Source organism: Arachis hypogaea, chromosome 20 (assembly GCF_003086295.3).
Source record: "Arachis hypogaea cultivar Tifrunner chromosome 20, arahy.Tifrunner.gnm2.J5K5, whole genome shotgun sequence".
Taxonomy (NCBI): Eukaryota; Viridiplantae; Streptophyta; class Magnoliopsida; order Fabales; family Fabaceae; genus Arachis; species Arachis hypogaea.
This window is the reverse complement of record NC_092055.1, coordinates 20,875,275-20,947,363: the sequence shown is the minus strand read 5'-3', so window position 1 is coordinate 20,947,363 and position 72,089 is coordinate 20,875,275. Positions and strand designations below refer to the sequence as shown.

The window sequence follows — 72,089 nt, the reverse complement described above, 5'->3', positions numbered from 1 at the left end:
GGACCAAAGAATCTGGCACTACACTCCCTAATCGTACCATCTATAGATAACTCATTGGCAAACTCCTCTATCTTACAAACACTATTAGACTTAATCTTTTATATGCAGTAGGAAGACTTTGTCAGTTCTTAGATTATGTGACTACTTTTCATCTGTAAGCTGCATTAAGAGTCCTAAAATACTTGAAGGGCAATCCCACAGCTGGCTTATTCTTTCCATCATCCTCATATATGCATATTTTTTAGGTTTTGTGAATGTTAATTAGGATGGGCAACATGTGTAGATACTAGCAGATCCATCTCTGGTTACTGCTTTATGCATGAAAATTCATTAATTAGTTAGAAAAATAAAAAACAAACCACTGTTACAAAATATTCAAACTCGAGAAAAACAACTAGTTAGCGAGAGGTTAATGAGAAAATTAGTTTCTCACAAATTGAGTTTTGTAGCTAAAAGAAGACACTACAACAAATTTGGGTTGATGCAACTCTTTGAAAACGTTGCCTATAATACAGAAAAGTGTTACCTTTGATCAAAGGCAACACTTTCTGACAAAACGCAACGCTTTTTGGGGGGTTGGCTATACGGCCGTTACCTTTGGTCTAAGGCAACGCTTTTGTGTATCAAAGGGAACCCTTTTTATGGCAACATTCAAAAAACGTTGCCTTTTCTACAAAAAAAGTAACTCCACAAAAGCGTTGCCTTAGGGGACCCAAACACAACGCTTTAGATAAGACTTTATGGCAACACTTTTTACAAGTTGTATTTTCTAATACATAAAGCAACATTTGTCCAGATTTTTTTAAGTTACCTTTTCATATACCTAAAGCAACATTTATATAAGTTTTTTCTAGTTATTTTTTCATATACCTAAAACAACACTTGTCCAGGTTTTTTTTAAGTTACTTTCTTCATAGACCTAAAGCAACACTTATCTAAGTTTATTTGCAGTTGTCTTTCTCTAATACCTAAAGCAACACCTCATTGAGTTTTTCTTAGATTCTCTTTTTTTATATCTAAAGCAATATATTTTTTACCTTTGTTATATGTATATGACATTTGAAGAATATATAGCACACACTAACAATATTTAAATATTTAAATTCAATTTAATCAATATAGGGAGAATAAGCTAATAATATATATTGCATATATATAGAAAGGTCTTCCAAGTACCAATTAATATACTTGCTAAGTTACCAAGTCAAATAAATAAACATAAGTAACAAAATACATATTTTTCCTGCTGTGCGATATTGCAAATTTGGCAATGCACCTTGCATGTGTATTTCATCACCAATAAGGCAGTAATCAACACACTTACACCCCATGAAAAATGAACCTAATTCTAAATCTCAGCATACCAACTAATAGAAAACTATAACCGAACTACTTGCTTGAGATCATATGGTGCTATTCACAAAATTCTATGGTCACAAGTAGGATATCAACTTGTTTCCATTTGTTCCCCACCTTCCTCACCATTTGATTTTGTTGCTTCAGCACCATTGGCATCTTCAGGGGGTGGTGGCAATGTTCTCTTCACAACACTCTATGAGCTATGTAACAAAAGCAAAGCACACCAAAACTCTAATTAGAACTACTCAAATAAATGCTAAACACATGTGAAGATAGACAACAAATTCAAAAGCATATCACTGAGTTCATCGATTGTCAATGTCAAACATAAAAATGACATAACATAGCAGAGTGATTCTATGGCTTAATAATTCATGCACCATCATAATTACTTTTCTCATTTCAAAACAAATGCAACCAATCAAGAATTGACATACCCCAAATTCACATTGAACAAGGAACTTAGAAGACAAGGTTTTGTCATTTATGTTATAGGCTACAAGGACTCAGATATGGGTTCAAGGATGATTAATCACTTTTCCTTATGAGTTTCTGAATCATACTAAGATGAATTCAGAGCTAAGCATTTTCCATAGTATTTAGAAGTTATGTAATAATGTCAAGGTACCTATTAATTCTCAGAAATATTCTATTACTTATATGTTAGTGTGTTACTGCTAACTAGTTTACTAAAGTGAAAGACAAGGTTAAGTGGGTAAAAGCTAAAAAGTTGAGAGCAAATATAACTTGTAAACATTATTGGCAACATAGGGGAAATTTCGACTATGTTGGTGGGCCTGATGTTGATTATGTTGAGAATCTCAGCTTTTGCTAGATCATGGCTTTTAACACTTTCCAAGAACTCATTGATGCTCTCTCTTGTTTGATCACGAGCAGCAGTATCAAAAGTAAAAGGACTACTTTGTAGTTGAAAAACAAGACAGACAAAAAGAAAATCATACCATGTTCATCTAGTCTGATAGATGTTCCCCTACAGAAGCTAGTGCCTTATTGCGGTGCCTCAACCCCGCATCCAAAGTTGCCTCCAAGTTAGTAAGGCACGACGAAACCTATATCCAAAAAAGCAAAGTCTTGACCCCTAGAACATCATTGCAAGAATATGCAAAACTCAACAGTTAAAACTTAAAAAACAACATCCCACTGATAAATTTTAAACCAGATAGAATTAAATAAGGGGGTTAAAAATAAGGAAAGAGTACTAATATGTCAATAACGATAAATATGGTGCATATCTACACTCCTAAACTTCGAAATTAAACTGAGAATATGCTTGCTACAAAACATCAAGAAGAAAAATAAATAAATAAATACCTTCTGCAATACAATCTTGAATTCGAGGAGTTCATTATATGATTGCCGAAGTTTGTCACTGTTGTAATTCATTTCAATTAGCTCATGTTCATGTTCAGCAAGTTGTATCTGGTTAAAGTGAAATCAAATAGAATTTAAATCAGAGCACACCCACCAACTTAAATAACAGCAGCATGTCATTGCTGGTAGCTTGAGAACATCAAATACAAAATCTTTGGAAATAATTGAATATTATACACACACAAGAATGGATAGCAACATAAAGAATGTCTTATGAGCAACAAGAACAAAATCCACAGAATTCCAATAATGTTAAGAGCAAGGATAGTTCAATATATTACGTATGCACATGAAGATGGGAATTGCGAAAGTTATTTATGTTATGAGAAGCACTAACATTGTCTTTCTTAGTTTTCAAAATACAGCACTAACATAGATACATAGTAGTAACAAGTGCATAAAATTAGCATTAGCATAAAAAACAAGGCAAAGAAAAGTTCTAACATTCATTCATGGTTATGCTGAGTGAGGTTCCACCAATTGACCTTCCTTTATAACTTTGCGATGATCCAACCCAACAGAATCGAGATTTAGATGTGGAAAAAGGTACCGAACTTGATCAACAGCATTTTGAAATGACACCTTCATCGATTTGTTCCATTTTGAAGAAGAAATGTTCCATCACATCTTAATTCTGAGCCAATGTTAAGCTAATATACAAAGGTATTTGTGAGAAGAAATAGCATGAAACTTTGTAGTGCTTTTTTAAATTAAAAAATAGAAAAATGAGACTTAATCATCCATTTAGTATTCAAATTATAAAATGGATTTTTTAAATACAAACAATTTAATAGTAAATAACTAGCAACAAACCTATGGCTAGTTGAAACCAATGAACATACCAATTAATCACTATGCCATGACTAATAAACACCTCTAAAAAGTTATTTTACAATTCAAAAAACAGTTACACAAGTCTTATGTAAAATTTGCACATACCTCAAAAATATTAGAATACCTCAGAAGGTTTAGTATCCCATAAAAACACTCGCAGTCGAAATTGAGGCAAGCCATATGCTCCAATGGCCAGAATTCCCAAGCTACACCACATATTACATCAGCATCTCCCTACAAGACAACAATGATGATATATATGACATCAAATAGCATTCAGCAGAAAACTAAAGAAAAAAAAAGACACCTTGAAAATTAAAATTTTAATGGTGTCACAAACTGCTCTTTTTGTTCCTTCTTTCTTGTTCTTTTTCCTTTAACTTAAATCCTACTGAAAAGCAGTGAAAAACTTGAAATTCAACAAAACATCAATCAAGCCATTCCAAACAAATTGAAATTCTAGACTCAAGAATCATAATAGCATGCGTAATTACCTATGAACTAAGACAAATGCTGATAAAAAAATACTAAGTTTAATCTAAATTAACCTAATTAGCAAAAATAAGTTTGAATAAATAAAATTACTAAGTAAAAATTAAAATCCAACTAAAATGTAATAAATTAAATCAGATAACAGCAAAATGGGTTTTTGCAAAATCCTGAAAATTGAAGAACAGAGTAACAAGGCAGGGGTGAGGAGGTTACACTTGAGGAGTGGTCGCCGTGTTGCCAGAGCAATAGACCAGCGGAGGGGTGGTCGCTGTGTTGCGTCAAAGCTCGCCAACGGAACAGAGGTTGCTATGGTTCTGCATGCATCTCCGGTTCGCGAAGAGAAGGATGCGAGAAAAGAGAAGAAGAGGAAGAAGGAGAAGAGAAAGGAGAGGGGTTTCTCGCCGGAGGTGGTTCCGCAGAACGTGGAGCGCACCGCGCCATCGCCATGGAGAAGCCTGCGTGGAGAAGAGCACCGCACCGTCGCCGTGGAGGAGTGCACTGCGCCGTCGCCGTGGAGGAGTGCACTGCGCCGTCGCCATGGAGGAACTGCTGTCGCCGTTAGCGTCGTCGATTATTGGAGCTGACAATGGAGAAAGGAGAGAAAGGGATCGTGCGTGGGTGTTACTAGCTTCAGTGGCTTGGTTATTTAGGGCTTAGGTATTCTCTTTTCACTGATAAACAATTTTGTTTTTTTTTAAGTTATTATTTGATAGGAAAAATAATTAGTGGGAAAATAATTAAAAGTTTTTCTCTAAAATTTTTAACTATGGATAATTTTAGGCAATTTTTTATAAATGTTATTTGTTAAATTTTTTTGACAACCTTTATAAAATGTTGTATTTTTATTTAAAAGTGTTGTCTTAAAGTTTTTATATTGCAACATTTTGTAAAAGTTGTTTTAGATATCAAAGGAAACTTTTTTTATGGGTGACCAAAAATTTTGTTATCTTTGCCTTACTCAAAAGTAACTCGTAAAAAATGTTGTCTTTGCCTATCTAAAGCAACTTTTGTTAAATGTTGCTTCGAATAAGGGTTACCTTAGGACAAAAATGTTGTAGTGAGAGGAAAAAAATTTTTTCTCACTAAGTTGTCACAAATTAATTAGCATGCAACAATTTTCTAGCAAATCAGTCACTTAGGAGTTCAATCGAATAAAAGTAAAGTAGTGATAGATATTATTATCACGGGTTTGCGACTTGAAATTAGGGAGAAAAGTATTGGTTGCTAGGGCAGCTAATCCGTCACAAAATTTATTTTGCGTTAAATTAGCGATAGTTTTTCGACTATTTTTGTGGTAGCTATTAGTTAATCGAACTTATTCTAGTAGTGATACTACCACATGTGAGGCTCCATGGTTGTCATTCTTAGTGTCCTTTATTGGTTTTCCACTCCAAAAAGGCCAATTACAGTTATTTTACGATAATTAATCGGTTATTCATATTGCCAACATTCCTATCTTCTATGAAATAACAAAACATATTAAAGTTGATTGTCATATTGTAAAAGAAAAACTTCATGCAAGTGTGATTCGTCTAATATCAGTGAATTCCAAAGAACCACTTGAAGACTTTCTCACGAAAGTTCCAGCACCTAGACCCTTCTGAACTAATATTGGCAAGGTCGAATTGATGAACTTGTACAATCCAAGCTTGAAGGAGGGTGTGACCTAGCTTGTATCTTTTATAGCAATGAGGTGATTTAAATATTTATGATTAGTTAGTTAGTGTAGCTCAATTCTATTGTAGTTGGTTAGAAGAAGTTAGTTAGAGTTTTTACAATTAGAAAGAGTTAGTTAGAATCTGTTATTTAACTTGTGGCTAAAATTGTTTGTGTAGCAAGTATATAAGCAAGAAGGTTTAGCTTCATTATTAGGATTTTCACCGTTCTTCAGCTTGTGTAACGAAAATTCTTGTCACACTCTTTCTCTAATTCATCTTTACCCCCTCACACTCTTGATTTAAAGTTTGATGCACCATTTGCCAATAATGGATTGTGCGGTGCCTCATGGGATTGAATCATTTGGGCTTGAGACATATTTTGTTATTTTGACAATACTAACACACACATCAAGCATTACTAGCAAAGTAGTAGCAATTAAGATTATTAATCTATAACCCAATTTATGTTTGTTAGAAATACGTTGTTAATTTATTTCTAAACTCAACCATTTTTTTTGTCTTATCTCCTTTTAGAAATACCCTTGTTCTTTCCATCGTTTTCTTTTCGTTTCATTTTCAAAACCAAACAATGCATATATAATAAAAGGGTCATGAATTTATGAAATGATGTGTTGAACTTAGCTGGCAGTGGCACCAATTCAAAGATTCACACACATGGGTTCCAAACTTCAAATGCACTATATTGATTAATTTATGTTGTACTGTATTATTCGGGTGCAAAACGATTGAACAAGAGTAGAAAGGATCAAGAAAAAGAGGAACAGATCAAAAAGTGATGGCGTCATGTCCACCTGAAATTGGCAATGATCATGCTCCTCTTACAAAGTTATTTGCACAGTATTTTACCCTCGTTTATTATTTTTTTCATTTTAAACTTTTTCCCTTATTTTTAATTATTTTTTCTTTCTCTTTTCACAACATATATCTTTCTTATTTTTTTTTTATTTTTCAATTTTAAATAATTAATTTATAAAATTGTCAATTTATTTTAAAGGTTTACACATTTTTAAATAAATTATCACATCTTTTTCAGAAGATATAAATAAAAAAAGGTTTACAAATAAAACGTTCAATTATATAAAATTCTTTTGGAATCTTGAGAGTATGTAAAATAGGAAATGAATATTACCGCTATTCTTATTTCTACAACATCATTTAATTTTTTTTTATATATTTGAGAAAATTTAGAGAATTAACTTTTAATTATTTAATATTGTCAATTTTAGAGTTTATAAATTTACTATTTAAGATCCAAAATTTAAAATAAATAAATTTAAGAAAGTTGACTAATGTTAACTAAAAAATTAGTTACTTAGCATTATTCTTTATGCCAACATAGAAAAAATAAATAAAGTATTAAATTAGTCTTCTACATTTGGGCGTAATCTTGTTTTGGTTCTTAAAGTTTAAAGTGTCTTATTTAAATATAAAAAAATTTCATTTAACTTCAATATAGTCGCACTGTGAGGTCAAAGTTAAATAATTAACGGAATATCCTACATGACAGTAGTACAAGAATAAGATCGATAATTTGGAGAACAAGTTCAAGCTCCATAGGCACAAAATTAACCGTAAATGCATCAATACATTTATTTATCATTTTTCTTACAATTTAAATGAAATATTTTATATAAAACTAAGGAGAATGATAAATAAATGCATTAATGCATCTACGGTTGATTTTGTACCTCTAAAACTTGTACTTGTTCTCCAAATTATTGACTTTGTTCTTGTACTGTTGTCATGTAGAACATTCTGTTAATTATTTAATTTTAACCTTACGGTGGGACGGAAATAGATCCTCTCCAGTGAAAAAAATACTTGCTAAAAGAATAAAGTGTGATATTTTACCTTTAATTTTTTAAGTGGGACCAAAATTAAATAAGAAAGAGAAAGCAATGAAAGGTTAGATTGAACACTTGAAAGCATTCAATTTTTTTTTCACATTAAAATTAAATAAAACTTTTTTAAATTTAAATAGGAACAAAATAGGATTACGGCTATAAGAGAACAATTTAATACTTTATCCTAAAAACAATTATATGTAAAGATATAGAATGACATTATAAAAAATAGAAATAAAATTATTATTTTCCTATAAAATACATAGCATAGGCTTTCTATGACTCTATCTCTCTAGGAGTCTAGGATACCAAAGGAACATTTCACAAGTAATACTGTTTGTGTCGGGGTGAACTGAATCTTTCTTTCTTCTTCTTCCTAAATACCTTTTTGGGCTTTGAGAGAATGGGGAAAAGGGGGGCCGGGGTAGGGGTCCGGAGTGAAATTGTTGATAGTAGAATTAAATTTATTCCTAATATGTGGCCATGGATAATTGTGGTTGAAAGTTGATACCAGCTTTGGGAAATTTAAGAGGATCACGCGTTTGTGTTTCTTAAAGTAGCCTCTGAAGGACTACAATCAAACATCAAGAAAAAAAGAACCAAGGAGATAAGAGAATGGAACATAATGATGAAATTTCAACATGCCTCTATGTGTTCTTTTAGATATTTGTGGGCTTCCCTACAAGGGATTACTGTTTTCTAATTTTATTGTTATTATTGTCATTTTTTTATGACGTGACTTAAATTCTAGGGAAATTATATATAGCACAAGTAGTTTGGACAAACAATTTGGACATGTCAATGTACAAGAGAAAAGTGTGTTCATGAGTAAATTAACATTTTTAGTCGTTAAAAATTTGAGTATTGAGAATTTTTATCATTAAGAATTTGATTAGTTCGAAAAGATTACTCAAACTAAATATTTTATATTATTTTTATCAAACTATTTAGATAATTTTATTGAAGTATTAAGTTAGCTAAAAATTTGCATAGAATTTTCGGTGTTCAATTGTATTATGTATATATTCGACAAAAAATAAAAAATAAAAAACTAGTTTATTATCAATTAATATTCGTTAATTCATTTTAAAATGTATAATTTAAAATTTTAAATTTTAAATAAACAAAATAATTTTCAAAAAATAGACCGGCTAGTATTAGTCATATGATAATTATTACATGCCTATTGTGACAAATGACGGAACCCTTCGGAAGCTATCATTATTTTGTGTCAAGGTGCGTATACCAAATTTTTCCTTCTCACTTCAATAGTTTATTGTGGATTTAAAGGAAAGTAGAACATGGCTAAAATGTTAGAGAAATAAATAACAAGATAGAGAACCGAAATGATTTTCAGTTCACTGCCATTTATTTTACTTTTAGCTATAATAAAAATAATTATTAATATATTTACCGATAATTAGATATTAATTATTTTATATTTTATCATTAAATTTTTTTTGTAACAATTATATAATTATCAGTAAAAATTTATTATTTAATAACTGCAAAAAATATATAATTATTATTATAATATATAATAATAATAAATATATAATTATCATAAAAATATAAATATATCTAGTGATTATTATATTATTGTCACTAAAAATATTTTGTGATGTATTAGCTGTGGTTATCTATGCATGCATAGATTAACCTTTTGTAGAATGATCTGCACTTGATGGTAAAGACGACCTGTCTTGCTATTTTGATGATCAATAATTGAATATGATGCAAGGCTTGCTAGTGTAATTGATTTTACAACAGATGTTTTGTTATTTTATTTTCTTTCTTATTATTATGTTTGTTGTAGTATATATATATAACCGACTTCACTTAGTGGGACAAGGCGTTGTTGTTGTTGTAGTAGTAGTAGTACATATATCTATAGGTAACCCTTTCTGCTCTTGGTCGGTTAATTATGTTAATAATTATATATATACAAAACTATGTATATAGTTTTCAATTGATCACCTAATTATTAACTTCCTTGCAGAAAATGATAGTTGATGAATGAACTAAAATAACTGAGTGATAGTTTATCAAAATTCATCTTAATTATATAATTGATACCAAACGATAAAGAAAAGCTAAGATATAAGATATCATAGAACTATTGCGTCCAAATGCTTTTATTGCAACTACTCTTTTTGATTTGATTATTGCTTGTAAATTGTAATACCTTTTTGGATATATACTTTATGAATGCAGTAGCTATCATTCAAAAGACTCCCAATAATTTGCTTTTAGTATGCCTTACCGCTCTCTTGTCGGATCAAAGTCATTAGAAATAGCTTACGATAGATTAGTTGAGACTGTGTTTCACCATTTAGGGTTTGTGCATGAATTAGAAAATTAATTATGAATTAGTTCTAGGATAAACCTCATAATTCTCAAATAGGAATAGATTTTGGAATTGTGTGAAGATTTTGGAATTAAGCTGCGCTATAAGCAAATAATTGGCTACCAATGTTACATATACACATTAAAAATTAGTTACTAAATCAGACAACCATATAAAATAGGTGTTACAACACAAAATATATATTAAAAATAAATTAAATAATATATATATATATATATATATATATATATATATATATATATATATATATATATATATATATATATATATCATTTTTGGATAACTAGTATACGCAAGACAATAAAAATACGTAACCAAAATTATTTCTTTGAAATATAGATCATAAGTCAAGTCTTGAAGGGTTATTTAAGCATTCGTTTGATAAAATCCCAAATTTATAGCATTCGTTTGATAAAATTAGAATAGTTAAAATTTACGATGTATAGATACTGATATAAATATGGGACACGATATAAAATATATAGACACATAAATTTTAAATTTTTGTAAGACACGAGGATTCGACATATATATAAAATATAAAATATTTGTTAGATAAATTGAATGATATTTTAATATTTTATTAATATTAAAGAATAAATTAAATTTTTAAGTACTTTTAATATCTTTTTTAATTATATAATGTATTTAAGATAATTTTTTATTTTAATAAATAATAATATATACTATTTTTAAACTCATTTTAACAATACATATTAAAAATAAGGATGGACATACTAACACATGATTATATTTAAGTGTATCTAAACATATCTGGAAGAAGATATTTTTTTTTATTAAAATACAGTTGGACTTCAATAAAGACACGTGTGTGTCAGATGAATGTCAATGAATATGATGTCTAAAATATATCTGATATGCAAATATAACAAACTCAACAAAATGTCCGTATTTTGTAGATTAAAATATTTAGGAAAACATTGAATCCAGCCCAAATATTTGAAATGTAACATATATTTCTCCTTGAATAAAAATAAATCTTTACAAATAATATTCATAAAATAATGCACATATATATATTCCATGCATGTACTTTAAGAAGGTATAAGTATTTCTCCTGCCTAAGAGCATAAGCTGATTACGTGTGCAATAATGATCCGTCGATTTAAATAGATATCTTGCCACCCTCCCTATATACTAGTTAGCATGCTTTCAAGATTCCAGCTCCAAATAAAAGGTTGAAAATCTTTATCTAATGCGTTGAATGGGAATAAAAGACCTTATGTAACATGCATTCAATTTGGGAATTGTTCTAATCAAGAACCCGCATCAATGCTAATTTTAATTTCCGGCTGATATGACGACAACCTACACTTTCTCATCAGTTCCTTTAACCCTTTATTGATCCCTTCTCTTCTTCAATTGTTTTTCATAGGAATAAAATTCATCAAAACCCTAAATTAGTTTCTAATAGTTAATTTTGTTTTATTTTTTATTTATTATTAATATCTGGACTTTTAAATTATATAACAAAAAAAAAATCAGCAATTCTTTATGAATTTTGGTGATTTGGAGTGAAGACTAAAATATTTTATTTTGCACGTTTAGGAATTGATATACTCATAATTTGAATGCTTAGATATTAGTAACTAATAAAATAAAAAATGGAAAATTAAAGTGATTGCTCAAAAAAATGTTTGGGAAAGAATTTGGGCTTTTACTTGGTAATTTTTTTTTCTTTTTTTGTGTCAACCATCTCTTAGGTTTACATTGGAAAGTTGTAATTCGGTATGTAAAACTACTTTAAGGGATAGTTTCGTTCAAGATTCAAAGTCACCATCAAAAACCATTTTTATGTAATGTTAAGCTCTAAGTACATTCACCGTCACATTTTAGTAGTAGATAAGAATTTGGATGGTGCAATACAATAACAATTATAGATGGTATTTAATATTATATTATAATTAATACGGGAGTTGAATTTAACTATCTTCTAGAAACTAACTTAAACGAAAGGATTGTCCAAAGATTTATAAATACTATTGCTGGTTTAATTTATTAAACTTCAAACATTATAATGAGGTATACTAATACCTTTAGAGGTACTAATGCCTAACATGGTTTTTGAATAGAAGTAAATACTAAATCGGTATCTGAAAAATTTTGGCGCTTATAAAATGGTATTTGACTTTTATTATTGATAAAATAATTTTTAAAAAATTTTAAAATTTGACAAAATTCTCCAACTGTAAAAGGATGACATCACAGTAAACGGAAAATACTGATGTGACCTCAGAAGAGAGTTCCGATGATGGCAGAGAGCTTCGACGATGCGGCGGAGAGATGCTGCCATGGCGGAGAGGACACTTCTTCTTTTTTGCCATGGCAGAAAGGGACGCGGAAGGGACCACTACAAGAAAAATGCTGAGTACCATCGGATTTACCATCGCAGAGTAGCGGTGGAGTTACCGTCGGATTTATCGGCAGTAAGGGCATTGAATTCGTAAAGTTAAGTAATTCCCTGGAGGATTTATGTTTTCGATAGCAAATTTGCCAGTAATATTTGGAGGGAAACAAAAAATAAATTAGCATGTTCTTTAGGGTCAGATTTACCGTCGAAAAAATCCGACAGCAAACCCAATAAGTGAAACGCTGCGTTTTGGTGACCCGCAATGGTTTACCGTCGAATTTTTCCAACAGTAAATCTGACGATAACTTGGATGGTAAATTCAAAGAGCGAACTATCTTTTCCCTCGTTCGAATTTCACTCTCTCTCTCTCTACCCCTTTCGCCCATCTCTCTCTCTCTACCCCTCTGCCCATTCTCTCTCTAACCCTCTCGCCTTCCCTGTCGCCGCCGGCCACCCTAAACCACTGCCTCTCCCTTCTCTTTCTTCCCTTATCTCTCTAACCCACTCTAACTCGGCCCCTATCACAGGGCCTCTATTCCTAACTCGTTCCGACTAGCTTCCAACTCTGGTGATCATTCGTTTGCCACTTCTCGCACTGGCAATATTATAGTGCCGCTACAATTCCTTTCATCTTCTGTGTTCCATTCCATTTTGGCAACCCATGTTACTATTCTGTTTTTAATTTCTGTTTTAATTAATTTTTGTTTTATTAATCTGATTTCTAGTTAACTAGATAGAATTAATTTTCTGTTAGTAGATTTTAAGTGGTTAGGATATGTTAGATTATATTAGGTTATTAGGTTCTGAATTGATAAAAAATATTTAGATTATTTGGATTATGCTTGGTTATTGTCGATTTTGAATTATTTGTTGCTAGTGTTGATTGTTGATTTGAAATTAGAGCTGCCAATTGCTATTTGATCTTGATTTTGCATGTTTAATATTTGTGCATGTCAAGTGTTCGTTAATATGCCTCAAAGCTTTTAATACAATTTTTGGTCTAATTTTTGAAAATCAATCCTTGTTTGCATGTTATGATTGTTATTATGCATTAATAATAGAATTTGATTTATTTTTAATTGACCAAAATTTTTGAATATTTTAATGATTGAGGCATTTATTTAATGGTATAAGGTTAATTAAGTTGGTCCTTTTTAACCCAATTAGGTCAACTTTGTATGTTTAATTGGTTTTTAATTAGAACATGTTCTGATTTCTATTCCTTATTAGTTCTGATTTATTCCGATTCTAATTAAAACATATTTTGATTATTGTTGATTTGTTCTGAACAATTTATTATAATTTATAACGTTGATTTGTTGTTCTGAATTTCTGATTATTATTGATCATTGTGTTAATTATTATTGATTTAGTTCTCTTTTTTGGAATTCTGAACTACGTTTAACGTAGTTAATTGGTATGCTATTTATAAACATGACGACAGATGGAGGTTCAGCTGATCAGGCTACTGGTCATGGACGTGTCGTGGTCGTGGACGTGTCGTGGTCGTGGACGTATCGTGGTCATAGGTTACCGGTTTAGCAGACCAGCCGTTCATCATGGTCTTTAACCCCAACTACGTCCCTCCATCGCCACCTCCAACTGCTTAGCATCCTGCTGCCACTGCGACGCCGCCTCCAGTGATGGAAGTCGCGGCCCCGGAGTCCTCTCATGGAAGTGAGACAGCTAATGCCGCTCCACCACCTCCCATCGTACGGTTGACGATTTGTCCTGATGGCAGCACGTGGTAAGTATCATTTTAAGTCTTTTATATTTCTGCATTATTGAATTGTTGAAAGTGTCTGATTGTTGATTCTAGTTTAGTGAATTTAGGGTTGTAGGTTTGAATAGATGAAAGTGTGTCATATTTTCCTGATTATTGAATTGCTGAAAGTATCTGATTATTGATTCTAGTTTAGTGGATTTAGGAATATAGGATTGAATGGCTGAAAGTGTTTCATGTTTCCTGATTATTGAATCGTTGAAAGTGTCCGATTATTGATTCTAGTTTAGTGGATTTAGCTTTGTAGGTTTCAATGGCTGAAAGTGTTTCATGTCTCCTGATTATTGAATTGCTGAAAGTGCCTGTTGTTCATTGATTGTTGACATTTGGTGCTGTTTAAATTAATTGTTGATGAAAAGATTTTGTGGCACATTCCAGTTATAGATAAAACCCTGCCAAACTTTCTATAAAATTTCTATATATTATGGTTATTTGCTTCTAAAGTTTTAATTTATATTGCCATATTGGTTTGTTTGTGGATTGTTAATAGGTTTGCGCCGAACAACAACACATGTACTCAGGAGATGACCAATGTTATCAAGCTGATGCACGACCATCCCTATCCCAGCTACATGAAGATCCCTTCTGAGACCAAAGAGCGATGGTTTTAGAAATGGGCGGTAATTAATTTTTTTTTAGTTTCAAACCTTTTTAGTGAGTTTATATATTCTATTTTGATTAACAAATTTTAAAGTTTCTTTGTGCAGCTACACTTTATATGGGATGCCTCTCACGATACCCTCATTAGGAAGATCCATGACCATCGAATGGGTCGGCGGCGGCAGCAGATGCTAGAGGATGTTCGTGAAGGGTGGGACCACCAGACGACCATGCTCCGACCGGAAATAAAGAAGGCTCTATTAGTTCACTAGGTTACTGATGAAGGTTTCAGGAATCGGCGTCTCACCAACAGAGCTATGGTATGCGAAATTGTTACTCCGAGGTTGTAAAATTTGTTGTTCGTTCTCTCCCTGGCAATGGCGCCAATAACTGGTGCACAATACCATGGTCCAAGTATAACTTCACAACTTCGCACAACTAACCAGCAAGTGCACTGGGTCGTCCAAGTAATAAAACCTTACGTAAGTAAGGGTCGATCCCACGGAGATTGTTGGTATGAAGCAAGCTATGGTCACCTTGTAAATCTCAGTCAGGTGGATATCAAATGGTTATGGAGTTTTCGAATCATAATAAATAAATAGAAAATAAAGATAGAAATACTTATGTAATTCATTGGTGAGAATTTCAGATAAGCGTATAGAGATGCTTTCGTTCTTCTGAACTTCTGCTTTCCTGCTGTCTTCATCCAATCAGCCCTACTCCTTTCCATGGCAAGCTTTCTGTAAGGGTATCACCGTTGTCAATGGCTACATCACATCCTCTCTGTGAAAATGGTCCAAATGCTCTGTCACGGCATGGCTAATCATCTGGAGGTTCTCGATTATACTGGAATAGGATTTACTATCCTTTTGCGTCTGTCACTACGCCCAACACTCACGAGTTTGAAGTTCGTCACAGCCATCCCTTCCCAGATCCTACTCGGAATACCACAGACAAGGTTTAGACTTTTCAGATCTCAGGAATGGCCATCCATGGGTTCTAACTTATACCACGAAGATTCTAATATCTCAGACTCGGTCCTCTGTATTAGATATCTAAGAGATACTCATTCTAGCTTGTTTGCATGTAGAACGGAAGTGTTTGTCAGGCACGCATTCATAAGTGAGAATGATGATGAGCGTCACATAATCATCACATTCATCATGTTTTTGGGAACAAATGGATATCTTAGAAACAGAATAAGTTGAATTGAATAGAAAAACAGTAGTACTTTGCATTAATTCATGAGGAACAGCAGAGCGCCACACCTTAATTTATGGAGTGTAGAAACTCTACCTTTGAAAATACATAAGTGATGAAGGTTCAGGCATGGCCGAGAGCCCAGCCCCCAAAACGTGATCACAGGATCAAAAATACAATCCAGGATGATCCGAAGATGAAAATACAATAGTAAAAAGTCCTATTTATACTAAACTAGTTACTAGGGTTTACAAAAGTAAGTAATTGATGCATAAATCCACTTCCGGGGCCCACTTGGTGTGTGCTTGGGCTGAGCTTGAAGTTTACACGTGGAGTGGTCATTCTTGGAGTTGAACGCCAGTTTGTAACGTGTTTCTGGCGTTCAACTCTGGTTCGTGACGTGTTTCTGGCGTTTAACTCCAGACTGCAGCGTAGAACTGGCGTTCAACGCCCTTTTGCGTCATCTAAACTCGGCCAAAGTGTGGACTATTATATATTTCTGGAAAGCCCTGGATGTCTACTTTCCAACGCAATTAGAAGCGCGCCATTTTGAGTTCTGTAGCTCCAGAAAATCCACTTTGAGTGCAGGGATGTCAGAATCCAACAGCATCAGCAGTCCTTCTTCAACTTCTGAATCTGATTTTTGCTCAAGTCCCTCAATTTCAGCCAGAAAATACCTGAAATCACAGATAAACACACAAACTCATAGTAAAGTCCAGAAATGTGAATTTAACATAAAAACTAATGAAAACATCCCTAAAAGTAACTAGATCCTACTAAAAACATACTAAAAACAATGCCAAAAAGCGTATAAATTATCCGCTCATCACAACACCAAACTTAAATTGTTGCTTGTCCCCAAGCAACTGAAAATCAAATAGGATAAAAAGAAGAGAATATACTATAAATTCCAAACTATCAATGAAACATAGCTCCAATCAGATGAGCGGGACTTGTAGCTTTTTGCCTCTTGAATAGTTTTGGCATCTCACTTTATCCATTGAGGTTTAGAATTATTGGCATCTATAGGAACTCAGAGTTCAGATAGTGTTATTGATTCTCCTAGTTCAGTATGTTGATTCTTGAACACAGCTACTTTATGAGTCTTGGCCGTGGCCCTAAGCACTTTGTTTTCCAGTATTACCACCGGATACATAAATGCCACAGACACATAATTGGGTGAACCTTTTCAGATTGTGACTCAGCTTTGCTAAAGTCCCCAATTAGAAGTGTCCAGGGTTCTTAAGCACACTCTGTTTTCGCTTTGGACCTTGACTTTAACCGCTCAGTCTCAAGTTTTCACTTGACACCTTCACGCCACAAGCACATGGTTAGGGACAGCTTGGTTTAGCCGCTTAGGCCAGGATTTTATTCCTTTAGGCCCTCCTATCCACTGATGCTCAAAGCCTTGGGATCCTTTTTATTACCCTTGCCTTTTGGTTTTAAGGGTTACTGGCTTTTTGCTCTTGCCTCTTGGTTTTAAGAGCTTTTGGCTTTTTCTGCTCGCTTTTTCTTTTTCTATTTTTTTTTCTGCAAGCTTTTGTATTCACTGCTTTTTCTTGCTTCAAGAATCATTTTTATGATTTTTCAGATTATCAAATAACATGTCTCCTTGTCATCATTCTTTCAAGAGCCAACATATTTAACATTCTTAAACAACAACTTCAAAAGACATATGCACTGTTCAAGCATTCATTCAGAAAACAAAAAGTATTGTCACCACATCAATATAATTAAACTAAGTTCAAGGATAAATTCGAAACTCATGTACTTCTTGTTCTTTTGAATTAAAACATTTTTCATTTAAGAGAGGTGATGGATTCATAGGACATTAAGACAAAGTTACTAAATACTAATGATCATGTAATAAGACACAAACATGGATAAGCACTTAACATAAAGAAAACAAAAAACAGAGAATTTAAGAACAAGGAATGAGTCCACCTTAGTGATGGTGGCGTTTTCTTCTTGAGGAACCAATGATGTCCTTGAGCTCTTCTATGTCTCTTCCTTGTCTTTGTTGCTCATCCCTCATTGCTTTTTGATCTTCTCTAATTTCATGAAGGATGATGGAGTGCTCTTGATGTTCTACCCTTAATTGTCCCATGTTGGAACTTAATTCTCCTAGGGAGGTGTTGATTTGCTCCCAAAAATTCTGTGGAGGAAAGTGCATCCCTTGAGATATCTCAGGAATTTCTTGATGGTGAGCTTTCTCATGCGTTTCTTGAGCTCCATGAGTGGTCTCTCTTGTTTGCTCCATCCTTTTCTTAGTGATGGGCTTCTCTTCCTCAATGGGAATGTCTCCTTCTATGAAAGCTCCAGCTGAGTAACATAGATGGCAAATAAGATGAGGGAAAGCTAGCCTTGCCAAGGGGGAGGACTTTTCGGCTATTTTGTAGAGTTCAAGGGAGATGACTTCATGAACTTCTACTTCCTCACCAATCATGATGCTATGAATCATGATGGCCCGATCCACAGTAACTTCAGATCGGTTGCTAGTGGGGATGATGGAGCGTTGGATGAACTCCAACCATCCTCTAGCCACAAGCTTGAGGTCCAGTCTTCTAAGTTGAACCGGTTTGCCTTTTGAGTCAATCTTCCATTGAGCTCCTTCCACACATATGTCCAGGAGGACTTGGTCCAACCTTTGATCAAAGTTGACCCTTCTAGTGTAGGGGCGTGCATCTCCTTGCATCATAGGAAAGTTAAATGCCAACCTCACATTTTCCGGACTAAAATCTAAGTATTTCCCCCGAACTATGGTGAGATAATTCTTTGGGTTCGGGTTCTTACTTTGATCATGGTTCTTAGTGATCCATGCATTGGCATAGAACTCTTGAACCATTAGGATGCCGACTTGTTGGATGGGGTTTGTTAGAGCTTCCCAACCTCTTCTTTGGATTTCATGTCGGATCTCCGGATACTCATTTCTCTTGAGCTTGAAAGGGACCTCGGGGATCACCTTCTTCTTGGCCACAACATCATAAAAGTGGTCTTGATGAGCTTTGGAGATGAATCTTTCCATCTACCATGACTCGGAGGTGGAAGCTTTTGTCTTCCCTTTCCCTTTTCTAGAGGATTCTCCGGTCTTAGGTGCCATCAATGGTAATGGAAAAACAAAAAGCTTATGCTTTTACCATACCAAACTTAGAATATTGCTCGCCCTCGAGCAAGAGAAGAAAGAATAGATGAAGAAGAAGAAAAAAATATGGAGGAGAGGAGGGAGAGGTGTATTCGGCCAAGAAGGGGAAGAGAGGGTTGTGTTGTGTGAAAATGAGGAAGAATGGAGGGCTTTATATAGGGAGGGGAGGGGGGGTTAATTTCGGCCATATAGGGTGGGTTTGGGTGGGAAATTGATTTTGAATTTTGAAGGTAGGTGGAGAGATAAACCACTATTTTATGGTTTATCTTGTGCTCAATTGAGTGGTTTTCATCAACTCTTTACCCACTTATTCATACTATTTGCATGGTTTTACATTTGCCTTCCTAATTATGTGCTTCGATTGAAAACATGTTTCTTTGGACTTATATTTGCTAATATTAATCCTCTCTTATTACCATTAGATGCCTTGATATGTGTGTTAAGTGCTTTCAGAGATTATAGGGCAGGAATGACTCAGATGATGGAAAGGAAGCATGTAAAAGTGGAAGGAATACAATAAGTTGGAGAAATTGCTAAGCTGTCCAACCTGACCTCTTCGCACTCAAACGGCTATAACTTTAGCTACAGAGGTCCAAATGACACGGTTCCAGTTGCGTTGGAAAGCTAACGGCTATAACCTTCTCAATCCCAGGTTTAATGTTCTTTTCTGTTTAATTTCAGTTCCATTTTTTATTCACCTTAGTACTTTAATTGATATTTATCTTTTGAATAATTGGCTTATGACTTTCATGTTATGATTTTCTTTATTAATGCAATTGAGGTATTTTCAGATTTGTGATTTATATTTAGCTTTTAAAAAATCAGTAACTCAGGAGTTATCCAATTCAACAGCATAATTGATAATTGTTATCTTGCCAATTGAATTGAACTTCAATAATCCCAATCTTTTCTTAGGAAATAAATAGGATTCGAAGATCAAACTAATTAATCCCTTGACTTTCCTTTACTTTAGTAAAGGTTGACTAAGTGGAATTAAGATTCAATTTTCATTATCATTGATAAGGATAACTTGGTCTGGACTTCCAATTTCTAATACCTTGCCAAGAGTTTATGTTTATTGTTATTATTTTATTCCCTCTGCCATTGCTTTTCTAACTTTTTACCTTGATCCAAAAACCCCAAAACATACCTTTGCATAACCAATAATAAGAACATACCTCCCTGCAATTCCTTGAGAAGACGACCCGAGGTTTAAATACTCGGTTATCAATTTTAAAGGGGTTTGTTACTTGTGACAACCAAACGTTTGTACGAAGGGATTTCTGTCAGTTTAGAGACTATATCTACAACGCGACTGTTTTTATGAAATTCTTTACTGGCAAAAAATCCCAATGTCAAAATGGCGCCGTTGCCGGAAAATTGCAAACGTGTGCCTTATTATTGGTTATTGTAAATATTTTTTTTGCTTTTTGTTTGAATATTTGTTTTTATTTTTACTTTTTCATAAATTAAGAGGTTATTGGTTTTTATTTAGTTATTAAAAAATTTTTTTTTTCAAAAATTTGTTCTTAGTGTTCATCTTGATCTTCAAGTTGTTCTTCACGTTCATCTTAACCTTCAAGCTGTTCTTAGTTGTTTTCTTCGTTTTGATCTAAAAATTTGAAATTTGGTGTCATTTTATTGTTTTTCTCTTTCCTCATTAAATTCAAAAATATTTTTAATTTTTTTTTCGAAAAAAAAAATTTCAGATTTTTTTATTTTTAAAAATTTTTATCTTATCTTATCTTATCTTATTTCAAAAGTCAATTTTCAAAATTCAAATTTAAAAATTTTTTTTAAAAAAATTCAAAATAAAAAAAAATTTCAAATTTAAAAAAAAATTCAAATTTCAAAAATTTAAAATTCAAATTTCAAAATTTAATTTTCAAATTCAAAAATTAAATAACCTTTTAATTTAAATTTATTTTTATTTTTTTATTTGTTACTATGAACTCTCACCCCTTTGGCTATGAGTCTGGTTACAATTATGTTGCAGGAAGAAGAAATTACAATGAGAACAGGCATCAAGGTTGGAACAATCAAAGATGGGAGGAGCCACAAGGATTTGATCAACCCTCATGGCAACAAGCACCTCCAATGGACTATCAACAACCACCACCATATGCCTATGAACCCTTTCCTCAACATAACTTTGGACCATCACACTCACAAGCCAACTACCACCATTCACCTCCATATGACCCTAACCCTCAACCACCATACCAACCACCTTATGAGCCATATGAACCATATATAGAATCACCCCAATTCCAATCCAATCACTCCCAACCACCACCACTTTCTTTTGAATCATGTCCAAGTCCGGCAACTCGAGAAGCAGAAGATCGCCTAAGGGAAACAGTAATTAAATTTCAGGCAACCGTTCAACAACTGGGGCAAGTATTAATTCAATGGACTTCTAGATGCTTAAATACACAAGGATCAGCCACAGCCCCATGTGGACAGTCTAGTGAAGAGCATAGCATGAAGGAGATACCAGAAACCCCAGTGGACAAGACAGAGAATGAATTCGTACTAGAACAAGTAGAAGAAGCTGTCATTGTTCAAGAAGAAGAAGAAGTTGTTGAAGACTTAGGAGATGCAGAACCTCCATGGGAAAGTCCAGTCATAGAACCTCCTTCCAAGACGGTTGAAATTGATGCTGAGGAGGGTGTACAACCTCCAAAGCATATCATAGTTGAAGACTTGGAAGAGGTTGATCAAGAGATGGAGATTCAAGAAGAAGAAGCACAACCTCCCATGCCCTTGGAAAGCAATGAAGAGAAGATTGAATTGGAAGAAAGCTACCAAGAGGAAGAGGTTGAAATTGAAGAAGCTTGCAAAGAGGTGGTAATTATCAGAGAAGAGCACAAGGGAGTGGAGCTTGCAATTTCATTAAAAACACCTCCCCTTAAGTTGCCATCATCCTTCACAACATTCAAGTGGGTAAAATTCATATCCCATAGCTTTCTAATCCCACTTGAATATGGGCTACTGGAGACGGATGGTCAACTTAGAGCTCTTTGTGGCATTAAGAGTAAGAGGAAGATGGCCAGTGGTAAGAATTGTTAAGCAAGGTTCATTATGGTTGGAAGCTTTAAGTTTAAACGCAAAGGTTGGTATAAAGCTCAACTGAATGGGTCTAAGAAGCTGTTTGGATGTCTCAGTGAGAATTCTGACTGTTCACCACCCAAGTGGAAAAATGATGATGATCAACAAGAAGACGGGTGCAAAAGCAAGATCTGGGACCCCGGAATTCATTCTGGCAATCAACACTCTTGGGGCCTTGTCACTTGCTTTAACTTACTTGAAGGCTTTCTACGCCTAGTTTGGGATCCCGGAGGCTACTGGAATTACAAACATTGATGGAGATTCCTGGATGAATACAAACATAAGCCACCATAACAGGGAGCTCACCAAACGTCCAACTTAAGGACTTTAACTAAAAGTGCTAGGTGGGAGACAACCCACCATGGTATGATCGTTCTTTTTCATTTTTATTTAGTTTTATTTGTTTTCGAGTTTTATTATATTTTATTGAACCTGGAGTTTTACATCACATTCATATTAACACTGCATTCTGCATTTTTTTTCAGATTATCAAAAAAAAAAAAACACGCACGCGACGCGGTAGCGTCGCTGACGCGTCCGCGTCGCTAGTGCGTTGAGGAGAAAAGAATTGAACAGAGGGTTACGCAGGAACAGAGCTGGAGGCGTGCCAAGGGCACAAATCGTCCCACGCAACCGCGTCGCTGATGCGGCCGCGTCATTTGCAAAATGGCTTCCCCACGTGTTCGCGTCACCCACGCGGCCGCGTGGCCCTGGATTTCGATGTAACAAGGTGTATGGCCAAAAGTTGAGCTGGAATTGGGCTGGACTCGTGCTGGAAGCCCAAGCCCTACCACGTGACCGCGTGCCTCACACGGTCGCGTCATTTTAAGAAAAAGGCCACCCGCGCGATCGCGTCGACCACGCGACTGCGTCACCCTGGATTTTGGCAATACTAAGTTTTGAACAGAGAGTTGTGCGACCGCGAGGCTGCACTCGCGCCACTAGCACAAATCGAGTCACGCGATCGCGTGCCCCACGCGTCCGCGTCGCCCAACCTTATCGCGCACCACGCGACCGCGTCGCTAGCGTCGCACAACCTATCCAGATTAGTGCCAATTTTCTTATCTTTTCTTCTCTGAATCCTTATTCTTCTTATCTTTTCTTATTTCTTTCTTCTTTCTTTCTTATTTTCTCTCACTTCCATTCTATTTTATTTATTTGCATGCTTTCATTCATTTCATATTTTATTTTTCTAAAATTATTATTGGTGTTCAAATGTTCTTATTCAACTGTTACATCTTTTCTGGTATTTTCTTGGTGCTTAGTGACTTGTTTCATTCTTATTGAGTAATATTATTTAAATCAATGCCAATCTTTTATATCTATATTACTCTTGCATTGACATGAATTTATATTATCTCTCCTTCCCCATTCTCTTCTCCATTGTTGCAAATTTTCGCACCACTGCTATGCCATGTGCTTCTATTGTTTTCTCACTTGCATGTTGTAGTTACCATGTATTTGAGACCCTCATTATTTGGCATCAACCAACCCATGTTTTATTTATTTTCCTATCTTTATTTCTGGGTTACTCTTCTTCCCTTTTTCCTTCAGGATGGCCACCCGGAAGGGAACCGGAAGACATTTACATGGGGAGACAAACAAGTTCATCAGCAAAATCCTTGGAGAAAAGCATCAGTTGGAGAAGACCCGTCCACCTGCACATCTCAGCATGCACCGAGGACGGTGCAATCTTTAAGTGTGGGGAGGTCGATACCGATCTCCATGGGTTAGTTATTTCCTGACTCAACACCAAAATTTTTATTTTATTTGTTTGTTCATTGTTGCATTTGCATGTTTGATTGCATATTTGTTTGATTTTTTTGCATATTTTACCACTTGGTTGAAGTAATATTTTCTTTTTTAAGAAAATTTTTAGAGAATTTCACTAATTTGAATAAAATTTAATGTTACACTTGTTTGAAGAGATATTATACTGGAACATGGTTTAGAGCTCGAACACACAAAACCTGTGAGATTTTGAGCCTATTTAAGTTGGTTGCATTTTATCAACCAAAATTTTGTTTTAGTGTGTATTTTTCTCTCTAAAATTGTGATCTTTGTCTTGCTTAATTCTATATTTTCATGGTTTGATGTATGCATGTACTTACATGATTGAGGCCTTTGTTTCACTGAGCTTACATACCCATATGGCCTTACCTTTCATTATCCTTTGCAAACCAATTTGAGCCTATTTTACCCCTTTGTTCTTTACTTTAGCACATCATTAACTCTAAGCGGAAAACAATAATGTCCTTAATTTGAATCCTTAGTTAGCTTAGACTAGTGAGAGTGCTTATGATTTAAGTGTGGGAAATTGGGTTTGGAAATATTTGGTTTGAGAATTGAGTATGTTAGAATTTTCTAAAAATGTGAAAGAAATGTTTAGGACATGTTCATGCATTCAATAAATTAATCATATGCATTGAGAAAAACAAAAGAAAAAGAAAAAAATATATATATAAAAAAAAAAGAAAAAAGAGAGAAAAAGAAAAAAAAAGAGCAATTAAGTAAAAGGGGACAAAATGCCCCAAAGTAAGTGGTGAAAGCAATGCATATGAGTTGTACTTGAAATTAGAATGCATGAATATATGGAAAACATGGTTAATGGACAGTTAGCTTTTGTATTATGATTACATGGATTGTTTAAGTTAGGTGGGAAAAGTTTAAGTTAATTAAGGATTCATATTTTAGTCCACTTGGCCCAATACAATCCTACCTTGACCCTAACCCCATTACAACCCTTAAAAGACCTCTTGATTTATGTATTTATGCATTAAATTTATGTTGATTGTTAGATGAAGAGCAAGCCTTAGAAAGCAAGGTTAGTAGAGAATTGAGAGAATCGAACCTAAAACACTTGAGTGATTAGAGTGTATACACTACCAGTGAGGGTTCGATGCTCAATTCCTTGTTCCCTGCTTTCATGAGCTATTTTCTTCTTGCAAGTCAATTTGTACTTCATTTTTATGATTTGAATTAGTGAAATCCAGTTCATATTTCCTCTTGAAAGATTTGTTTACTTTTAACTAAGAAGGTGGAAACATTCTGCATGTAGTTGCATTCATATAGATAGGTTGCATTTCATACATTCTTCATCTTTATAGTTCTCTTAAGCTTAGCATGAGGACATGCTAGTGTTTAAGTGTGAGGAGGTTGATAAACTACTATTTTATGATTTATCTTGTGCTCAATTGAGTGGTTTTCATCAACTCTTTACCCACTTATTCATACTATTTGCATGGTTTTACATTTGCCTTCCTAATTATGTGCTTCAATTGAAAACATGTTTCTTTGGACTTATATTTGCTAATATTAATCCTCTCTTATTACCATTAGATGCCTTAATATGTGTGTTAAGTGCTTTCAGAGATTATAGGACAGGAATGGCTCAGAGGATGGAAAGGAACCATGCAAAAGTGGAAGGAATACAATAAGTTGGAGAAATTGCTAAGCTGTCTAGCCTGACCTCTTCGCACTCAAACGGCTATAACTTTAGCTACAGAGGTCCAAATGATGCGGTTCCAGTTGCGTTGGAAAGCTAACGTCTGGGGCTTCGATTTGATATATAATTTGCCATAGTTACCTCGACGCCAGGCGCGCGAACGCGTGGGTCACGCGGACGCGTGACCTGGCCAACACCCAATCCGCGCGGCCGCATGGACGACGCGGCCGCCTCACCTTTCCGCGACCTGAACGTAATAGAAATCACAGGGGGTGATTTTTGGGCTGCTTTTGACCCAGTTTTCAGCCCAGAACACACAGATTAGAGGCTATAAAGTGGGGAATGCATCCATTCAAGAGGAGGCTCTGATAATTCACAATTTTTAGGAGTAGATGTAGTTTTTAGAGAGAGAGGTTCTCTCCTCTCTCTTAGGATTAGGATTTAGGACTTCTCTTAGTTTTAGGAGTGACTCTCAATCCCAGGTTTAATGTTCTTTTCTGTTTAATTTCGTTTCCATTTTTTATTCACCTTAGTACTTTAATTGATATTTATCTTTTGAATAATTGGCTTATGGCTTTCACGTTATGATTTTCTTTATTAATGCAATTGAGGTATTTTCAGATTTGTGATTTATATTTAGCTTTTTACATTCTTGGTTTTGGTTAAGAAATCAGTAACTCAGGAGTTATCCAATTCAACAGCATAATTGATAATTGTTATCTTGCCAATTGAATTGAACTTCAATAATCCCAATCTTTTCTTAGGAAATAAATAGGATTCGAAGATCAAACTAATTAATCCCTTGACTTTCCTTTACTTTAGTAAAGGTTGACTAAGTGGAATTAAGATTCAATTTTCATTATCATTGATAAGGATAACTTGGTCTGGACTTCCAATTTCTAATACCTTGCCAAGAGTTTATTTTTATTGTTATTATTTTATTCCCTCTGCCATTGCTTTTCTAACTTTTTACCTTGATCCAAAAACCCCAAAACATACCTTTGCATAACCAATAATAAGAACATACCTCCCTGCAATTCCTTGAGAAGACGACCCGAGGTTTAAATACTCGGTTATCAATTTTAAAGGGTTTGTTACTTGTGACAACCAAACGTTTGTACGAAGGAATTTCTGTCGGTTTAGAGACTATATCTACAACGCGACTATTTTTATGAAATTCTTTACTGGCAAAAATCCCAACGTCATGAAGTTTATGAGGTAGGTTTTTGGGGAAGAGTGGATGGATGTGAGTGATGAAGTAGTGATAGGGTAGAGAGATTGAGGTGATTAGTGAAGAGTTTTAGGGAAGAGTGTTTATTGGGAAGGGAGGATGAACATTGAGAAGAGGAAAGAGAGTGAGTGGTGGTAGGTGGGGATCCTGTGGAGTCCACAGATGCTGAGATGATCCTGTGGGTCCACAGATCCTGAGGTGTCAAGGAATTGCATCCCTGCACCAATTAGGCATGTAAAATGCCTTTGCATGCAATTCTGGCGTTTAAACACCGAATTGATGCTTGTTCTGGGCGTTCAGCGCCCATCTGGAGCATATTTCTGGCGTTGAACGCCAGCTTCATGCTTGTTTCTGGTGTTCAGCGCCAGCTTTCCTCAGTGTGCATTCCTGGCATCTGAACGCCAGGATGCTGCTTGTTTTGGGCGTTCAACGCCAGATCCATGCTCTGTTCTGGCGTTGAATGCCAGCCAGATGCTCCTTACTGGCGTTTGAACGCCAGTGAACTCATCCTCTAGGGTGTGTTGTTTTTTTATGCTGTTTTTGATTTTTCTTCAATTTTTTCAGTTGTTTTTGTGACTCCACATGATCATGAAACTAATAAAACATGAAAGAACAATGAAAATAAAAATGAAATTAGATAAATAAAAGTTGGGTTGCCTCCCAACAAGCACTTCTTTAATGTCAATAGCTTGACAGTGCGCTCTCATGGAGCCTCACAGATGTTTAGAGTATTGTTGAGACTCCCCAACACCAAACTTAGAGTTTGGTTGTGGCCTCCCAACACCAAACTTAGAGTTTGACTGTGGGGGCTCTGGTTGACTCTGTTTTGAGAGAAGCTTACTGTGCCTCTTTTCCATGTTTACAGAAGGATGTCCTTGAGTTTTAAACTCAAGGGAGTCCTCATTCAATTGAAGGACTAGTTCACCTCTGTTAACATCAATCACAGCTCTTGCTGTGGCTAGGAAAGGTCTTCCAAGGATGATGGATTCATCCTCATCCTTCCCAGTATCTAGGATTATGAAATCAGCAGGGATGTAAAGGCCTTCAACCTTTACTAGTATGTCCTCTACTTGTCCATAAGCCTCTTTTCTTGAATTGTCTGCCATCTCTAATGAGATTCTGGCAGCTTGCACCTCAAAGATTCCCAGTTTCTCCATTACAGAGAGTGGCATGAGTTTTATTCCTGACCCAAGGTCACATAGAGCCTTCTCAAAGGTCATGGTGCCTATGGTACAAGGTATTAGGAACTTTCCAGGATCCTGTTTCTTCTAAGGCAATCTCAGCTGATCCAATGCATTTAGTTCATTGGTAAACAGGGGAGGTTCATCTCCCCAAGTCTCACTACCAAATAAATTGGTATTCAGCTTCATGATTGCACCAAGGAACTTGGCAACTTGTTCTTTCGTGACATCCTCATTCTCTTCAGAAGAAGAATATTCATCAGAACTCATGAAGGGCGTAAGGAGGTTTAATAGAATCTCTATGGTCTCTAGATGAGCCTCAGATTCCTTTGGTTCCCTAGAGGAAAACTCCTTATTAATCACTGGGCGTCCCAGGAGGTCTTCCTCCTTGGGATTCACGTCCTCCCCTTCTTCCTTGGGTTCGGCCATGATGGTTATATCAATGGCCTTGCACTCTCCTTTTGGATTTTCTTCTGTATTGCTTGGGAGAGTACTAGGAGGGGTTTCAGTGATTCTTTTACTCAGCTGGCCCACTTGTACTTCCAAATTTTTAATGGAAGACCTTGTTTCATTCATGAAACTCACAGTGGCCTTAGATAGATCAGAGACTAAGTTTGCTAAATTGGAGGTATTTTGTTCAGAGTTCTCTGTCTATTGCTGAGTGGATGATGGAAAAGGCTTGCTATTGCTAAACCTGTTTCTTCCACCATTATTAAAGCCTTGTTGAGGCTTTTGTTGATCCTTCCATGAAAGATTTGGGTGATTTCTCCATGATGGATTATAGGTGTTTCCATATGGCTCACCCATGTAATTCACCTCTGCTATTGCAGGGTTCTCAGGATCATAAGCTTCTTCTTCAGAAGATGCCTCTTGAGTACTGTTGGATGCAGCTTGCATTCCATTCAGACTTTGAGAAATCATATTGACTTGCTGAGTCAATATTTTGTTCTGAGCCAATATGGCATTCAGAGTATCAATTTCAAGAACTCCCTTCTTCTGAGGCGTCCCATTACTCACAGGATTCCTCTCAGAAGTGTACATAAACTGGTTGTTAGCAACCATGTCAATGAGTTATTGAGCTTCTGCAGGCATTTTTTTAGGTGAATGGATCCACCTGCAGAAGTATCCAATGACATCTTAGCTAATTCAGACAGACCATCATAGAATATATCCAAGATGGTCCATTCTGAAAGCATGTCAGAAGGACACTTTTTGGTCTGTTCCTTGTTTCTCTCCCAAGCTTCATAGAGGGATTCACCTTCTTTCTGTCTGAAGGTTTGAACATCCACTCTAAGCTTACTCAGCTTTTGAGGAGGAAAGAACTTGGCTAAGAAAGCCTTGACCAGCTTATCCCAAGAGTTCAGGCTATCCTTAGGTTGAGAGTCCAACCATATTCTAGCTCTGTCTCTCACAGCAAAAGGGAAAAGCATGAGCCTGTAGACTTCAGGATCTACTCCATTAGTCTTAACAGTATCACAGATCTGCAAAATTCAGTTAAGAACTGAAAATGATCTTCAGATGGAAGTCCATAGAACTTGCAGTTCTGCTGCATCAGAGAAACTAATTGAGGTTTCAGCTCAAAATTGTTTACTCCAATGGTAGGAATGGAGATGCTTCTTCTATGTAAATTGGAATTAGGTGTAGTAAAGTCACCAAGCATCCTCCTTGCATTATTATTTTCGGCTGCCATCTCCTTTTCCTGTTTGAAAATTTCTGTAAGGTTATCTCTGGATTGTTGTATTTTAGCTTCTCTTAGTTTCCTCTTCAGAGTCCTTTCAGGTTCAGGGTCTGCTTCAACAAGAATGTTCTTGTCCTTGCTCCTGCTCATATGAAAAAGAGGGAACAGAAAAATAATAATAATAGGGATCCTTTTTACCCAGGTATAGAGGTTCCCCTGTGTGAGTAGAAGAAGAAAAGAATGTAATGTAAAGAAGGGAAAAAGAGAAAATTCGAACACAGATGGAGGAGGGGGTTCGAATTTGGGTGAGATGAAGTGTTAGTAGATGAATAAATAAATAGAAGGAGATGAGAGAGAAAGAGGATTTTCGAAAATAATTTTTGAAAAAGAGTTAGTGAATTTCGAAAATAGTTTTTGAAAAAGGTTAGTAATTTTCAAAAATTAGGAATGGAAAAAAAATTAAAATAAAAAATTAAAATAATTAGTTAATTAAAAATAAATTTTGAAAAAGAGGGAAGATATTTTCGAAAATTAGAGAGAGAGAGTTAGTTAGGTAGTTTTGAAAAAGATAAGAAACAAACAAAAAGTCAATTAGTTAGTTGAAACAAATTTTGAAAATCAATTTTGAAAAGATAAGAAGATAAGAAGTTAGAGAAGATATTTTGAAATCAAATTTTTGAAAAAGATATGATGTGAAAAGATATGATTTTGTAAAAGATAAGATAAAAAGATATTTTGAAAAGATATGATTGAAATTAGTTTTGAAAAAGATTTGATTTTTAAAATCACAATTAATGACTTGATTCACAAGAAATCACAAGATATGATTCTAGAACTTAAAGTTTGAATCTTTCTTAATAAGTAAGTAACAAACTTGAAATTTTTGAATCAAAACATTAATTGTTGAAGATATTTTCGAAAATAAATAAGAAAATTGAAAAAGATTTGATTTTTAAAAAAGATTTTGAAAAAGATAAGATTTTTAAATTGAAAATTTGATTTGACTCATAAGAAACAATTGAATTTTAAAAATTTTTGAAAAAGTCAATCCAAATTTTCGAAATTTATGAGTGAAAAAGGGAAAGATATTTTTTTTGATTTTTGAATTTTCAATGATGAAAGAGAAAAACATGAAAAAGACTCAATGCATGAAAGTTATGGATCAAAACAATGAATGCATGCAAGAATGCTATGAATGTCAAGATGAACACCAAGAACACTTTGAAGATCATGATGAACATCAAGAACATATTTTTGAAAAATTTTCAATGCAAAGAAAACATGCAAGACACCAAACTTAGAAATCTTTCATGTTCGGACACTATGAATGCAAAAATGCACATGAAAAACAAGAAAAGACACAAAACAAGAAAATATGAAGATCAAACAAGAAGACTGGCCAAGAACAACTTGAAGATCATGAAGAACACTATGAATGCATGAATTTTCGAAAAAAATTTAATGCATAAATTTTAAAAACATGCAATTGACACCAAACTTAAAAATTGACTCAAGACTCAAACAAGAAACACAAAATATTTTTTTATTTTTATGATTTTATAATTTTTTTTGTATTTTCCGAAAATTATTTGTGAAAGAGAAAAATAAGGATTCCAAAATTTTTAATATGAATTCCAGAAATCTTGCACTCTTAGTCTAAAGCTCCAATCTGAGGGTTAGACATGGCTTAATAGCCAGTCAAGCTTTAGCATGTAAATCAGGTGGATCAGGAACAGCAGCAGGTGGATTAGCAACAACTAGCTTGCTCTTGATAATGTTGGGTTGGAAGCCCCAGTCCAAATGAATTTAGACATGGCTTTACAGCTAGTCAGACTTCAACATGCTTCATGAAACACTAGAATTCATTTTAAAAAAAAATTTAGAATAATTTTCGAAAACAGATGAGAAATTTTTGAAAGATTTTTGAAAAAAAAATTTCTTTTTTTGAAAACTTTTTGAAAATAAGAAGAAAATTACCCAATCTGAGCAACAAGATGAACCGTCAGTTGTCCAAACTCGAACAATCCCCGGCAACGGCGCCAAAAACTTGGTATGCGAAATTGTTACTCTGAGGTTGTAAAATTTGTTGTTCGTTCTCTCCCTGGCAATGGCGCCAATAACTGGTGCACAATACCATGGTCCAAGTATAACTTCACAACTTTGCACAACTAACCAGCAAGTGCACTGGGTCGTCCAAGTAATAAAACCTTACGTGAGTAAGGGTCGATCCCACGGAGATTGTTGGTATGAAGCAAGCTATGGTCACCTTGTAAATCTCAGTCAGGCGGATATCAAATGGTTATGGAGTTTTCGAATCATAATAAATAAATAGAAAATAAAGATAGAAATACTTATGTAATTCATTGGTGAGAATTTCAGATAAGCGTATAGAGATGCTTTCGTTCTTCTGAACTTCTGCTTTCCTGCTGTCTTTATCCAATCGGCCCTACTCTTTTCCATGACAAGCTTTCTATAAGGGCATCACCGTTGTCAATGGCTACATCCCATCCTCTCTGTGAAAATGGTCCAAATGCTCTGTCACGACATGGCTAATCATCTGGAGGTTCTCGATCATACTGGAATAGGATTTACTATCCTTTTGCGTCTGTCACTACGCCCATCACTCGCGAGTTTGAAGTTCGTCACAGCCATCCCTTCCCAGATCCTACTCGGAATACCACAGACAAGGTTTAGACTTTTCGGATCTCAGGAATGGCCATCCATAGGTTCTAACTTATACCACGAAGATTCTAATATCTCGGACTCGGTCCTCTGTATTAGATATCTAAGAGATACTCATTCTAGCTTGTTTGCATGTAGAACGGAAGTGTTTGTCAGGCACGCGTTCATAAGTGAGAATGATGATGAGCGTCACATAATCATCACATTCATCATGTTCTTGGGAACGAATGGATATCTTAGAAGCGGTATAAGTTGAATTGAATAGAAAAACAGTAGTACTTTGCATTAATTCATGAGGAACAGCAGAGCTCCACACCTTAATCTATGGAGTGTAGAAACTCTACCGTTGAAAATACATAAGTGATGAAGGTTCAGGCATGGCCGAGAGGCCAGCCCCCAAAACGTGATCACAGGATCAAAAATACAATCCAGGATGATCCGAAGATGAAAATACAATAGTAAAAAGTCCGATTTATACTAAACTAGTTACTATGGTTTACAGAAGTAAGTAATTGATGCATAAATCCACTTCCGGGGCCCACTTGGTGTGTGCTTAGGTTGAGCTTGAAGTTTACACGTGGAGAGGTCATTCTTGGAGTTGAACGCCAGTTTGTAACGTGTTTCTGGCGTTCAACTCTGGTTCGTGACGTGTTTCTGGCGTTTAACTCCAGACTGCAGCATAGAACTGGCGTTCAACGCCCTTTTGCGTCATCTAAACTCGGCCAAAGTATGAACTATTATATATTTCTGGAAAGCTCTGGATGTCTACTTTCCAACGCAATTGGAAGCGCGCCATTTTGAGTTTTGTAGAATCCACTTTGAGTGAAGGGAGGTCAGAATCCAACAGCATCAGCAGTCCTTCTTCAACCTCTGAATCTGATTTTTGCTCAAGTCCCTCAATTTCAGCCAGAAAATACCTAAAATCACAGAAAAACACACAAACTCATAGTAAAGTCCAGAAATGTGAATTTAACATAAAAACTAATGAAAACATCCCTAAAAGTAACTAGATCCTACTAAAAACATACTACAAACAATGCCAAAAAGCGTATAAATTATCCGCTCATCAAGGTAACAAGGCATCGGCCAGGTCGTCCAACTATACTGGCGGCTCAGTGACTTTCATAAAGACTAAGGCCAAGTTGGTATGTAGTGTCTCTAATTTTGTTATTAACTTAGTTATATTCTTTTACATATCATTACTAGGCACCCTAATCATAATGTTTCAATACAATGTGTGTAGTCGAAGACGTTGGATTGCAAGGCGACATTGGCGAAGATGTTCAAGTACACTCATACGTTGAAGGAGAAGAAAGCAAGATTTGCTGATCAGCGGTCTCAGGATCATTATGTGAGTAAATATACACTGATCTTCTGATATAAAATTAGAGATTAACTGTATAGCTGTCGTACTAATCACAATAACATGTGATACACAGGAGAACTACATGCAGAGATTAGAGGGCGCGACCTAGCAATCTCAACAAAGTGGGGAGGACGCCATCGATGGATCTGCTGCTTGGTGCGAGACTGCCTCAGTGCCTCAGTGCCGTACAAGAACAGCATATATGGGATGGGGTTGTTCTTCGCCAGCAGCCTCTGCACCTCCACGTTGAGGCCATCGTCCGCCTCTTCCACCAGTCGAGTCATCAAGTCCGAGTAAGGCGTGAATTTGAGGCTGCAGGTGTAGGAGCTCACCCGCAGCTTTCACCAGTGGGCTCAAAAGCTGAACGATTATCGGAAGAGATATCAAAAGATCCTTACACGTGTGATGGACACAGATGACCTCAGGCTATAGTGGAGGGAGTAGCTGGAGTGGCTTCAACGGATGGAGGCTCAGATGGAAGTGTACGAGGCTCACAGATGCACGCCACTTGCATCATTCCTACTGGTGGTACATAGACATCACCACCTTTTGTACTACCTTATCAGGGCCACAGGAATGATGACGACGATGACGACGTGGACTACCTGGATCTTTAGTGATTAGTGTTTCGTTTTATTATTTCATTGTATTTATTTGATTTACTTGACTTTTAATTTATTTGAATATTTTATTATTTATTTTAAATAATAGGTTTCTATTATTTATAAATTGACCATTAATTATGTGAAAAATAAATTTAAATAAAAAATTAAAATTGGTCATTTATTTCACAATTTTTTTTAAAAAAAGTTGATATTACTGTCGGATTTATCGAGGAAATAATCAGACAGTAATAGTGCAGAAAAAAATATATTATGGCGCCAACATTACCGTCGAAAAAATCTGCCGGTAAACAAATGGTTTTTCGAGTAGGTAATCCGTTGCAGAATCCAACAGTAATTACCATCGGACGAAAATATTACGACGATAAACATTTCTCGGTGAGGTTTATACCGTCTGATTCCTTCTGACGGTAAATCTGATGGTAACTTAATTACTGTCGGATTTTGTTTGTTTTTCCGACAATTCGATGGTACTTAGTGTTTTTCTTGTATTGGACGCAACAACGTGTTGAAGAAGAAGAAGCGGCGAACACAAGAACGCGGGGAGGTACTGCCATAGCACAAGGGAATGCGAAAGGGGACGCTGTGGCGTGTTGAAGAAGAAGCGGCAAACACGAAGAACACGGCGAGGTGCAGCGGTGTGCCATGGCGGTCTTCTTCTTCAGCTACCATGGTGGAAGGGGACGCAGCAACGTGTTAAAGATGAAGCAGCGAGCACGAAGAAGAAGGTCGTTAGAAACGTCGCTGAAGCTCTCTGCCATCATCGAAGCTCTCTTCCAACGGCCACATCAGCATTTTTCGTTCACTGTGACGTCATTGTTTTACAGTTGGGTGATTTTGTCAAATTTTAAAATTTTTTAGATGCTATTTTATCAATAACAAAAGTCAGATACCATTTTATCAGGGCCAGAATTTTTCAAATACCGATTTAGTATTTACCTCGTTTGAATAACTAAATAAGTTCTTAAATTCTCAATGTAGAAGGATTGTGCAGAGAATTCGGAGAAGAGGAGGAGACGAAGTTTTTGAGAATAGAAGGTTAAAAGGTGAAATGATGATAAAAAATTCAAATTCAATAAATAAAAGGTGTTTTGCCGTTTCATACGAGGAAGTTCAAAATTTGAAATTAGGTAACTTCCTAGAGAAGACGAAGTGGTGGAGAGAGAAGTTGAGAATAATGGAAAACGTATCGGATAGGCGTGAGTAAATGAAGGGAAGTGAATTTCATTTATGATTAATTAATGCCTTATGATAATATAATAAGAGCATGTTAGAATTAAGTGTTATTATTTTAAAATAATTTCGAGAATAACACATTAATCCAAGGGGGCAATTTGTTAGTCGAAAATAATTAATTTCGAAAAAGAGGGCATTCGAAAAGCCAGTAAGCATGTGTCTTCGAAGGAAAGATAATATCGAAAGAGATGGCAAGGAAGTTCGAGTAAGAGTTTGTCGAGTCAACAAGTTGATCGATATGTTGAATCGAAGGACCAAAGGTTTGAGGGTTGTTTTTTGAACGTTATTTTTTGTCCAACAAAAGAAGCGGAAACGGTTACCTATTGATCAATGAATGTGGGATGTTACACTTCAATTTAATTGGTTGAGGATTTTTATAAATAGAAAAAGGCTCGAGGGCACGGGGTTTGGAACTTTGCTTCAGAAAATACTCAAGCACACTCATATCCCAATGACTTTATGAGTCTGCATTCGAGTTACTTTTTTGTAGGGTTCCTTCTACTGTTTTATCTTTTTATTTACATTTCTGCAAATTTTACTTTTTTTTATGCAAGTTTATTCGTCAAGCAACATTTAAGATTTTCTGTTCAATTTACATTCCATTACTTTTATTTTTCCATTTCAAAAGTTCTTTGATCTAATCGAATGCATTTTACTGTTTTATTTAAATTTAATACAAATCATTTTAAATTCAGTCAATTTATCTTCAAAGCCTTTATTTACTGTTTTTAAATTTTTTAAGTTTTTGTCCAATCGAAAGATAATACACTTTGAAAAACTGGTACTCACAGAAAGAAGTAGATTTTTGATACACTTTGAAAATACTAACATTCCTTTACAAATATTAATCTAAACACACATTTTATTTTCGTAATTCACTTTATTTCTTTTCCTCGACTTTGCTTTAAAAAAAAACAATAATTAATTATTACTCACTATTTCAATTCTTTTAAAATTTTGTTAATTATAAATCCCTAATTTGTTGCTATTCACCTTTCAAATTAATCTTATCCAGATTCCTCTATAAACAAGCTCACACAGTATAGGCACATGCATCACATAAAATTCTTTTGGTTTTTAACCATCTCAAATTTGCCATGGTTTTCTGTTTGTACATAGTATATATTGTTGTGCTCCAATATCATTTTACTTTCTTAGTGTATTCAAAATTAAAATTTATCTTGCTGACAAAAATAACTCTAAAATATAACAAAAATAATAAAATATTAAATTATATTTAAAAAAATTTTAAAAAATAAATTTTGATGTAATTTTTTTTAATATTAATAAAAAATAAAATATTTTCATCATCAAAGTTTTATAATTTTATGCCAAGTGAATTATTTTTTAAAAGAAAATTAATTTTAAATGAGACCAAGTTTTTTTGAAAAATAAAAAAAATAGAAATCAAATTTTGTTCTAATTTTTTGTGTGCACCACTTAAATAGTTATTCAAATGTTGTCACAAAGATCTAAATCAAATAGATAAGTCGTTTGCTAAATACAAAATTTTTATTTTACATTTATAAAAAATATAATTTTACTAATTATTTTTGTCATATTTTTAAATCATTTAAAGATTTATTTATCGTTTGTATTTTTAAAATTTATTTTTGTTTACCGTATAAATCATTTAAAGATTCCTACTTACCGCATGCAAATATCTCTCTTCCCTAAAGGGGTAACTAATAAGATAGAATCCATAATGCGAAACTTTCTATGGAAGGGTCAAACTTATGGTAGAGGCCTGAATCTAGTTAAGTGGAAAGTGTTAGTCACTCCTAAGAAGTTTGGAGGTCTGAGAATTATTAGAGACCCTTTTTATGCTAATATTTCTCTTCTTGAAAAGTTAGTTTGGCAACTTTTTCACCATCCGGACAACCTCTAGATTCAACTGTTGACGGAAAAATACCATTCTTCTAAGGATGATTGTTTCAGTCGGTCTCGAGGAAGGAGATCTTATGTTTGGAAGAGTATATGTCGAGCCTGGGATATCCTGAAGGAAGGTTTCATTTGGTGCATTGGGGATTTGGAACAGAACTTTTGATTTTCTAAATGGAGAAGAGAGGGGCGAGTGTGTTAGGAGATGGATTATGTTCACATTTCTGATTTGGATCTCAAGATCTTAGACCTTTGGTCATCTGGACAGTGGAACCTTGAGAATATCTATTCTCCTCTGAATCAGTCTCTGCAGAGCAACATTAACTCTTACAAGCCGGATGTTCAAGCTGGTTCAGAGGTCGGTTGGTGTTGGACTGGTGCGGCTTCAAAGGTTTATGATGCTCGTAGTGGTTATTTGTGACTCAGTAAGAAGATGTTTAGTTGGGAGGATAGGGGTAATTGGCTTTGGTTTTGGCGTCAACATGTTCCGGAAAAGCACAAAATTTTGGCCTGGCTATGTCTTCGGGAGGCTCTTCCTACTGCTGCATTTCGTTTTATGAGGGGCATTTCGCACACGGATAGATGTCCACAATGTTTCTCAGGTCAGGAATCGGTTTTACATTGTATTCGCGATTGTCCAAAAGCCCAACTAGTTTGGCAAGCTTTAGCGATCTCCGATCAACCAGTGGATTTGATGAGTTGGTTCTTACATAACAGCAAACAGCGCCCCTTTAGATTCTTTTCTGGTCTCTGGTGGATTTGGCGTTCGAGGAATAACGAGATCTTTCATCCTCACGAGCATTGGACCACAGACAAGATAATTGGTATGGCTTTGTCCTTGAAAAAGGAGTCCCGAAATATTTTTGAGTTGCAACGACTGTCTATCCCCTCCACCATTAGTGGCTCTTGGATTCTCCCCTCAGTGGGTACCTTTAAGATTAATTGTGATGCTAGCTATCCTGGCAATGGTGCTCGAGTTGGTTTTGCTTGTGTTAGCAGAGATTGGAAGGGAAGATGGCAATGAGGTTGTTGGGAACAATTGAGAGTCGTAGCATTTTGCAAGGAGAGTTGTTTGCTATTTGGAAACGCTTTCTTTTAGCATGGGACTCGGGACAAAGAGACATTATATGTGAGACAGACTGTGTGGATGCTTTACTATTGTCAATAATTTACAGGATTGCTCTGGGTTTATTGATCCTTTGGTGTTAAAAATCAGAGATATCATGTCTTGGAAATGACGTACTGATCTTCGGTTGATCTTAAGAGATGCAAATACAGTAGCGGATATCATGCCAAAGACTGCAATGAAGACCCTTTCTCCCCAAATGAAGCTTCCGTTGCTTTGGAAGAAGATTTTGAGTAATATTCAGCGGAACTGTCTATCTTGTCTTAAGCAGTTTCTTGTTTATTTTTTTTTATTTGTTGTTTATTTTTTTTTTAAGTCATCAAAAAACAATAAAACTAATTAAAGAAAAGTTTTTACTGTGGGAGAAGGCAGCCCGAGGCTTTTGTCGTGGTTTTGGGAACTGGCACGCTGTTTCACCTTCATCATTCTTTCGTTTTCTCTCCTCATCAGCATTATTAACTTTTATCATTCATGTGCATGTTTTTTCATTTTTTTCATCTTTCACCATTTTAATTTATTTTTTCTTCATCAGTAATTCAATTTTAATTATCGACATACCCTCAAACTTTCTTTTTCTTTTAGCACATCCAAAATAGTAAAATCCGAATCAAACAAAAATATAAAAATAAATAATCTTTTAAAAATTCGAAGCACGCATACAAAAATAACCAATGAAATAAAAAAAAACCACCCATTCATGCAATTAAGAAGTCATGAATGAAATTTATCAGACAAAAAATGAAACGAGTGGAGGAAAAGAATATATAGAGAAGTGTAACACATCTAAAATTAAAGTGATTAACGAAATTAGGAAAACTACTTGTGCACATTCGAAAGTTACGAACGAAATAAAAAGAAACAAATGAGCGGAAAAGGATTATATTAGAGGAATGTGATTTTTTTTTTTTTTTTGGTCTCGGAATTTTCTTTTTTGTTTAGAATTTTAGTTGAATGTAACGAGGACTTTGGGCTTTAGAATTTTATTTTTAATGTTAAAATTGACTAATGAGAGAAACAATAAATTATTAACCATGAGAGTTATAACGCAGACGAATCTAACCATAAGAAAAAAAAAATAAAATAAAACTAACTTAAAGGGGAAATATTATTGGAGTTTGTGATTAGTTATTTTTTTTTAAAATTAGGAGTGAGAGGTAAGTATAGAAAAATTATGTCATTTGAATTATAACTTATTCGTTTGTAATTAGTTAACTTAGATTAGAGAAATAATTTAATTTTTTTTATAATTTTTTAAAAATTCAAATAATTTATTTATTGAAACTTATTTTTTATATTATAAATTATTTTTAATTCTTTTATAATCAAATTTATTAACATTATAATTTTTTTAAGTCAATTTTAATACTTTAGTCTGTCTTTAATTATATTTATTTTGATAGACCCTACCAGATGTTGACCGAATATTAGTTATACATTATTGCTTACCTAGCAACACTATATTTATACCTTCTAATAATTCTAGTAAATATCTTCCTAACAACCCTTGGGAGCGGCCCATTGTATTATATTGGTTATGAAGGTCTTAGCACTAAAGTTATAAACCAATATATATATAGAGAGGTGAATATTATCTAATTCTCTCTAAATTAGAAAATAAATTATCTTTTATAACATATTTTTTATTATTAATTAAAATAAAAGTAATTAACTTATCATAATTAATTTTAATTTTAATTTAATTTAAATTTTGTTAATTGAATTAATTAATCATGACGTAATTTTTTTATTTGTAAATTGTAAAAATTATTTAAAAAATTTAATTTTATAATTTTTTATTTTTTCTTAAATTATATATTTATTAATCAATTTCAATCGCAAAATAAAAAAAATTTCAAAAGACAAAGAATAAATAAAAAAATTCAAGAGGCACAAAAAATTTAAAATTTTCAAAATTTTATCACTCTTATTTTCTTAAATTTTTTGAAAAAATAATAAAATATAAAATAGAACTTTTCTAATCATTTTTGTAATTTGTAAAAAAATTATACCATAATTAATTAATTAGGTTAATAAAATTTAGGTTAGATTAAGAAAAATTATACCATAGTTAAAAATCATTAGATAAGTTTTATTTTATATTTTATTTTTTTCTTAAATTTAAGAAAACAAAAGAGAGAAAATTTAGTATGCCTCTTGAATTTTTTTCTTTATTCTTTGTCTTTCGAGATTTTTAAATTTTGTGATTGAAATTGATTAATAAATGTATAATTTGAGAAAAAAATTACAAAATTAAACTTTTTTAATAATTTTTATAATTTGAAAAAAAAATTTACATAATGATGAATTAATTAAATTAACAAAATTTAGGTTAAAGTTAAAATTAATCATGATAAGTGCATTCATTTCATTTCATTTAATAAGAATGCATATCATAAGAATGCATTTCACCCCACACACATAACTTTCGGATTGGCAAAAAAAAAAAAATATTGCATCAATTTTTTTTCTTAAATAGGTTTGTGCCTCTTGCTATTATTGTAATTTTGTGCTAAGACATTTAGGACATATCTGCAATAAAGCCGAAAAAATATAAGATCTTAATACAATATTTAAACCTTTTATTAGACGCTTAATCATAGATATTTTATTGATTTTAATTAGAAAGCAATTTTTTCTCAGGCAACATAAGTTAATCTTTTTTAATTTTAAATTATAAATCTTAAACTTTAAATATTAATTTTTAAATTCTAAATTCTAAATTTAAACTCTGAATCCTTCAAAAAATAAGGATTAAAAAATTAATGTTATAATAAAGAAAAAAAAGTTAGCTAACGTTGGCAATTTAAATGTTGGTACATTTCTTTTAATATTATGTAGTTTATTTTATTTCTTCAAAACCTTAAACTACAGGGTATAGAAAGGTACATAAATAATTTTATACTTGTTTTATTATAATTTTCCTTCACCCGAGACCTAGTTGATCAACTTCTCATGGAGGTACTTTCATTGAAAATGAATATATAAGTATAAGCTTTGCACTAAGCAGCATTTATATGCATGTGGAATCCTATTTGACATGGATTGATATAGATAGTAGTACTATAAAAACATACCCACATGCTCTAAGCAACTTAGACAAATTCTCGTTAGAAAATCATTCAATTGCAAGTAGGGGTTTTCGATATTTTTATATGATCATTCTGTTGGATGTACTTCACACAAAACAACCCATCGAACATGCTACAAGAAAGATTCATTAATAATGCAAGTTTGTTGAAATGATTATGCAATAATGTCACATCGGCGTGCACAAAAGATTGAGACAGATTCACTACCCCTAGCCACACTCTTTGAACAGATAAAATATACAAATATATAAAAGCGGATGAATAATGTATAGTAATTTTTTTTTTGGTATATATGTATAGTAATGTTTAAATAATTAGCATATTTACCAACACGTGCATGGTTAGTTTGTGATTCTAAACGTAGTAGCAATATAGAACTATAATGCAATGGGAGTTGCCATATTTGGGATATTAGAGCTTGAGGTTAACTTTTAGTGGAGAATTAACGATTCATCAGTGATATTTAATGTTTGAGATATAATTATTTATGTTTTTTTTTATTATAACGTATGTGAAAAATAGCAGCTGTTTATTTTGGGAATTAGCGATTTAAATTTCTGTAAAATCGATCATCAGCAGTCCGTTAACTGATATCCTTTAAAGCACGGGATTTAAGATTTGCAGCAATTTTCAACGACCGTTGATATTCATATTCTGCTAATTTAGTATATTGCATCAGGTTATTTTTGTGGCGGTTTAAAATTGTCGCGATATACACATACAAAAATTTGTTAATATTTTTCGACGCGCATAAACAGTAAAAAATAGATGCTATCTATCAATATCTCTATTAACATATCGTATGTTTCAGTAGTTAAGAAATAAGTATTGTAAAAATCAACAAACTTTAAATATCAGAGCTAGAAATTCAAAAACTATCAGTAAATTGTACAACTATATAATATTTAAAGATAAAGAGATATATCTGGCTATTAGTTTTGAACCAATGCAATTTATCTCATCAAACAAATTTATAATCGGGGATTAAATTAAACACAATATTTGGTAAAAATCAATTTTAAAAATGTTGAGTAATAATCAGATTAAATTGGGACAAAAATAAGAAGACAAAAAGATGAAACTGGAACGAAATTAATAGAACAACAAACAAACATACAAATTAAATTGGGGCAAAAATAAGAAGACAAAGGGATAAAATTGGAACCAAATTAATAAAAGACAAAATCTAAATCAAATTAATAGAAAGCATAGTCTAAACTAAGATGATGTATACAAATTTTCATGAAAATAAGACTCAAATTTTATAAGTGGTCAAGAATCATAACAAGAAAGAGACTACAAGGTGAAAGAACGAACTTGTGAAAGGAGAGAAGGGGCGAGACTAGCACACAACAGGGCAAGGGAGAAGGATACACCGACTATAGCCGGATAGATGGGCAACCACGTGACTCCATAGCGACATGAATGTGCCCAGTGGAGGAAAGAATAATGGTTTCGCGTCCTTCCATTCTTCTTTTGTGTGCGAGTCTCTGGTATTAAGATTTAGGAATGAGTTGCGTCAAATGTTAATTATATTGTATTGTAGTGTTTTATCAATTTATGTTTTTGGGAGAAGTGATTATTTTATGATATAGTATTAGAATTTTTATAAAAGTCTAAAGTTTAATCTTTGTTGACTCCAAAAGAAATATTTTTTGCATAAGACCAATAAAAATAGAAAAAGAAAGCCTAAGTAAAAAGTTCACCAAAAAAAAAAACTCTTACTTAAAAAGATGTGTTAGAAATATAATTAATTAATAGAGTAAAGGATAAATAGGTCCCTGACATTTTTTTTGCAGACATTTTCGTCCCCAAGAATTGAAAAATACATTCATGTCCCTGACCCTTCCAAAATGCGGACAAATTTACCCCTCCGTTGAAGTGACTCCGTTAGACTCAACGGAAAATGCTGATGTGGCTCCCGTGGCACTGACCTGACCGTTACTGGAGTACACGTGGCATGTAACTTTTTAACTCAGGACATATTAGTCCTCTCACACCAAAACGTGTAGCTTTTCAAAATAGGACATATTAGTCCTCCACCCAAAAATGACGTCGTTTCACCCAAACCCCCAATCTTTCACATTTATGAGCCTTAATCCTTTCACAGAAATGGTGAAGTGGGTCATTGTCCTCAGCGACCTCCAACCCCAACCACCTCCTGCCCCCTGACTCCCTCTTCCACCACCACTTATGCTACCCCTCCTCTCCTTGCCCTATCCCCTCCCTCTCCACTCCCTCGCTTACCCTAACACACTCTACTCCCCTCCCCATGTGCACCCTCCACACCACATCCAACAACAAAGACAAAGATTCAAAGAAGAAGAAGAAGAAGAAGAAGGAGGTATTTTTTTTCTTTCTTTCTCTCTCTTTCTTTCTTTGAAATCAGTGTGAACAACCAATCAAAATTTCACACACTGAAATGTTTATTTGATTTCAAAGCTTGATTCTTTTTTATGAGTTTGGAAAGCTCTAATTTAAATTGATGATGATCAAACATTATTAAAATAATTAGTTACAAAATTATTAATTTGATTTTAATTCATATGTGCTAATTAAAATAATTTTGCTATGCAGGTTTTTGCTATTGGGCCGAAAAGAAAAGAAAAATATAACAAGCCCAATTGTACCAAAAATATATTCAGCCATATACAAACTTGTTATGTGAATGGTGGCTGAATTGTTATGCTTATTGGACCAGAAAAATCAATTTAAAAGCCCAACAAAGAGGCTGGTCCGAAATCAAAAGGAGATAGGGCACAATATATTTCTTTATCCATTTAACTTGATGAAACCCATTCTTTTAATCATATTGCTGCATGCTCCAACGGTTATCACTTTTATTCTTTGATGGAATTCAAATTTTATTAAGTGGAGTTAATGCAGACCTTGGAACCATGAGAGAGAAATTACAATTGATTTGATTGATTGCCTTAATGAGGCACGCTACTCAGCAAAAGGAAGTGAAAAACTTAATTCACTCTAATTATCTCTCTTTGTTACATTGATTATTGTTCAAATTTTCTCTCTCTACTCTCTCTTCTCTTTCGGTCTTTTCACAGAGAAAACATGGAAGCTATAGTAAGCTACCTGAAAGAAGAAGAAGCAAGTAACAAGACCATTGCAATGATGGCAAGAAAAAGAAAACTAAAAGTATGTTGTGGCTGAGATCTTCACCAAAAATGGGTAAGATTTAGTGAAGTAAGCTCATGCTCTCCGTACCAAAAATGGAAGAAGGAGATTTCAGTCAGAGGAAGAAGATCACAGAGGGATGGCTCGTCTTTGCTTTGTGTTCACTCATCACAGAAGGTAGCTAGGAAGGCTACGTGAAGGAGGAAGCAAAAGTGGAGCAGGAGGAGCTGTCATGCATCAAGAAGCATCAAGGGCTAGGGATCCTTCTTGGAGTGTAAGTCAAAATGGATGGCTCAGATTGGTGAAGCTTGGTGTAAAGGGAAGACACAGAGGTAATTGCATGTTGAGTTTTACATTCAGTTTCCTCTCCTCTCTCTCTCTCTCTCTCTGGCCGAACCGGTTCTGGTTTGAAGAAGAAGAAGTTTAGCTTGGTTCAACAGTTTCAACCGTGACGGCTTCCACTTTTATAAATAAGGGAGAACAGTCAGGGATTGAAGCAAGGAGTGAGAGTGCAAGGCACAGAGTTGTCATAGCTACCTAAGCTAACAGAAGTTCTTCTCCTTTAATATTTTCTATTTTGTAATTTTTTGTTTAATTTTGTCTGTCTTGAGTCTCATGGAAAAAGGCAAACAGTGAGGTTTGTAAGAAAAAGCCATAGAGCAGAAAAAGGCAAAGAGTGCAAAATTAAAAGAAAAAAATCATAGATGTCCTTAGAGGTCCTTTGTACATTTGTGTTGTGTTTCATGATTCTGTGGGAATTCCCTTGCAAGTTGGGTTAGCACTTAGCAGTTGAAAACTTGGCAGTGACCAAGTCAAGTTATGGATTGGGAATAGATTCTGGACTTGTCCCAGATAGGAAGGGTAGTTCTTAGGGAGAATTGGTGTTTGTAATCAAGGATGATTATAGTAAAATTCCATCATAGTTGTGATGGAGACTGGATGTAGGCTGCATTGCACTTAGCAGCTGAACCAGAATATATCTTGGTGTAATTTTCTCTCTCTTCTACTCCATTTCTACTTCTGCTGCATAGGAGACAAAACTAAAAAATATCTCGTGGTTGGTCACGAGACAAAATAAAAAAGTCTCTTGGCTAGGCACGAGACAAAAATAAGAAATATCTCCTCAAGTGTTCTAAAGGACAGCAAGAGTTACTAAGTGAAAAAGGGGCTAAGATTCAACCCCCATTCTCTTAGCCACTGATAAACCATCAATTGGTATCAGAGCTTGGTTTCAAAGAGATCAAGCTTTGTAGCTTGGAGAAAAGATCCAGATGGCAAAAAACAGTGGCTCAAACCTGGTGTCTTACAACCTGACAGAAGGACAATCAAGCAACAGACCTCCTCTTTTCAATGGAAAAACTACACCTATTGGAAGGAGAGAATGAAGATCTTTGTGCAAGCTGTGGACTACAGACTCTGGAAGATTATCTTGGAGGGTCCTCAATTTCCAACCACCACAAGTGCTGAAGGAGTTATCTCTCTTAAACTCGAAGCAAGCTGGACCAAAGAAGACAGAAAGAAGGTGGAGCTCAATGCCAAGGCTGTAAACTTGCTCAACTGTGCTATCAGCTTCAAGGAATACCGATGAGTATCACGATGCACAACGGCAAATAAAATATGGGACAAACTTCAAATCACTCATGAAGGAACCACCATAGTAAAGAAGACCAGGATAGACATGTTGAATAAAGAATATGAAATGTTCTCAATGAAGGAAGGAGAATCAATAGATGAAATCTTTGAAAGATTCAACATCATCATTGTTGGCTTGGATGCTATGGGAATTACGTATCCTGATTTTGTGCTTGTGAGGAGAGTTCTAAGATGTCTTACTAAAGAGTGGGAAACAAAAGCATTAATTATATCTGAGAGTAGTGGTCTAGATTCCATGACATATGATGACTTGAGAGAAAACTTACTTGCTTTTGAAAATACTTATTTGAAAAAGGATTCAAAAAAGAAAGCAATTGCTTTTACATCTGTTACTAACCCCCTGGATGATGAATCCAGTGATAATTCCTCTGAAAATGAATTTATGTTGTTTGCCAAAAAATTTAGGAAAATGGTGAAGTTCAAAGAGAGAAGCAAGGGAAGTAGCTCTAGGAAACAAAGGAAAGATCTCAGCAAGGTGATATGTTACAACTGCAAAGAATCTGGACATTTCAAATCAGATTGCCCTAAGTTGAAGAAAGAGGAGAAGCCAAAGAAGGGAAAGGAGAAAGGTCTGATGGCCTCTTGAGAGGACCTGGAAAATGATTCAGAAGATGATGAAGAATCTGAAACCAAGTCTCAACCGTGTCTTATGGCAAACCACGTTGAACAGGTAGTCATTCATAACCCTGACACTGAAGCTCTTCATCTTATGATAGACCACCTTTCTGAAAAAATTAGATATTTCTTGCTGGATAATCAAGATCTTGAACAACAAATCACCATTCTTAAAGCAGAAAATGGTTTTCTCAAAGAAAAATTAAGGGAGGTTGAAACTGCTGTTGATCTTGTTGAAGAAAACAAGCAGTTAAGAGCCCAACTTAAGAGCTATAAAAGTGATCATTCTATTGTTGCATATGTAAATTATTTTAAAGAAAATGAAGATTTGCTTAAAGAGGTCAAAAAGTTTAAAGAAGACTTAGCCAAGTTCACTCAAAGTTCTAAAAATCTAAATCAAATTTTGGCTAGTCAAAAACCTCTTTATGATAAAGCTGGCTTGGGCTTCTTTAAATCTGTTGAGAAAACTTATCTTGAGAATATTGCCTCATCTTCTAATGATACAAGGTTTCAAAACCCAACAAGCTTTAACAAAATAGCAACTCCAAGGTTTTGTAGACTATGTAACTGATAATGAGAATTTGCTCGATGGTTTAGATTTTCTTCTTATAGAAAGAGTTACTTCGTTGTAAGCATAGCTCCAAACCAAAAAATAATTCTCACATCAAATTAAATTTTGGTGTTGTCATATGTACAAACCCCAATAAAAATTAACCGAAGTATTTAGATAGCGGGTCGTCTCACAAGGAATTGCAATGAAATGCTCAATTATTGGCTATGAAGAACAAGGGGGTTTGGTTTTTATATTTTTGCAAGAAAGTAAACAACAAGAAAGTAAATGATAAGAACTAATGAAATAAAGCAAAAGAACTCTTGGCTAGACATAGGTAATTGAGATCACCATCCTTGTCTACAAACCATATATTGACAATTATGAGGAACCAAGCTCATTAAGTTTACTTCTATACTTGAAGTATATCAAATGGCTTAATCAACATCAACCCATAAGTCCCAACCTATCTACTAATTAGATTAGTAGTGGGTTAGTGTCAATGAGTATCAAATTGATCACCAAGGGTTCTCAAATCACCAAATCATTGAGACCCAATGACTCAAGATCACTCAATTTCCTTAGCCTAGGCCAAGAGTCAAGAAAACTACTCAAAAACTAAAGAAAACATTCTATCAAATACCTAGTGTGCAATAAAAGTAAACATCACAAAATGTTAGAATTAGTGAAACCCATGACTACCACAAGCAAGAAATCCACAATAACAACTAAGATAAACATAAAAGAGCATGGAAACATAAAATTGCATTAAAAAAAATCAAGATCCAACAATGGTTCATCAACATAAAAGTAACAAAATAAGGGAAATGAACAAGTAAAACTAGAAGAGGAAAGATGTAATACAAGAAATTAAGAAGAAAAACTAAACCAAGATAAGAATTGAAAATTGGATTTGAGAAAATTAAACCTAAACTACCCTAAATTCTAGAGAGAAGGGAGAGCTTCTCTCTCTAGAATTCTACCCTAAAACATGAAGAAAAACTAAACTATGACTACTTAGTTCACTCCCCCTCCAATCCTTGGGTTCAATAGCATCAGAAATGAGTTGGATTTGGCCCAAAATGAGCTAGAAATTGCCCCCAACGAGTTGCTTAAAGTGGACCCACGTGCAACATCGACGCGCACGAGTACAGTGCGCGTGCGCGCCCCTATACGTCAGGAAATTATGGCATATTTTATATCATTTTGAAGCCCCGAATGTTAGCTTTCCAACGCAACTAGAACCGCCTCATTTGGACCTTTGTAGCTCAAGTTATGGTCGATTGAGTGCGAGGAGGTCAGCTTGACAGCTTTACGGTTCCTTCATTTCTTCATGAGTTCTCCCACTTTGCATGGTTTTCTCCTCACTTCTTCCATCCAATACTTGCCTTATGAACTTGAAATCACTCAACAAACATATCAAGGCATCAAATAGAATTAAAGTGAGTTAAATTTAGCTATTTTAAGGCCTAAAAAGCATGTTTTCACACTTAAGCACAATTTTAGGGAGAATTATAAAATCATGCTACTTCATTGAATAAATGTGAGAAAAGTTGATAAAATCTCCCAAATTAAGCACAAGATAAACCACAAAATTGGGGTTTATCAGTAACCGAAATGGACACTTTCCCATTCAATGCTTCTTTGGTGAAAGGATGATTGGTGACAAAGTTTACAAAGTTGTTTTTGATTATAATGGATTGGGACATAGGAGATGGTTTAACGTGAAAGGATCCAAAAAGATTTGGATACCTAAGGTCACTTGAGCTCATGTTGTAGGTATGCTTAGCGTCCAAGCGGAAGGACAATATGTGGTACATGGACAACGGATGCTCTAGGCATATGACCGGAAAGACAACCTTCTTCATAAAGCTTGATGAGTATGATGGAGGATTTGTCACTTTCGGTGATGATGGTAAAGGAAAGATAGTGGCCATTGGAAAAGTTGGTAAAAGCTTTTCATCTTGTATAAATGATGTTCTTCTTGTAAATGGTTTGAAACATAATTTACTTAGTGTAAGCCAATTGTGTGATCTAGGATATGAAGTTATTTTTAGAAAGTTTGTGTTCTTAGTTATTTGTGAAAAATCTGGGGATATATTGTTTGAAGCTAAGAGATACAATAATGTGTATGGATTGACTCTTGAGGACTTGAAAGATCAAAAAATGACATGTTTTGCTTCTCTTGAATCTGAAAAATGGCTATGGCATAGAAAATTGGGTCATGCTAGCATGTATCAAATTTCTAAGCTAGTCAAGAAAAATTTGGTTAAAGGAATTCCAAATATCAAATTTGATAAGGATCTTACTTGTGATGCTTGCCAATTAGGTAAACAAGTAAAATCATCTTTTAAATCAAAAGATAGAATTTCAACCAAAAGGCCATTAGAGATGTTACACATTGATCTTTTTGGTCCTACAAGAACTCAAAGTTTAGGAGGTAAACACTATGGTTTAGTGGTGGTGGATGATTACTCTAGATTTGGTTGGGTACTTTTTCTTACTCATAAAAATTATGCTTTCCATGCTTTCTCAACCCTTTGTAAAAAAAATTCAGAATGAAAAAAGATTTGAAAATTGCCCATTTGAGAAGTGATCACGGAAAAGAATTTGAAAACCAAGACTTTGAAAAATTCTGTGATGATTTTGGAATTGCTCATCACTTTTCATGCCCTAGAACCCCTCAACAAAATGTGGTGGTTGAAAGAAGGAATAGAAGCCTTCAAGAGATGACTAGGGCCATGCTATGTGAAAATGAGATTCCAAAATTTCTATGGGCGGAAGCTGTAAATACAGCTTGTTACATTTTGAATAGGACCATTATTAGAAAAGGGTTGAAGAAAACTCCTTATGAGCTATGGAAAGGAACCCCTCCAAATCTTAAGTATTTCCATATTTTTGGATGCAAATACTTTGTACTTAACAATAAAGAAAACCTTGGTAAATTTGATCTAAAATCCTATGAAGGGATGTTTGTTGGATACTCCACCACTAGCAAGGCTTATAGAATTTATCTCAAAGAACATAGGACCATAGAGGAATCCATACATGTCTCCTTTTGTAATTCTAATTCAATTCCCAGTGCTGTGATAGAAGATGATACAGATTGTGAAGATGCTGTCAAGATGGAAACCAGTGAAGAAAATCCCAAGTCTGCTCAAAATGAAGAATCTGTCAGTCCAGTTTTGTCTCGTCAGAATGGAGGAGACATTTCCATTTTATCTCCTGAGTAAGCAAGAGAATCTAAAACAGAACAACCCACTGAAGCTCATCAAAGCTCAACATCACTTTAGAAGCCAAGAGAATGGAAGTCCATGAGGGGTTATCCTCATGACTTTATCATTGGTGATCCCTCTCAAGGTGTAACAACAAGATCCTCAACCAAAAAGCAATCCGAGCCAAGCAATTTTGCCCTCTTGTCACAAATGGAGCCCAACAATGTAAAACAAGCTCTTGAAGATCCATCATGGGTTAAAGCCATGCAAGAAGAGCTTGCTCAATTTGACAAGAATAAGGTTTGGACACTAGTACCTCATTCGGATGGTAAGAAGGTAACGGGTACTAAGTGGGTTTTCAAAAATAAATTATGTGAGGATGGAAAAGTTATTCATAACAAGGCTAGATTAGTAGCCCAAGGTTACGATCAAGAAGAGGGTATAGATTTTGATGAGTCTTTTGCTCCGGTGGCAAGAATGGAAGCAATTAGGTTGCTTCTTGCCTATGCTGCCCATAAGGGTTTTCAAATGTTTCAAATGGATGTCAAATGTGCTTTCCTTAATGGCTTTATTGATAGAGAAGTGTTTGTGGTACAACTCCCCAGTTTTGAAAATAAAGAATTTCCAAACCATGTTTTCAAACTCTTAAAGGCCCTTTATGGCCTTAGACAAGCTCCAAGAGCTTGGTATGAAAGGCTTAGTGCCTTCTTGTTGGAAAATCAATTTCAAAGGGGTACCACCGACACTACTTTATTTATTAAAGCATCTAATGATGATATTCTCCTAGTTCAATTTTATGTGGATGACATTGTGTTTGGGTCGGCCAATGAGTCCTTGTGTGAAGAGTTTGGAAAACTCATGACTAGTGAGTTTGAAATGAGTTTAATGGGAGAGCTAACATTCTTTCTTGGCCTCCAAATTAAACAAACTCCTAGTGGCACTTTTATTCACCAAGAAAAGTATGCAAAAGAACTGATAAAAAAATTTGGCCTAGAAAATTCCAAATCAATGGGAACACCAATGCATCCAAACACTAAACTTGAAAAGGATGATGATGGCAAAGATGTGGATGAAACACGGTATAGAGGAATGATAGGATCTCTCATGTACCTTACCTCCTCTAAACCAGATATTGTTCAAAGTATGGGTGTATGCTCAAGATTTCAATCTCACTCAAAAGAATCCCATCTTTCAGCCATTAAACGCATCATTAGATACATTAAGGGAACTAGTGATTATGTCTTATGGTATCTGAAATCTGATGATTTTTGTGCAGTAGGGTTTTGTGATGCAGATTATGCGGGAGATAGGGTGGATAGAAGGAGCACATCCAGCATGTGTTGCTTCCTTGGAAGCTCACTCAACACGTGGTCAAGCAAAAAACAAGCCACAGTAGCCCTATCCACAGCCGAAGCTGAATATATTTCTGCATCTGCATGTTATTCACAACTAATTTGGTTGAAGACGCAGTTGGAAGATTACAAATTAAAAATCAATAGTATACCCTTATTTTGTGATAATATGTGTGCTATAAACATTTCTAAAAACCCTGTTTTGCACTCAAGAACCAAGCACATTGAAATCAAATATCATTTTATTAGAGAACATGTGCAAAAGGGTACTATTGATATTCAATTTGTAAAATCTGAAGACCAACTTGCTGACATTTTTACAAAATCCCTTTGTGAAGACATATTCTGCACTTTAAGAAACAATTTGGGAATGATAGAATTAAGTTCTGTTGAAAATTTGTGAACTTTTTCATTCTGTTTGGTTTTGTCTCGTAGGAAAGCAGGAGACAAATTTCAGGATGTGTTGAACGGACCATGATACAGGGGGAGACTACGCTGACATTAATTATCTTGGGCCCCACCAAATCTCTTTGACCTTACTCTGACCCGGTTTGAGTTCCTCTTTGTGTTAATTATTTTTTTCGGAAGTTGTCTTATCAAATCTTGTTAGAAGAAGTTATTGTCAAATCAAATCTTTTCCCTTCCTTTATCCCTTGATTCTAGGAGCCAACATTTCAGTTTTAATTTTTAAAGAGGAAACTTCCCCTGGTTAATAACCGTGCCTTAATGGGTAATAACTACTCCACTTCTCTCTCCAATTAGTATTTAATGCTTCCCTGACCTCCCACATCTCTCCACTCACTTTGGTTCTCTCTTCACCTTCCCCTCTCCACTTCTCCATTTTTAATATCATGAAAAAGAAAACTGCTCCAAGGTAAAGTGGACAGATTCTTCTCTCCAAAAAATCTTCCACCCCTCAAACCCACACTCATATACACATTCATTCTACATCCTCCTCATCTCCTACCTCTCAATCTACTGAAACCATACGCAGAAAGGTCATAGCAACAAAGACTTCATCTAGAAAAAAGAAGGAACCCATGGTTGAAGAGGAAGAGGAGTCTCACACCTCACCACCTCCCTCACCACCGAAGAAGGCAACCCCTGGACGAAGTTCACAGAAGACCAAAAGCTTTGTGTTACACAACATGAGGGAACCAGCCAATCTGGAATTATTGGAATTCAAAAATAAATACAACAAACCTCATTCACACTTTGATCCAGCAAGATTCAATTCGTGTGCCTCTTATGAGTTCCACAAGGAAGTATTGGAGAAACGTCACTTGTGTGCCTCACACCTAGTGAATTTGGACTCACTTGCAGCCAAAGGAATCAACTTCTCTCCTCTGTTTGAGAATCTGAAATGGACTCCTCTGCTCCATATTCATAAACCCGTTTACCCAGGTTTGGTACGAGAATTTTATGCTAATATGAGGCTGATCGATGGTACCATTCATTCCTACGTAAAGCGGGTATATATGACTCTGAACTCGGAGATAATCAGCGCTGTCCTAGGCTACACTGATGAGGGACCAAGAGTGTACATGTCTGAAAAATGGGACTCTCAGGTTGGAGTCACATACAAGATTACCCTGCAACGAATCTGTGAGAACTTGTCTGGCTTGGATGGCACCATTCCTACTCACAAGGCCCTCGGTCCCAAAAATTCATTGCTGCACAGAATCATTACTCATATTTTGACTCCACAGAGTGACTCACACAACAGAGTAACTGTTTCTGATTCTCTTGTACTTTTTGCTATTGTTACTTCCTCTCCTATTTATTTTGTATACCTTATGATAAGGCATATGTGGGAAGCTGTTAAAAGTACCAAAAAGGTAAACCTTCCCTATGGCATGTTTCTCACCAGCATTTTTGAATATTTTAAGGTTGATCTAACAAATGAAGCTATAGAGAATAAGGTCTCAATCATTAAGGGAGGAGGAGTTTCAGGTAAAAGCATGAAAGACAAGCGCTCAATGCCCTCGAACCATCGAACAGTGACCTTGAAAGCCACCCAGCCGAGCCATCCAAGATGGCAGATTCAATCAAGGAGGTCCTCAATGAGTTCTTAAATATGTCCACACTGATGGTGCAATCAAACAAGGCCGCTCGAAAACTAGCATTTGAAAATAAAAAGGCTTGGACAAAGTGCCAAGAACGAGTGGGTTTGATGCTTCAAATTTTTGAAGAAGACTTTGGGGCTGCCAATGATGATGATGCAGATGGCTCTGAGTACAATTTATCTGATGATTGATCACTATGTTTCTTGTTGATTTATGGCTTTGTTAGGCTTAGTTTGATACTTTGTAGGCTGTTATGGATACTTTAGACCTGTGATACTTTGTTAAACTCTTAGTTATTTTGGTGCTGGTTATATCTTGGATATTTTGCATTCCTCTGATTTCTTGCAGGTGCCCCTTTGATGACAAAAGAGGGAGAAAAGCTGAAAAATTAAAAGAAATAGGGGCTGAAATCTTTTATGAATTATGATCACCCCATTTTCAAATGATTTTTGTTGATGACATGTTTGCAGCACTTGAGTTTTTTTGCCATATTAATTATTTTTGGCAGTTCTTTTAAGCTTTGATATGAGAATAAATAATGAATAGTTGCTGTGTTTTGATATAATCATGCTTGATTAAAAAATATTTTCTTTGCTATAAATTATCTTGCTCTGATATGATGGCTGGAAAATATTTTTCTTAAATAAATTGAACAACAATTTTTTTGGAAACATAAAAAATATTCTTGGTTGATATGTACTCAAATGCTTTGTTTGTGATTGAGCAGAAAATTTTTATGATAACAAATTAAGTTTTGTTTACCTTCAACTCTACTCATAAATCAAGCCATTCAACATAGCAGAATTTTATATGTTGAATAACATAGTTGCCTTAAGCTTGATTTCAAAAGTTACAGGTAAAGCTTCTCTTGGTAAAATTGCATACATTAAGGGAGAGCCATGTAAAGGAAGGAATCCAAGTATTCAAAGGGAGTACTATAATCCTTGATCTCTTTCTATTTCAATTTTTAATAATGTTTGTCATCAAGGGGGAGATTGATGAGTTTGGAAAACTCTAATTTAAATTGATGATGATCAAACATTATTAAAATAATTAGTTGCAAAATTATTAATTTGATTTTAATTTATATGCGCTAATTAAAATAATTTTGCTATGCAGGTTTTTGCTATTGGGCCGAAAAGAAAAGAAAAATATAACAAGCCCAATTGTATCAAAAATATATTCAGCCATATACAAACTTGTTATGTGAATGGTGGCTGAATTGTTATGCTTATTGGACCAGAAAAACCAATTTAAAAGCCCAACAAAGATGCTGGTCCGAAATCAAAAGCAGATGGGGCACAATATATTTCTTTATTCATTTAACTTGAGAAAACCATTCCTTTAATCATATTGCTGCATGCTCCAATGGTTATTATTCTTTGATGGAATTTAAATTTTATTAAGTGGAGTTAATGCAAACCTTGGAACCATGAGAGAGAAATTGTAATTGATTTGATTGATTGCCTTAATGAGGCACGCTACTCAGCAAAAAGAAGTGGAAAACTTAATTCACTTTAATTATCTCTCTTTGTTACTGATACACCATTATTTTATGATTCATATTGTGTTTAATTGTGTGATTTTATCAATTCTTTACCCACGTATTCATATGATAAGCATGTATTTACAATTCCTTCCCAAAATTACTCCATGATTGAAAACTTGCTTCCCAGAGACTTTTAATTATGTATTTTAATTCTCCTTTATCCCATTCGATGCCGTGATTTGTGTGTTAAGTGTTTCAGGCTTCATAGGGCATGAATGGCTTGGAAATTGGAGAGGAGGCTTGCAAAAATAGAAGGAACACAAGAAACTAAGGAGATGACCAGCGAGCAATGACGCGAGCGCATGGCCCACGCGAACGCGTGGATTGGAGTCTGCACGCACGACGTGAACGTATGACGAGGAAAATCGCTGCCTGACGCGAACGCGTGGACGACGCGTACACGTGACCTACGCGATCTGCAAAAATAACAGAATACGCTGGGGGCGATTTCGGGCCGCTTTTTGACCCAGTTTTCGGCCCAGAAACACAGATTAAACCTAGGGAACATGCAGAAACTCAGGGAGGCATCCACACACATTGAGATTCATCACATTAGGATTGCTCTTAGTTTTAGATCTGAGTTTTAGAGTTGCGTTACATTGACAGTTTATGCTTTTGCTGGGATTTTTGGATGTTGAAAGTCATTACCTCCGTTGAAAACATTACTTTAGTTTGTTTCCTTATTCCTTTATTTTTAATTAGTTACTCATTGACCCTATTCAATTAAGTATGTTACATTTTGAACTTATTAATATATGAAGTTATTTTTATTTTAATTAATTTTAATTCTCTATTTTATTTTAATCAATTATGTCTTCTCGTATTTTTATGATTATTGATTTCATGTCAATAGAGTAGAATTTTCACTTGACATGGGGTTGATTAAGAGGTGACACTTGAGTTAGAATGCTCAAGTGCTTGGTTAAACTGGACGTTGATAGCTAACTTCATACTTACTAACACTAGACCTCCCCAAGGGAGAGGGCTAGGATCTGAGGGTAAGAGTTAGTTCAATCACCATATTTTTCCTTATTTAGTAAGGGAAAATCGAGTGAGAACAACAATCTTTTTACACCACACTTGAGAAGATCCCAATAAGGATAGAAGTTCCGCTTAATTATTCCCCCAGTCAATGCCTTTTATTCAGAATATCAATAATTATTTTCAGTTTATTTTTATTGCCTTAGTTCACAATTATTTTAATTACTTATTATCAACTTCAACTTTCTGGGAATTTTCTGATTAGTAAATTAGCACTCTTTCCTGCAACTCGTTGGGAGACGACCTGGGACTTATACTCCCAGTATTTTATTTCTAAATTTTGTGACAACCCTTTTTAAATTGGTGAGGCAGATTTTAGCTGGTTAAGAGCTATACGTGCAATGCTGTCTCTTAATTGAAATCTTTTAATTAGTTAACTTCTGCCACGCATCAATTTTTGGCGCCGTTGCCGGGGAGTTGCAATAGTGTGCTAAATTATTAATTAGTGTATATATTTTATTTTTAATTGCATATTTTATTTTTATTTCTGTTACCATGAGTTACATGTCTTTCTCATTGAATGATGCGTTCATTGCCTGATCCGAGTTTAGTCCCATTTGATCCTGAAATTGAAAGAACCCTTTCACATATTAGACGAACTCGACGTCGGTTAGCCTCCGAGGGTGGTGAAGTGATTATTATCAATTCACCGGTCTCATCTGAGGGCGAATCTGAACCGCCATCTGAGAGCGAGACAAGCTCATTTACTACTGATCCAGTTGATTTACGTGCAGTAAACATGGCAGAACCTAGGAGAATCACTCTCCAGGAGGCAGGAGCCCCAGATTTTACACTGCAGCCGTATCAAGTGCATCACCTAACTGCAGCTACAGATTTTGAACTCAAAAGCGCACTAATCAACTTGATGCCCAAGTTTCATGGCTTACCTGCTCAAGAGCCTATCAAGCACCTTAGGGATTTCCAGACAGCCTGTTCTACTGTTAGGCGTCATGGTGCAGACGAAACTTCTATTCTGTTAACCGCTTTCTCATTTTCTCTTGAGGGAAAGGCGAGGGAGTGGTACTACTCCCAACCTGAAGCAACTGTTACCAACTGGGATACACTCAGAAGAGAATTTTTGGAAAAATACTTCCCAGCCGAAGTCACAGATAGACTGAGAAAAGAGATCTCCTGTATTGTTCAAGGTGAATCAGAGACTCTCTTTGAATATTGGGAGCGCTTTAACAATTTCTTGGACGCATGTCCCCATCACATGATTAGTAAACTAGTATTGATCAGCTACTTCACTCAAGGCATGAACCCCCAGGATAAAACTACACTGGAAGGTGCCAGTAATAGTTCTCTGAAAAAGTACAAAATCGCAGATGAAGCATGGCAACTGATCAGCGACTTAGCTGAGTCCACTAGGAATCACAGACAGAGGCGCAACCCCAAAGCTGTTGCAGAGATTTCCTCTAGCAAAGAAACTACTGCTCTCACCCAGAGTATATGTGAAATGACCAACCTACTGAAGCAGATGTAGCTGAATCAACAACAAGCACAACAAGCTCAGCCTTCACCACAACAGAGCCAACAGTTAGTTCCACAAAGAGTATGCGGGATCTGTGCTGATTACAGTCATTATACTGATGAATGCCCACAACTCCAGGAAGATAACACTGTGGCAGCCACTCATAACTTCTATGACCGCCCGAATCAAGGATACAATCAACAAGGCGGTAACTACAACCAAGGTGGCAACAATAGCCATGGATGGCAAGACAATTCCAACCAAGGGTGGAGAGATAATTCTAACCATGGCTGGAGAGATAACTTTAATAGAGGAGGCAGAGACAATAATGGAAGCCAGAGGTGGAATAACAATAACAACAACAGACAACAGAATCAGAACCAACCTTACAGAGCACCTCACCTAAGACAGTCACAAGGACCCGAACAAACCCAACAACAAGTTTCTCAGACTGCTTATTCTAGTTCCTCATCAAATGACGAGATGCTCTGTTCTCTTGCGCAAGGACAGCAAGACATGCATGCTCAGCTTAACTCTAGTCTGAATGGCTTAACTGCCACTTTACAAGCTCTCGTCTCCCGGATGGATTCCTCACTTAATTCCACACATCAACCTTCAAGATCTGATGGAATTCCTTCTCAACCACTGCCTAATCCCAAGGGTAGCATCAATGCCATCACTCTAAGGTCTAAAACCACACTGTAGGAGAGGAACCATGAGGAGCCAAAACTACCAGAAAATGTGTCAGCAGAGGATGTGGTGGAAATAGAAGATGCTGAAGAGGAAGAGGACGTACAAGACATAGTTGAAGAAGAGGAAGCTCAACCATAGAATGAAGCACCAAGGGATGATGAAGCTACAATTTGCGCCCCTCCTATTCCATTTTCACAACTTGCAAGGAAGCCCAGAAAACAGATGGAACTTGACCCCAAAATGGTAGAAATATTCAAAAAGGTCGAGGTAACTGTTCCCCTTTTTTATGTTATTCAACAGGTACCTAAATACGCAAAGTTTCTAAAGGATTTGTGCATACATAAAGATAAAATTAATGAATTAGAAACTATTCCTTTAGGTAGTTCTATATCTACTTTAATGGGAAATATACCTAAAAAATGTAGTGATCCAGGTCCATGTATGGTTAGTTGTACTAGTGAAGGTGTGATATTTTCTGATTGTATGTTTGATTTAGGAGCATGTATTAGCATAATGCCTTTGTCCATATATGATACTTTGAGGCTCCCTCCCTTAAAAAGGTCGGCAGCTCATTTTGTGTTAGCAGATAAAAGCATTATTACAGTAGTTGGAATTGCTGAAGATGTACTAGTGAGCATTAAGGGACTTACATTTCCCATTGATTTCTACATCCTGAAAATGCCCCCTAATGACTCAGGAAGACCATCATCAATCCTGCTTGGAAGACCATTCCTGAAGATTTCAAAGTTCAAGCTGGATGCATTCTCAGGAACTTACTCCTTTGAGATAGATGGCAGAACAGTGAGTTTCAGTTTACATGAAGCTATGAAGCACCCTCCGAAAGATCATTCTATCTTCCAGTGCGATATAATTGATGAAACTATAGCTGAGGTTCACCAGGAAGAATTAGAAGAGAAGTACATGGAGCAAGGTCCAAGTGTGGGGACACTTTCTGAAAACAGTGAGAAGACTTTACCATTATCACCAGCCCCGGATGATCCAGAACCTAGCTATGAACAGAAATTAGAGTTGAAGCCCATTCCTCCACACCTCAAGTATGCTTATCTTGAGGACAAGCAGAAGTTCCCAGTCATCATTGCAAGGGAACTCACTTCTCAACAGGAAGAACAGCTACTCCAAGTGCTGAGAAAACATAAGAAAGCAATTGGATGGAGCTTGGCGGATATAGTAGGCATCAGTCCTCAAATTTGCGAACACAGAATATTCCTAGAAGAGGGAGCAAAGCCTATCCGTCAACCTCAAAGAAGATTGAATCCCACCATCTTAGAAGTTGTCAAGAAGGAAGTGACCAGGCTACTTGGAGCAGATATCATTTACCCAATTTCAGATAGTGAATGGGTCAGTCCAGTACAAGTGGTGCCCAAGAAGTCTGGAGTCACAACAATAAAGAATGAGCATGGAGAGCTCCTGACAACTAGAGTGCAGAATTCATGGAGAGTTTGCATTGACTATAGGTGTCTCAACCAAGCCACTCGCAAGGATCACTATCCCTTGCCATTCATTGATCAAATGCTTGATCGCCTGTCAGGTAAATCTCATTATTGTTTCTTAGATGGTTATACAGGATACTTTCAAATTCATATAGCTCCTGAAGATCAGGAGAAGACTACTTTTACATGTCCTTTTGAAACTTATGCTTATAAGAGAATGCCATTTGGCTTGTGTAATGCCCCTGCTACTTTCCAAAGGTGCATGATAAGTCTTTTCTCTGATCTGATTGAGAACTGTATGGAAATTTTTATAGATGATTTTAGCATATATGGTGATTCATTTAGCCTTTGCTTGGATAGTTTATCTAAAGTGTTAGATAGATGTGTTAATACAAACTTTGTGTTAAATTTTGAAAAATGTCACTTTATGGTAAAACACAGAATTGTACTAGGACATGTTATGTCTAATACTAGCATTTCTGTAGATTCAGCAAAGGTGGATGTTATTTCTAGTTTACCATGTGTTAACGACATCCCTCTTCACCATGCATTGATTACCACTCATAATATTTGCTCCCTTGTTCGAACCCTTAGCTTTACAAATTACTTTCTCTTCCCTTTTTCAGGATGGCCACCAAGAAAGGAAAAGAGAAAACTATTTCCAAACCACCAGCAAGGAGAGAAACAAAAAGAACATTAGTGGCAGAGCCATCTTCACCAGCAGTAAAGCCCTCAACAAAAAGAATTAAGAGGATCATCAAGGTCGATGAAAAAGAAAAAGCTTTTCCAGCAAAGGACACTGCGCGATTTCCTAACCGCTACTGTGAGCAGATGTTCCCCATCCTGGCAGAGAGGAATTACAACAATGAATACCTTCTCATCCTCCCAAACCACATTGATAACTTTGTTGAGCCGCAAATTGAACGAAGACAATGGGAATTCCTACGGAGACAGCCAAGGCAGGTTAATCTCTCATGGGTAGTAGAATTCTACTCCAATTTTCACATGCCAACCATGCAGTCTGTCTATGTCCGTCAGAAGCAAGTCTCCATAACTGAAGAGGCCATTCAACAAGCTTTAGATCTTCCCTCTGCTCTAGAAGGATTGGACGCATTCCAAGAAGCCTCACTCAAGCGCCAGACATACCAATTTGACTGGGATGCCGTTCTCAGAGTAATAGCACAACCTGGCAGCTTATGGATCTACGGATACCATCGATCCCGACCAAAAGGGATATCGGCTTCAGCACTTACCTTGGAGGCTCGAGTATGGGCACAGATCATGTCCCGTTATGTATTTCCGAGCACTCACGAGTCCTCCTTCACTGCAGATATGGCTATTTTACTATGGTGTATCCTTACAGACCAGCACCTAAACTTACCAAGACACATCCGGAATGCAATGGGACACGTACAAATTGCGGACAACTTACCTTTTCCCGCCTTGGTTTCAGATCTCGTCTCGGCAGCCGGAGTCTCTTACAGAGCTGGGGACACCAAAGCCTTACTTCCAAGGGATGATCAGTACGTCCCTAACAGGAAATATATCAGACCATCAACATCCACTACAAGCCAGCCTACAGGATCGGCTGAAGACATTCCTCCTTCAACACCACAAGCACCTACAATAAACCAACTGCTCCATCAGATACTAGAAAGGTTGGATTGGCAGGAACACAAAGCAAAGCTAAGAGAGCGCCGTAACAAGCGCCGATTCACATACCTTAAGGAGCTATTTATGGGAAAATACAGATCTGACGACGACCCAGACGTTCCAGACTCCACTTCATTTACCAGCACAGGGAGCCATGACGGTCCCGATGGTGGAGATGCTGCTACCAGCCACCCTCTGTTTCTGACAGATGGCACCGAGGACGGTGCAAAGCCTTAAGTGTGGGGAGGTCGGTTAGTACCTGACTTCCGGAGGTAATTTCTTTTCCTTAAACACCAATAAAATAGGATATTTAGTTTATTTTTCTTTTGTTAGGATAGGATAAATTGCATAGTAATAATTAGTTGCATGCATGTTCTACTTGATTGAAAATAATAAGTTTCTTCTAAGACCCTATTTTCTGAAAAATTTCACTAATTTAAATCAAAACCTTTGTGTAAACTTGTTTGAAGTTATATTTGGAATATAGTTTAAAAAGCTAAGAACACACAACCTGTAAGATTTGAGCTTAATTACATGGTTATATTATTTAACCATAATTATTTTATTCTTGTGTGTTTGCTTCTCTATGATTGTAATCTTATTTTGTTTCATCCTATATGTCCAATATTTAATATGTTATATGCATGCGTATGATTGAGACCATTATTTGATTTTTGCTCACTTATCCCAAATAAGCCTACCCTTTTAATTACCTTTGTTAGCCACTTTGAGCCTCTTAATCCTATTTGTTCTATATTTTACCACATTACTAGCCTTAAGCGGAAAAAATAATTAAATATCTAAATTGAATCTTTGGTTAGCATAAGATAGGAATTGTGTGTTAATTGAGTATGGAAAAATTATGGGAACAAGGGATAATGAAGGAATGTGTTATTTTACTTTGATAAAATAATGGGAATTTGGGTATCTACTCATGTGAGACTAGAAAAATTAAAAATCCATGTGCATTGATAATGTTATGTTTACTTTTATTCCTAAAAAAAAATCCAAAAAATTTTTTTTTCAATAAATAAGTAAATAAATAAGGGGACAAAATTACCCCAATGTTAAGTTAATGAAAAATCAATGCATATGTGATAAAATTAAAGAAAAGTTGATACATGAGTATGTAATGCAAAAGTGAAGACTATGGGTAGCTAGGCATGATTCTAGAGTTATATAGAGTGTATATATATTAGGTGAAAGCTTAGGTTAATTAAAGATTCAATTTATAAAGCTCACTTAGCCATATGTATACCATTACCCTTACCTTAGCCCCATTACAACCTTGAAAAAGACCTCATGATGTTTGCATTGGTATGTTAAATATTGTTGATTGGTTAGGTAAAGAACAATTTTCAGAAAGCATGACTAGAGAAGAGTAGAGTGATTACCCTATACACCTGAGTGATTAGAGTGCACATACACTACTAGTAAGGGTTCAATGCTTAATTCTATGTTCCCTGCTTTCATGAGCTGTCTTCTTACAATGTTACCTGTATTTACTATATGAGTTGAGTTAGTAAAATCTAATTTATATTTGTCTTGAAGAGCTTATTTACTTTTGACCAAGTAGACAAGAAGCATAAAGTTGCGTTTACATATATACATAGGTTGCATTGCATTTCATGAGCTTTACATGTCCCTATTCATTTACTTTATCTCCTTCAACTAAGCATGAGGACATGCTAATGTTTAAGTGTGGGGAGGTTGATAAACCATTATTTTATGATTTATATTGTGTTTAATTGTGTGGTTTTATCAATTCTTTACACACTTATTCATATGATAAGCATGTATTTACAATTCCTTCCCAAAATTACTCCATGATTGAAAACTTGCTTCCCAGAGACTTTTAATTATGTATTTTAATTCTCCTTTATCCCATTCGATACCGTGATTTGTGTGTTAAGTGTTTCAGGCTTCATAGGGCATGAATGGCTTGGAAATTGGAGAGGAGGCTTGTAAAAATGGAAGGAACACAAGAAACTAAGGAGATGACCAGCGAGCAATGATGCGAGCGCATGGCCCACGCGAACGCGCGAAATAAAGAATTCGCAGCAACGTGGACGCGTGCCTGACGCGAACGCGTGGATTGGAGTCTGCACGCATGACGCGAACGCGTGACGAGGAAAATCACTGCCTGACGCGAACACGTGGACGACGCGTACGCATGACCTGCGCGATCTACAAAAATAATAGAATATGCTGGGGGCAATTTCGGGCCACTTTTGACCCAGTTTTCGGCCCAGAAACACAGATTAAACCTAGGGAACATGCAGAGACTCAGGGAGGCATCCACACACACTGAGATTCATTACATTAGGATTGCTCTTAGTTTTAGATCTGAGTTTTAGAGTTGCGTTACATTGATATTTTATGCCTTTGCTTGGATTTTTGGATGTTGAAAGTCATTACCTCCGTTGAAGACATTACTTTAGTTTGTTTCCTTATTCCTTTATTTTTAGTTAGTTACTCATTGACCCTATTCAATTAAGTATGTTACATTTTGAACTTATTAATATATGAAGTTATTTTTATTTTAATTAATTTTAATTCTCTATTTTATTTTAATCAATTATGTCTTCTCGTATTTTTATGATTATTGATTTCATGTCAATGGAGTAGAATTTTCACTTGACATGGGTGTTGATTAAGATGTGACACTTGAGTTGGAATGCTCAAGTGCTTGGTTAAACTGGACGTTGTTAGCTAACTTCATACTTACTAACACTAGACCTCCCCAAGGGAGAGGGCTAGGATCTGAGGGTAAGAGTTAGTTCAATCACCATATCTTTCCTTATTTAGTAAGGGAAAATTGAGTGAGAACAACAACCTTTTTACACCACACTTGAGAATATCCCAATAAGGATAGAAGTTTCGCTTAATTATTCCCCCAGTCAAGGCCTTTTATTCAGAATATCAATAATTATTTTCAGTTTATTTTTATTGCCTTAGTTCACAATTATTTTAATTACTTATTATCAACTTCAACTTTCTGGGAATTTTCGGATTAGTAAATTAGCACTCTTTCCTACAACTCGTTGGGAGACGACCTGGGACTCATACTCCCAGTATTTTATTTCTAAATTTTGTGACAACCCTTTTTAAATTGGTGAGGCAGATCTTAGCTGGTTAAGAGCTATACGTGCAACGCTGTCTCTTAATTAAAATCTTTTAATTGGTTAACTTCTGCCACGCATCAGTTACATTGATTATTGTTCAAATTTTCTCTCTCTACTCTCTCTTCTCTTTTGGTCTTTTCACAGAGAAAACATGGAAGCTATAGCAAGCTACCTAAAAGAAGAAAAAGCAAGTAACAAGACCATTGCAATGATGGCAAGAAAAAGAATACTAAAAGTATGTTGTGGCTGAGATCTTCACCAAATATGGGTAAGATTTGGTGAAGTAAGCTCATGCTCTCCATACCAAAAATGGAAGAAGGAGATTTCGATTAGAGGAAGAAGATCTCAGAGGGATGGCTCGTCTCTGCTTTGTGTTCACTCATCACAGAAGATAGCTAGGAAGGCTACGTGAAGGAGGAAGCAAAAGTGGGGCAGGAGGAACTGTCATGCATCAAGAAGTATCAAGGTCTAGGGATCCATCTTGGAGTGCAAGTCAAGATGGATGGGTCAGATTGGTGAAGCTTGGTGTAAAGGGAAGACACAGAGGTAATTGCATGTTGGGTTTTACATTCGGTTTCCTTTCCTCTCTCTCTCTCTCTGGTCTAACCGGTTCTGGTTTGAAGAAGAAGAAGTTTAGCTTGGTTCAACAGTTTCAACCGTGAAGGCTTCCCCTTTTATAAATAAGGGAGAACAGTCAGGGATTAAAGCAAGGAGTGAGAGTGCAAGGCACAGAGTTCTCATAGCTACCTAAGCTAACAGAAGTTCTTCTCCTTCAATGTTTTCTGTTTTGTAATTTTCTGCTAAATTTTGTCTGTCTTAAGTCTCATGGAAAAAGTTAAACAGTGAGGTTTGTAAGAAAAAGCCACAGAGCGGAAAAAGGTAGAGTGTGCAAAATTAAAAGAAAAAAACGATAGATGTCCTTAGAGGTCCGTTGTACATCTGTGTTGTGTTTCATGATTCTATGGGAATCCCCTTGCAAGTTGGGTTAGCACTTAGTAGTTGAAAGCTTGGCAGTGACCAAGTCAAGTTTAGGATTGGGGATAGATTCTGGACTTGTCCCGGATAAGAAGGGTAGTTCCTAGGGAGAATTGGTGTTTGTAATCAAGGATGATTATAGTGAAATTCCATCATAGTTGTCATGGAGACTGGATGTAGGCTGCATTGCACTTAGCAGCTGAACCAGGATATATCTTGGTGTAATTTTCTCTCTCTTTTACTCCATTTCTACTTCTGCTGCATAGGAGACAAAACTGAAAAATATCTCGTGACTGGTCACAAGAAAAAACGAAAAAGTCTCTTGGCTAGGCACGAGACAAAAACAAGAAATATCTCCTCAAGTGTTCTAAAGGACAGCAAGAGTTACTAAGTGAAAAAGGGGCTAAGATTCAATCCCCCCTTCTCTTAGCCACTGATAAACCATCACTTTTCATCGTTTCCCAATCTGGGTTCCGCTCTGTTCCTTAAAACATCACCAAATTACTCTTTTTTATATTGAAAACCAAAGCCATCGCCATGGGAAGAGGCAGAGGAGCTGCGGCTCTGAAACCCACGGTGGTGATTGCGGCAGCGGAGGTAAACGGATTAGGGCCGATGCCAGTATTGAAGGAAGTTAGAAACTGCGGCGTGAGGAAGAGACCGTGGGGAAGATTCACCGTCGAAATCAGAGACCCGTTGAAGAAAGCAAGGGTTTGGCTCGGAACCTTCGATTCCGCCGAGGACGCCGCACGTGCTTACGACGCCGCCGCAAGAACACTCTGGGGACCAAAAGCCAAGACAAAATTTTCTCGCCGCTCAAGATCCAGCCGCCTCCATCAGGCACGGTGTCCTTTCCTTCCTCCTTTGCGACGGCGCCGACCTCGGTACCACAGCCTCAATGTAGAACTGCAGCTTCGCTAGCGCCGCTTGCTGTCGGTGGGAGATTCAACCCCTCCGCTGCTGCTCCGCCGCCCTGGATGCCAACTTCCTCCTAGGCCAGAGCCGTTTTCTCCATATGCAATTTCTGATAAGTTGTTGATTCTATTTGAGAGTGTACCAATTTTTCTAGAATTATGAGGAGTTCTTACATGTTCTTCATAAATTGCACAATATGGACTAGTTGAATTGTGAACTGAGCCTGTGAAATTGAATTTGTGCTCTGTTGTTGGTGAATATGTAGCTGAATTGCTTGTTGAATCTGAATTTGCTTAGACTCTTGCCTCTCATTTTTCTTGAAATTTTGCTGATGTTGTTGCGATTTGTTACTCCGTTGATTCTTTGTTTGTGTGTTTTGGATGCATTGCTGGTGATTCTGGAATCGTAAAACTGAAAGTGCTGAATTTGCTGCTTCTGGATTTGGTGAAGTATTGTTGATTGGTTGAAAATTTGAATCTGATTTGGCTTGAATCTGGAATATTGGTTGAAAATGAAAGAGGATATTAAAGTTTGTTTGGAGGGGTGGGGGAGAAATGGCGTCGTTTTAGTGGTGGGGACTAATACATCCTCTTTTCAGAAGATACATTCCACGTGTCATCCCGTAACGGCCAGGTTAGCGCCACGGGAGCCACGTCAGCATTTTCCGTCGGGTCCAACTGGGTGACTTCAACGGAGGGGTAAATTTGTCCACGTTTTTAAAGGGTCAGGGACATGAATGTATTTTCCAATCATTGGGGATAAAAATGTCCGTGAAAAAAAGGTCAGGGACCTATTTGTCCTTTACTCTAATTAATATAATTAAGTTGGATTGGTCTAGTAGTTAGCTCACTAGTCTGCTTAAGCAAGTGTCAGGGATTTGAATCCCGTCTTGTACATAAAACAACCCATTGGCTTGTAGCAAACTCTTAAATAGAGCTCTAATATGTGACGGATTATGTAACGACCCACATTTTTTAAAATCTAAATATAAATAAATTATAATTTATTTTATTAATTGGAGTTCCTTATTTTTAGAAATTAATTTATAACTATTTGAATTCAATTAAATTCATATTCTTATATATATATATATATATATATATATTGTTATGATAAAATATTTTACATAATTAAAACTATAATTCTAGTAATTTATAAGTAATGAAAATTATATGAATATTTTAATTTGAGTAATTAATATTTTTAATTTAAAAATAAAATTTAGTTAACAATATTATTATCGAGCTCGATATCCGCCGATATGAGTAAATATTGGTACCCTTCGCTGAACCTAGCTTTGCTAATGCTTCATCGTATATCTTTTATCTTTATGTTACTAATGTCATTTATATTAGTAACTCATGCATATATATTATTATTTGTGTTTTAATCAAGGTTCTGAGAACCGGACTGGTCATCGAACCACTCTAGTCACTGGTTCACTGGTTTATTAGTCTAACTAGTTTAACCGTAGTTCAACCGAAAAAACTGTTTAGAATAAAATAATAAATAAATTATAAATAAATATTCTAAAATATAATTATAGTCTAATATATATCTTAAAATATGTTCCAAACTTATACCATGAAACTCGGCCAAATAATAATCTCCATGACCTAAGAGCAATTAAGAAATCACTAGGAGACCAACAATAACAAACCAACCAATTATAGTAGTTCATAACCCCCATGCAATATATTAGAGCTAGTGAAATGGTTACCTTTTATTTTTTACCCCATTGTGCTTGTAAAGAATACAGTAGTATGGTACATTACATTAATAACAACATTATAGAACCCAAAATTCCGACATGAATTCCTTATGACCACCAGCCAACAATTTAACAAGAACAACAACAGAGAGCCTCATCCCACTAAATGGGATCCATTACATAGATCAAATAACAATATTACATCCTATATGTACTTAGCACATTTAACATACCCCCGAAACTTAAGAGAAATTAGCACTATAAGATTAATATTAAGACTTGAATGAATAACTTCAAAAACTATTTTTCATGTGATATGTAGCTCAAAGATATGTGAAGATTAAAACAATATCTAAATTTATTTCATAAAACACAATCTCTGAAATTAAGGAACTCTTTATTTGGCCAAAAAATAAATCTAACCACAGCAGGTGCAGCTTGAATTGTTGAATCAAAAACTTCATGCAATGCTTGCTCACTTTCCCTAAAATACTGGGTAACAATTTTAGATCCATTTATTTGGAAAAAATTTACCCCAACATCATGAACACATAATTGAGCCAAGGAAGTCTTCCCTGTACTAGGTGAACTATCTAGAAGGACTCCGATCCTCTTGTGATACGTAAATCAAATTATGAAGACAATCACCATCTAAGCATAATTAAGTCACAAAATAGTGAAGCACAAACACAAACACATACAAAACAACAGCAATTCAATTTTCAGCAGCACATCACTTCGCAAAGAAATCACAAAACACAAAACATCGGCACAACAACAACACAACAGAAAATAGTCAAGTAAAACACAACACAACAAAACCAGCAGAACATCAGTAATCATGATCAATAATCAAAAGACATTCAATAATCAATAATCATAAGACCTTCAATAATCAGCGAAATCACAACACACAAAACAGGAACAGAACAGAACCGGAGCTCATCAGTAATCAGATAATCATTCAAAAAAAAAAATTAACATAGAACAATCAAATAATCAGTAATCAAAGAAGAGAGTATGGGTTGGAGATTTTTAGAATGGCACGAGAGAGCAGCCCTGCGTGCGACGGACGACGGCCGTGGCTCGACAAACAGACGACGGCAGTGGCTCGACGAACAGACGACGGCAGTGGCTCAACGGACAAACGAACAACGATTGAGTCTAGGGTTTTTAACTTTTCTTTGGTTGAGAGGACTTGAGTTTTGGAGAGTGGAGAAGGAGAGAAGGGGGCAAGGGGCTCTCAGCGCTACCGAAGCTTTGTTTATTTTTTTTGTTGTAAACGAAATGGCGACGAGTCGACGACGAGCTGCTCCAAGGCTCGAACAGAAAAGCCAGGGAGGATGGGGATGACATGCCGTACTAGAATAGAGGTCCTGGGTTTTGGTTTGGGAAAGGGGGAAGGAAGAACCCGCAGAGGCGCTGACAACCACGCACGGCGGTAGTTAAATCGTTGAGGAGGAGGCTAGGGTTTTGGTTTGTCAATATTGTGAACTTTACTTCAGAAGGGGATGAGATGAGTGCGGCATTCACGAATGAGAGGGGGTATTGGGGGAAAGGGGTGACCGGGTGAGTGACGCGTTGGTGTTCCTTTTTCTTTTTCCAAAAAACTCCGAACGGCGTTGTTTTTAAGGAACCGGCCGGTTTCTTGTCCAGTCCAATAGGCCGGTTATCGGCTGATTCAACGGTTTTCAAACGATTCTTGACAGAACGGTTATAAGCAGCGGACCGGATCGACCGGCTGATCCAATCCGGTTTTCAAAATATTGGTTTTAATATATCTAGTTTTTATAATTATCCGTTTAAGATATTTATAACTTGAATCGCTGACCCAACAGCTTAAATGAGTGACACGTACCTCCCACATGTCATCCAAACTTTAAGCATGCTAAATTCTCATTAATCATCATCATCTTCAGCAGAAGCGTGATATTCTAATAGTAAAATATTCTAATAGTAAAGGTGTTACACATTAGTCTTTAATTTGTCATACTAAAAAATATCATAAAAAATTAAAAAATTTAATTAATATACTTTTTCATATTAATTTAAACTTTTGAAAAATGTAATTTCGTAATACAGAGACTGCTTGCTACTATTGAACTTGTATTTTTACATTTTATAATAGAGTATGATCATGAGCTACTTAATATAAAATATGATACATGAATTATTTTGAATTTGTCAAATTGATTCAAATATTAACCAAAATTTTACCTTTTCATTGGCCAAAAGATCATATTATTTTACCCGGAAACAATTTTATACTTTACTTCATTCGAGAATCCGTAATCACGGAAAAAAATATATTAAAAAGTATCCATAATTTTATATAATCTTGCAATAATGAATTTGTTTTCACAATTAGTTAATATGCCTAGCTTGTAATGCATGGATGTAGGCTTAAGTTATGTTAATAAAAAATATTATATGTATATTAAAAATTAACTACCAAATTATTATTATGTATTTGTATAAATATTTGTGTCAAAATATATGTTATAATTTTTTAATATGTATTTTGTATTATAATAAGAATAAATGATTTAATTAATAATTAATTTTTTTATGTATATGTAATATATTTATATTTTAATTTAGCAACTCGCAAGACTACAGCAATGATGATGATGATGATAATTGTAACACCCTAACTACCAAAGCTCACACTTCCGGCTGTGCGACTCTGATAGCTCGGACATTACGACGATTTTTATACTATTTAATACTAAAATATGAGCCTGTTTGAAACTTTAAACCGCAATACCGCTCCCAAAAACTTTCATCCGATAACATACGTCCATAAATACCATACAACTTACAAAACTCATAAAGAGTACATCCATATATATACATAAATATATATAAATAATATTACAAACATAATCCAATACAATTCCTATCCCTCTTACAGAATATCTCAAGATAAAGGCGAGGGTACAAATAATAGTCTAAAGCAATACAGAGCATTTCAACCACAACTAAAAGAACTCTTCGTAACTTCTGCGCCCATATCCTGAAAGGGGAAAAATATAGGGGGGGTGAGAACATCATCCTCGAAAGGGTTCTCAGTAGAGGGTTTTTGGGAATTACTGTAATAGGATACATGAAGATAAACCGTACCAGTGATTAATAACCTTCTTATGCCTCTTTTCAAAAACACGGTTTTCAATAAAAGTAAAGTCAAAAATCTTTACTGAAAGAGGAAC

General features: G+C 35.4%; 1 protein-coding gene and 2 non-coding genes across 3 annotated transcripts; 2 read left to right on the top strand and 1 right to left on the bottom strand.

The window, feature by feature from the left end:
- Window positions 1–29,222: 29,222 nt before the first annotated feature.
- Window positions 29,223–29,330, top strand: LOC112788586 (small nucleolar RNA R71). The gene has a single exon (XR_003195946.1). It is a non-coding gene; the product is annotated as a small nucleolar RNA R71 (small nucleolar RNA).
- A 28,667-nt stretch (window positions 29,331–57,997) lies between these two features.
- LOC112786946 (small nucleolar RNA R71) lies at window positions 57,998–58,105 on the bottom strand. The gene has a single exon (XR_003194388.1). It is a non-coding gene; the product is annotated as a small nucleolar RNA R71 (small nucleolar RNA).
- Window positions 58,106–66,791: 8,686 nt separating this feature from the next.
- Window positions 66,792–67,175, top strand: LOC112785571 (ethylene-responsive transcription factor 3-like). Its single transcript, XM_025829031.1, has one exon. The coding sequence runs from the start codon at window positions 66,792–66,794 to the stop codon at window positions 67,173–67,175; it is 384 nt and encodes a 127-aa protein (XP_025684816.1).
- The last annotated feature ends 4,914 nt before the right edge of the window (window positions 67,176–72,089 follow it).

What these genes read in the sequence shown, in the direction of transcription:
- LOC112785571 (XM_025829031.1), top strand. Translation starts at nt 66,792, where the DNA reads ATGGGAAGAGGCAGAGGAGCTGCGGCTCTGAAACCCACGGTGGTGATT.